Source organism: Phoenix dactylifera, chromosome 11, assembly GCF_051530095.1.
Source record: "Phoenix dactylifera cultivar Ajwa chromosome 11, Ajwa_hap1_PhDact_Kaust_v1.1, whole genome shotgun sequence".
Lineage (NCBI taxonomy): Eukaryota > Viridiplantae > Streptophyta > Magnoliopsida > Arecales > Arecaceae > Phoenix > Phoenix dactylifera.
In genome coordinates this window covers 8,031,915-8,103,470 of record NC_143200.1, presented here as the reverse complement: position 1 = coordinate 8,103,470, position 71,556 = coordinate 8,031,915, and the positions used below count along the sequence as shown (strand labels likewise).

The following is a 71,556-nucleotide window of genomic DNA, read 5'->3' as shown; positions in this document are numbered from 1 at the left end:
GAACTTGAGCCTCCAATATCAGACATGTTATGCTATTACCTGAAGTGTACCAATGGTAAATAAGCAAGATGAAAGACCAAAGAAGGTCTGCGAGACTCTACGAACAGAGAGTAGTTTTTGTATGCCACCACGATCAACAAATAATGCAGCAAATTTCCGATGAGCAGCTAGGGCACATATTAGTTTGAGAACCTCAGGCAACAACGCTAAGTGATCAGGTGCCTCTTCGACTTTAAAACTGCGTTGCAGCAAGGCAAGGCAGACATCAACACCCTTCTCATGCAGAATGGGTCCCAAAGCTTCAACATACTCTCCCAAAATTTCAAGACACTGAATGCAGTATTTTTCCCTAATCTGTGCAAGAGACTCATCATCCAAAATAATGAAGTCTTCCAGCTCTTCATCCTCTCTGGGTTCCACAGCTTTTGCATCCATCAAATCCTCATCAACCTTGCTAGAACTCCTGAGAACCACAAGATTCCAGCATTGAAATACACAAAAAAATGCATGAAACCTCAAAATGGTTGGAAGTCAAAGGATAGGAGAAGGGGAGTGGTTGTTACCGTGAGACCTCAGTTGCCTTAGCAGCATCCACAACAGTAGATGCAGCTTTACAAGCAGCTAAAACTGCAGCTTCTTCATCATCTGTACTTTTCCAAACCTATGAAAAAACAGCAGCTAGCATATCAGAATTGTTAAGGGGAAAATCAAAGTAAAACCTAAGCTTCAATAAGAGAATCTAGGGTTACCTCCAATGCAGCAGTCTTGACAAGTTCAGCTGCTGCATCACCTGCAGCTTTGATTGCCTCAGCAGGTGCATTAGCACCTCTAGCTTCGGCTTCTGCAGCACCTATTGCTTTCTTTACCATTTCCGATATATCTCTCGACCCAACACTGCAGTCTCTAAATCTGTCATCATTATCCTCTCCAACAACAAAACCATCACCATCAATCCTGCTCCAGTTCTTTTTTATGTCAACAACTTTTTTGATCTCTTCATTTTTTGGTGAACTTCTATCTCTGGAACCCCGAATCATTCCACCTAATCGCAATCCAGAACTTGGCGATGTCAAAGTCCTTTCATTTTCTAAGATTCCTTCATTAGACCTTCCTTTTCCTCTAGTCCTTGGCCACCCCCGGTTCACCCTTCGCCTCGATGAGTCATCCCTCACATTTTCATCTGCATCTTCATCTCTAGTGGATCTGCCCGCAACAAGTCTCTCACTGTACTTTGACTTCCCATCAAGTAAATTTCTGTTGTGCCATCCATCACCAGAAAGATCAGCATCTTCTTCAACCATCTCATACGTACCAACAACTTCTGATGAAGAATCAGTGAGCTCAGATTTCAACGACTCACCACCATCTGCCCAACATAATTCTCCATGTACTTGCCTGATAGCAATATTTCTATCAACATCCCTATCAGTACTTGCTTCACCCAGCAAACCTTCATCTACAATCCTTGAACCATCGAATCGAGAGGTATCCAAAACCTGTCGTGATCTGCCTCTGTTTTCATCTCTACCTCTTGTAGGATTAGCAACTGAAGCATGCTTAGCCTCTGCTGGAAAACTAGTATCTCTTTGACTAGAACTGGCCTCACCAAGGACCCTTGCACGCAAAAAACGCATAAGTTTTGCTGACAAACCTGATGTTAAGATATCTTCTACCACTTGGCCGCCCCTGAAAAAATCATCATGTAATGTATAAAATCATGCAAAAAAAAAAACAAAGGTAACAACAGCTTAGAATGCATAAAACCAAGTCACACACCCAGCCAATGACATAGCAAGAAGTCCAGTGGCATAAGCCCTCAGCATTTCAGAATCTGTAGGCTTATTACTCCCCAATTCTTTCTTCCAATTGCATTCATCACCAGAAACTACAGGGTCCTCCATCACCCATGTTTTAACATTATCCAGAACAGCATCATCAAAAACATGAGGATACTGGAGAAGGTTTACATGCAGATTATCCACAGGTAACCAAAAGTCAGCAGACCTACACAAATGTTTAAGATAAAACAATGTGGAAATTAAATTAGCAATCAGACAAAATAAGTAGCTAACCATCCAAACTAAAGAGCAGCTGAGAAGTATCCTGGCAGACGCTGCACGGACAGTAACAGAGTATCTACTTTCTGACAAAAACTTCGACGATATTGCCTCATAAAATTCGTCATTTTCCTGAGAAAAACAAGCACAAAGTTTTATAGAATAAAAGAAACAATAAGAAATAGTTCAGTAATAAGCAAATTAATGAACGATGGAATCCAAGTTATAGCATGCAAGCAAAATGCAGATAAAGATACATACCCGCACTAAGTTACACAGCCTTCCAATACTATGAGATGCCCGAGCATTGTTAAAAGATGAACTCCCAGACTCTTGCACATATCTACTTTGGAGAACATGCACAAGAAAAGGAACGAAACAATGAGCTCATGACAGAATGCAGCTCAAGATGTCCATGCAAGAACTAAAGGAATGAACTGTGATAAGCAGAAAAATTGACATGCACTAATCCATATCATTCCCTTCCAGGCAAGCTACATCAAGTTTGCCAATGATAGTCTGAGTGGGGAAGGAACTGGTATTTCCACCGGCCCTTCAACATTTATCTATGTGAAATAAAAGTATTTGACCCTCCTCATTCTGGTTAGAATCTCAGGTGGAATGACAAAACAGACAATCTGTCACAGTTTGCTGGATTTTTTAAGCCCCAGTAAAATGTAATAGTGCTTTGGTGTGATAATATGGGCTGTGTGCTGATGTTCAATCCTTTTACAATCATAAATGGGGTGCAGTCGTTCGGATTTAAGAAAGTGTGGTTGTATCAAGAAAGTCCCGAGAGATCATAAATAATAAAGGAGCGAGAATATTTGACAAGATATTTTATAACCTCCTTTAAATATAATATTAAACACAAATGAATTAGTCATTCAAGCAGCAAAAAGACGAGTCTTCATTCCATAAGGCACCAAGTCAATTAATGAAATCACAACAATTATAGAAAAAATCAACAATGTTAGTTAATACTATGTGAGGCTGATCAATCGATAGGAGGATCACAATGACCTAAGAAAAAACGATCATTAAAACAAGTTAAAGCACTAAAAAAATCCTATAGAAAGTGCAAAACCCTTAAACTGAATTCATATGAATTAAATCAAACGCAGGGCCAGAAAGATCTTAAGGTCATACACTTAGGTATATGTGTTAGGTGAGTTGAAATGCTAAATCCTTCTAACATCCAAGAAGTTATTATTAGGGAACCATACCCTAGTGCTGTAACACACTTGGGCAAAGTGCAGCTACTTAAGGCTAGACCTGAGGGTCTAAACAATACAGTCTTGGAGACAAAGTCAGATAGCAAGCTTTTGAGACAATGGAACAGAATACCCAAAAATTATTTCATGTCTATCAAAATTGCCAAGCCACCTAGGCCAAGCAATAACACCTTAACACCCAAATGGAATTCCTACAATAACATATAGTTTATATATAGACTAATGTTTAAAAGCTACATTATTCTAATATTATTTTATATTTATGAAAAGGGTATTTTGTCAGTGGTAGGTAGACATGGTTGATTCCAGTAGTAAGCAGTATCAATGGATGGTTGTGATCTCCTTAAGCAATTAAGCATCAACAATAAATTTCAAGCCTTTGGATTGGAAAAGCGTTGACCAGGAGAAGAATCAAGTCATTAGACACCCATTAGTTTTGTGAGTTTTATACTACCATCTAGATGGTAACCGTATTGAATGCAAAAAAAATCATAACAAAATCATGTGCCCCATTCTACATAAACAAGGAGGATTATTTTACAATAAAACTTAAAAACCAAAAAACTCATGTATATCTCTAGCTTAAAGGCTCAAATGCCAAAAGGTGCAGTCCACCACACTGACCACCTCACTCAAACCCAGAGGAAAGCATTGTCATTTAGAAGCAAATGCTAGTCAACATTTGAACCAATCATAAATCACCTTAACAAAAACGAAAATCCAACCCGATGGTGAAAACAATGAGAGTAACAGAGTGATGCTATGGAAGTAAAATGCTCCAATATGTGCCATTTTTTAAATTACCAGGCACGAATATTGTTCAATCAAAATTCAATTCCTCCAATTAAATACATTTTTTGAAAAGAAAAAAAAAAGACAGGTGGGCATGCAGTGCTCTGTCAAAGCTCCATGTTAGGTCATTCAAAGCAGTAATGTTTAGATTGGTTAGTTGGGTGGTTCTGGTACTCGGTCGTTCTTCCACGTACAGAAGGAGTATGTTCACCAGACGTTAAACAAAAACCACGCACATACAGTACAACTTAAGGTTGGTCTCAGCAACTACTTAAAGCGTGCATTCTTGTTTTACAAACAGAAAGTATAGGAGTGTTTAGAAAAACAAATATTTCAGTAGTTTTGCCCAGAATCAATTAAGACGGTTATCAACAAGCTGAAAAATATTTATAAAAAAAAACTAAAAATCACGTGGTCCCAATATTCCCAAAACTAACCCTCCAACTTTTCACCACCTATGGGAAAAGGTATAAATAATACCCCCCCAAACCCCCCAACCCCCCCCCCCCCCCCCCCCCCCCCCCCCCCCCCCCAAAAAAAAAAAAAAAAAAAAAACAGCATCAATCAATAATAAAACCCTAGCATTCTCACACCAAACTACCACCGAACGCCCAGACTCAGGACCTCAGGGTATACCGACCTCCATCCGAAACCCTGTTCGAACCACAAGTACTCGAATTACGCGTTCGAGAAGAAAGAAAGAGCATGCCTCAATTCTTGGGCCTCAAGCATGGTGGCGAGGGTGTGCAGGAGCCTAGGGTTAGGGTTCGCCTGGTTGGCAACAATCTTCGAGATCAGTTTCTGCGCCCTGGAGAGCAAGGCTTCGTCCTCGCTCTCTTCCCTCGGCTCCTCCAGTCCCGCCGTTGCCTCCGCCTCCGCCGCTGCCGCAGCCTCGGAACCCGCTCCTGCCTCCATCGATCGCTCCTCCTACAGTTCGATGTTTAGCTCTTCTTTCTTCCGGACAAGCGATCGAGATCGAAAGAAAACAGCGCGCGCGCGAGAGAGTGAGAGAGAGAGAGAGAGCGAGAGAGAGAGAGAGGGAGCGAGGGAAGAAGGAGAAGAAATGGACGAGGAAGAAAACCGTAAAAGGGCGACCCCCCGCTCGCTTATACCTGAGACCCCGTTATGGTAATCCGCCGGACCACGTTAAATTTCGCGTGAGCTCAGGTGTTCACTGTTCAGTAAGTCATTTGTAACCGTTGGATGGGAATCCAGGGGTGTGTTACGTTACGATTGTTTTGTTCCACGAGATACGGCAACACGGTATCGAGCACCGCTCCGGCCCAGAATCTGGAAGCGTCTTTGGGCTTCATCGTTTCTGCGGGAAATGGCTGAACCAACATCGGCTAGTCTTAAATTACGAAAGTAGCCTCAAAGCTAGGGCAAGAAAAAGGTGAGCCGGCAGGGATGGTCGGAATTCTCGGTTGGCTATCCCGTAGGAGGAATTTCCTACCGGGAGCATCATTCTTGAGGGAATTCAACTGTAGTAATCAAATAGATACAAAAAGAGGGACGGAGAGAGGCAGAACACTTGCTGCTAGGCGACATCTATTGGCCGGCGAGGAAGTGTAGTTCTTTCGAGACTATCTATATATACGAAAGGCGAACAATGCAGTTGATTAGGGCGCCTCTTTTACTGCCCAACACTTCGAAGGGTTCTTTGGATTTTTCATGAATCTGTTTCTCTACCGCTGAGCTGTCTTCTTTCTCTTGGCTCATGCGAGATTTGTACAAGCAGCCGGTATAAAAATAAATAAATAAAAGAGATAATTAGAATTCTGACACTGATTAGTTCGAAATATCCCACAAATCGTTGGATCATGGCCGAGGGAGCCGCCGAATGACCGCCGTCGACATTGTTTACTTTGGCATGGCTGAACATGGCGGCCGGTGCCCGCGTAGTATTAGTCGTCTCGTGGCTCGTTGTCCGGGTTAGATTATGCCGCTAATGAAGCTTAATTTGAAAATCTATAGCACTCCTAAAAATAAATAGCGAAGTGTTTGGTCACATCTGGCTTTAGCCAAGCCCATATAATGAACAAAAAAAACTCTTTATATAATTTTCCATAATATCTTGAATTAAACTAAATAAATACATGCTGTTGGGGGAAAAACCCCAAGTCATACCGCCACGGAGGCGCTCGGCCAAAAAGCGCCGACCGGAAAGGCGCTCGGCCGAAGAGTGCCGACCAAAGAGCACCAACCAGAGGGGTGCTCGGCTAGAGAGCGCCGATCTGAAAAGATGCTCGGCCCAAGAGTGCCGACCGGAGCGCCAAGAGGCGCTCGGACCAACCAACGAAGTAGGGATGTTCGGCTAGAAAGGGCCGACCAGAGGACGCCGACCAGAAAAGCGCTCGATTAGAAGGCGCTGACCAGAGAGGAAAGCGCGCGAAATAAAGGCGCTCGGCTAGAAAGAGCCGACCAAAGGGCGCCGACCAGGAGCATTAGAAGCAACCCCGCCACAGGGCGCCCCATTGGGCGACCAGCTCGGCTCGGCACCCCTGCCGAGCCGATTGCCTTGACCAGATGTTCAACTCCTACTTAACCCCCTAAGGGACTTGACAACTCCACTACAACCTGCCGCTATCTCCAAGCCGTCAAGGCATAAGATCTCCGCAGGTATTTGGCACGACCTGCCATTAATGCATGAGACCTCCTCAAGTCTCCGATGCGCTCAGTCATTTAATGAACACGGCTCAAGACGATCTCCGGATCACGGAACCATCAAAGCGTATGGCTCTCCCTGACCGCCAGTTCATTCGGTAATAAATGCGCTTACCATCCATGGACCCCGGGCCTACCACGGCCGGCGGTTCAACCACTCCAACAGGTCCGATCGACCGTGACAACTCCCTGGTTCTGGTCTGAGTCGGCCTTATTTTCCACTATGCCATTAATGGGCCAAATCGTGCCCAATTATTACAAAAGAGGACAAACTCCCTGTCACCTCCCGGGCAACATAAAATCCCTCTATAAAAGAGAGCCTGGGAGGAAAGAGAGGGGGGAGGGACTGAAACACAACAGCACAGACAATTAAGCACCAATATCCTCTTATTCTTCTTCACCCTCTGGCTTGCTCTCTCCACATATTTGCCCCCTCTGACTTAAGCATCGGAGGGCCGGCGCCGGGGAGCCCGGCCACCGGCTTCCTTTTTGCAGGACGGGACAGGACAGGACGCACTCTCCTCTCCGCTCTCTCACACACCCCAGGAGGGCACAGGAGGACGCAGCCGGCCGGCGCACCGCCGTCCGCCCTCCCCGCGGCGGAGCTCCTCCTTCCCTAGCTTCGCGGCGGCCCCCGGGTCCAATTTCCAGCAACAGTTGGCGCTAGAGGAAGGGACCGAGTTCGCTGCCATGAAGCTAAGAAGCAAAGGGGCTTCCAATGCCTCTCGACGTCCTCCACCCAGTCCTGAGCATTCCGTCCGGAACTCACCACCTCCGGCCGAGTCAACCCCTCAAGTTCGGCCGGAGCAGTTTGATGCCCTGGTGCAACAAGTGCAAGCCTTGGCTACCGTTGTCCAAAGCTTGCAACCCAGGGGCATCCCAACGGCACCGCCTCCTCCGGCTCCAGCTCAACCGGAGCCTCCTACAAGCGGACTTCCCCTTCGAGGTCAGGACTCCCAAGTCCAGGCCTCCCTCTGGAGAGAGCACCTAGCCAGAGGCTACGGAGGCTGGCCGCAGCCTTCAGAAGCTGAGTCGGTTCCAGGGCAACCTACGCTCGAACGAACCGCTGCAGCGATCCTCCAGAATGATGAACTCGACAAGAAGGTCGAGAAGTTGGAGCGCCAAATCCAGGCACTCCACGGGAGAAAATCAGGACGTGATAACGACTTCGAGTTCACTACGAAGTCACCCTTCTCCCCGGAGATCGAAGATGAACCGGTCCCACTACGGTTCAAGATGCCCCAGGTGGAGCCCTACAACGGCAAGACTGATCCCCTTGACCACCTGGAGAGTTACCGGGTCTTAATGGCCCTACAAGGAGCCTCGGAGGCCATGATGTGCAAAGCTTTTCCGGCGACACTCCGAGGGCCAGTCCGGCTTTGGTTCACCGGGCTGAAGCCGAGTACTGTCTCTTCCTTTGAGCAGCTCGGCAGACAATTTGTTGGCAACTTTGCCGCCAGCCAGCCCCAGCGGCGGACATCGACTCCCTCCTTGATATCAAACAAAAGGAGGGAGAATCCTTCAAGGAGTACTTGGACCGGTTCACCGCCGCAACATGGGAGGTCCGGGAGCTTGACCAATCAATCGCCATGTCGGCGTTGAAGACTGGAGCCCGGTCCTACAGATTCCTCTTCTCGATCGAGAAGAATTTTCCCACGGACCTCACCGAAATGTTCGCTCGGGCGCGGAAGTATGCCAAGGCAGAAGAAGCCATGGCGGTTAGGCGGGGCGGGACCGAGCAGAACCCCAAGAAGAGACGTCGCGAGGAGCGCGGCCAGCCCAGAAGCCCATCTCCGCGACGAGCTAAGAATCCGCCCCGCCCAAAGAGTCCACCCCGGTTGAGAGGACCGCCACAGCAGAGGTCACCACTCCGCCCGAGGTTCCCACTGTAGGCCCGTGCACCCGAAGGGAGGTATGAAAAGTATACTCCCCTCAATGCTCCTCGGGCTGAAATCCTCATGGAGATTGAGAGTCGGGATTGCATCCGGCTCCCACCTCCGAAGCCAGATACCAGAATCCGGCGTGATCTCCGGAAGTATTGCCGTTTCCACCGGGATCACGGCCATGATACCGAGGATTGTTATCAGCTCCGAAATGAGATCGAAGCACTCATCCGCCGAGGAGTGCTCGATCGGTTTGTGCAAGGCCGGCGTGAAGGGAAGAAGCCAGCCGAAGGAACAGCACAGCCTGAAGGTTCAAATGCCAACAGGCCCATCGCCGGCATCATCAACACTATCCGAGGCGGGACCTCGGCTGGGGAAGCCTTAGGGGAAGAAGCCTCCTCGAAGCGCCCGCGCACCTCTGAAGCCATCTCCTTCTCAGATGATGATCTAGAGGGAGTCGAAACTCCCCATGATGATGCCGTGGTCATCTCCATGATCATAAATAAATTTGATGTAAAACGCATCCTGATTGATAATGGAAGCTCGGCGAATGTTTTGTATTTTGGTGCTTATTGCAAAATGGGGATGACAAAAGAACAGCTACGGAGGATGAATGCTCCGCTAGTTGGATTCACTGGGGATTCAGTCCCAGTAGAGGGCGAGATCGACCTTCTGGTCACAGCCGGGCTCGCCCCTCGTGAGAGTACCGTGGGTATGAGCTTCCTTGTAATACGCCTGCCCTCGGTTTACAACGCCATCCTCGGAAGGCCAGGACTCAACGTCCTCCGAGCAGTGGTCTCAACTCACCACCTGCTGATGCGATTTCCTACCAGCCAGGGAGTCGGTGAAGTTCGAAGGGACCAAATGGTGGCAAGACGATGCTACCTAGCGACCCACGAAGCAAGACAACCAGCCGAGGTGCCTGCCCCAACGACTGACCAGCCCTCAACTGAAGTTATGGAGGCACGGGTCAACCCCCAGAAAGAGCGGGTAGAGCCTGGTGAGTTGTTAATTCAAGTTCCCTTACGAGAGAACTTTCCCGAGCTAACCGTGCAGGTCGGCTCTGGCCTTGGCGAACACGAGAGGAGTCGCCTCGTCAACTTCCTACGGAACAATATGGATGTCTTCGCATGGTCGCCTGCAGACATGCCAGGGATAGATCCGGAGGTCATGGTCCACCGGCTTCAGGTGAAGCCGACCTGCAAGCCCGTGCGACAAAAGAAGCAAGGTGCCGCCCCTGAACGACAACGAGCAGCAGCCGAGGAGGTCGGCAAGCTCCTTGAAGCCGGCTTCATCCGGGAGATATCCTACCCGAAATGGCTCGCTAATGTGGTCCTCGTCAAGAAAGCCAGCGGAAAGTGGCGTATGTGCGTGGACTACACCGACCTGAATAAAGCCTGCCCGAAGGACAGCTTTCCACTTTCCAGCATCGACCAGCTCGTGGACTCCACCTCGGGTCACGAGCTGCTGGCATTCATAAACGCCTTTTCCGGATACAACCAGATCCGCATGGCGCCAGAAGATGAGGAAAAGACAGCCTTCATCACCGACGGGGGAACCTACTGCTACAAAGTGATGCCATTCGGCTTGAAAAATGCCGGGGCAACTTATCAAAGGCTGGTCAGCCGGATCTTCAAAGACCAAATAGGCCGAAACATGGAGGTCTACGTGGATGACATGCTGATGAAAAGCAAGGTGGCGCAAGACCACATAGTCGACCTCAATGAAGCATTCTCCACACTCCGAAAGTACCAGATGAAGCTCAACCCAGCCAAATGTGCATTCGGGGTCACCTCCGGCAAATTCCTCGGCTTCATCATTACACAACGAGGAATTGAGGCCAATCCAGAGAAGATCCGAGCCCTCCAAGAGATGACGCCTCCCAGGACGGTCAAAGAGGTACAGCGGCTCACGGGCCGAGTGGCAGCCCTCGGAAGATTCATCTTCCGCTTGGCCGAGCGCTGCCTTCCATTCTTTGCAGCCCTCAAGAAGCCGAAGAACTTTTTGTGGTCGGACGAGTGCCAGCAATCTTTTGAAGAGCTCAAGCACCTACTGGCTTCCCCTCCCCTGCTCATGAAGCCTCAACAGGGTGAGCTCCTCTACTTGTATCTGGCTGTCTTCCCTGTAGCAGTAAGCTCGGTCCTGGTCCGAGAGCAGGGCAAACTCCAGAAGCCAGTATATTATACCAGTCGGGTCTTAAGGGACGCCGAGACCCGATACTCCAAGCTTGAGAAGACCGCCTATGCTTTGGTCATCTCGGCTCGGAGGCTCCGACCCTACTTCCAAGCTCATACAGTGGCTGTGCTGACTGACCAGCCGGTCAAGCAGATCCTGCAGAGATCAGATCGTGCGGGTCGGATCACTAAATGGGCCATTGAGCTCGGGGAATTCGACATCGAGTACCGGCCCAGACCGGCGATCAAAGCACAAGCACTCGCAGACTTTATAGTCGAGTGCACCATACCGGATGAGGTCGAGCCTGAACCTGAGCCACCGGTGGAGCAGACCCCGAGTTTGACATGGACTTTGCATGTTGATGGCTCTTCAAACTCGGGGGGTAGCGGAGCGGGACTTATCCTCACCAGCCCGGAGGGGGTGGTTGCCGAGCAAGCCTTGCGCCTCGAATTTCCTGCTTCAAATAACATGGCGGAGTATGAGGCACTTGTCGCCGGGCTTAAGCTAGCCAAAGAGCTAGGAGTGAAGGACTTGAAGGCCTTCAGTGATTCTCAGCTCGTCGTCAACCAAATTGTGGGCGACTTCGAAGCCAAAGACCCGACCATGCAGAAGTATCTTCAGAAGGTACGGAATCTCGTCTCGACCTTGAAATCCTTTCGTATTCAACATGTTGCCAGGTCGGAGAATCTCAGGGCCGACCAGCTATCAAAGCTGGCGTCCTCTCGCATGAGCGAGCTTCCCAAAGAGGCAGTACTGGAATATCTCTAAAAGCCCAGCACAGACAAGCCCGAGCAGACCCTCTGCACTGAGTTCGAGCCAAGCTGGATGGATGAGCTCACCAGCTACCTGCAAGACGAAGTCCTCCTCACCGATGAACGAGAGGCTCGCCAAATCAAGCGCTCCGCCACCCGATACATACTATATGAGGGAATGCTCTATCAGAGATCTTTCACGTCTCCCCTCCTCAGATGCCTCCGCCCAACGGAGGCTGATTACGCCATGCGCGAAGTCCATGAAGGAATCTGTGGAAATCATCTGGGAGGGCGAGCATTGGCCCACAAAATTCTACGCCAAGGATACTATTGGCCGACACTCCAGAAGGATGCTATGGGCTTCGTCCAAAGATGTGACCGGTGCCAAAGGAACGCCAATGTTCAGCGCCGGCCCTCGGCTCCTTTGACTTCTATCAGCTCTCCTTGGCCCTTTGCCCAGTGGGGAATTGACATTCTAGGGCCATTTCCACTGGCCACCGGGCAAAGGAAGTTCCTGGTCGTCTCCATCGACTATTTCACAAAGTGGGTGAAAGCTGAGCCCCTCGCCCGGATCACCGAGCAGAAGATGCGGGATTTCGTCTGGAAGTCTATTATCTGCAGATTCGGGCTTCCCCGCATCCTTATCTCTGACAACGGTCGCCAGTTCGACAACATTCACTTCAGAGAGTTCTGCTCCGAGCTTGGCATTGACCATCGCTTCACCTCGGTCGCGCACCTTCAGACGAACGGAGAAACCGAGGTAACTAACCGTACTATTTTGCAGGGTCTCAAAGCCAGGCTCGACAAATCCAAAGGACAATGGGTCGAAGACCTATACAATGTCCTGTGGGCTTACCGGACCACGTTCCGCGTCCCCACCGGCAAGACTCCCTTCAACCTGACATACGGGACGGAGGCTGTCATCCCACTGGAGATTGGGATTCCTTCTCCAAGAGTCGAGCATCACGACGCCAGCTCCAACTCTTTGCAGCTCAGAAGCAACCTTGACCTAGTCGAGGAAACAAGGGAGGCCGCCCGAGTTCGTATGGCGAGGTACCAGCAAAAGACAGCTCAGTACTACAACGCCAGGGTTAAAGTCAAATCTTTCAGACCAGGGGACCTTGTCCTCAGAAGAGCTGAGGCCTCCCGACCAACTGAGCAAGGGAAGCTGGCCCCAAACTGGGAAGGACCATACCGAGTCACGCGCATCCGCCGACCCGGAACTTACAAATTGGAGTCTCTAGATGGCCCCTTTGCCTTCCTAGCTTGGCTTGACTAATGGAACCCGCCGAGCTCCATGAAGGAAGTAGTTTATCTCTTTTTAGCAACGAAAGAGCTTTAGTAAGGAATTCAAGCCTCATTTATCGTTTGTAGGAAGAAAGAGCTCTTATCCTCTTGTTGAGACCACTGTGCTTTCTGAACCCTTTGCTAGTCAATGAGAGCCTATTTTTGTCTTGTTGACCCACGAAAATGGGTCTGTCCTACTTTTACCGCCGATGGGGTTACCACTATTTCTGCCCTGGCAGTAGAGCTCGCTGAATTCGAAAAAGAAAAAGGATACTTCGAACCATGTTACGAAGACAGGACGGATGTGATCTGAGTTCCTATGGCGAGAAATTTGGCCTCCTCGTGGTTAAGAAATATCAAGAATTCTTTCCTTAGTACAGTACCCAACATATGGGATCGCCTCTGTCGAGCAGATCAGACCTACAGCAGCTGAAGCCTCCTGGGATATCTGTTTCCCGTTAATAAGCCGTGGCTTTCATCATTCCCGGTGATTCGGTGCAGACGGTGTACTTAAGGCTAGAGGGTGAATCAGTGGTTACAATATCCTTTATGTAATCACTCCCTATGCATTCTTCTGCCAGATCACAGTCAGACTATCTGGTAGAGCTTAAGAGCTTTACAACGCGGGCTTGGTTTAAGATTTACCAAGTTACGAAGGCCGGATTGATTGTGGAGAAAGCTCACTGATACTGTATTGCTAGAAACTGGCACTGCAACTTCAGGGTTTGACCTTAGGATTGCAATTGGACTTGCTTCCCTTTTCACTGCAATTCGCTCAAGGGGAGATTCTATAGATAGACTAGGAGATCTTTTCTATTGTAACTATCCTCCTTTCTCAAGTTTGATAACTGGTTTTACATCGTCTTTCTTCTTACTCTTACACTGACGCTGGAAGGGAAGGCTTTTTCACTTCATTATGACTCCCATTCCGCGGAGTTGGAACTCTGAAAATCTCCGCGTGTACCACCAGTAGAACCCTAAGGGGTTCCCCATTATTCAACCATTGAATTTCATTCTATGAATTTCATTTCACAATAAACTGATGGTTTGCGTGCTTATTCCGAGCTCACCAATTCTCCCGATTATCTCATGCCATCAGGTTTATTCTTCTTCCCTAACCACGGTTGGGATGCCCCGGTGCCTCGGGATGATGGAGTACCTACGCGGGCTCCCTGAAGATGTTCGTGAGTTCGTGGCGCGCTCTCCACCAGCAACGAGCTCGGCTCGTTCTCCTACCCTGACCACGGTCAGGATGCCCCGCCACAACGAGATGCCCCGATTCGTCGGAATGGCCCGAGACGTCGGAGTGCGGTCTTAAGTGATCGGACGAGCTCGGCTCGTGCTCCACCGACTATTGAGTAGCGGTCCTCTCTGACCGGACGAGCTCGGCTCGTGCTCCATCGACTATTGAGTAGCGGTCCTCTCTGACCGGACGAGCTCGGCTCGTGCTCCATCGACTAGAGTAGCGGTCCTCTCTGATCGGACGAGCTCGGCTCGTGCTCCATCGACTATAGAGTAGCGGTCCTCTCTGACCGGACGAGCTCGGCTCGTGCTCCATCGACTATAGAGTAGCGGTCCTCTCTGACCGGACGAGCTCGGCTCGTGCTCCATCGACTAGAGTAGCGGTCCTCTCTGACCGGACGAGCTCGGCTCGTGCTCCATCGACTATTGAGTAGCGGTCCTCTCTGGCCGGACGAGCTCGGCTCGTGCTCCATCGACTATTGAGTAGCGGTCCTCTCTGGCCGGACGAGCTCGGCTCGTGCTCCATCGACTATTGAGTAGCGGTCCTCTCTGACCGGACGAGCTCGGCTCGTGCTCCATCGACTATAGAGTAGCGGTCTTCTCTGACCGGACGAGCTCGGCTCGTGCTCCATCGACTATTGAGTAGCGGTCCTCTCTGACCGGACGAGCTCGGCTCGTGCTCCATCGACTAGAGTAGCGGTCCTCTCTGACCGGACGAGCTCGGCTCGTGCTCCATCGACTAGAGTAGCGGTCCTCTCTGACCGGACGAGCTCGGCTCGTGCTCCATCGACTATTGAGTAGCGGTCCTCTCTGACCGGACGAGCTCGGCTCGTGCTCCATCGACTAGAGTAGCGGTCCTCTCTGACCGGACGAGCTCGGCTCGTGCTCCATCGACTATGAGTAGCGGTCCTCTCTGACCGGACGAGCTCGGCTCGTGCTCCATCGACTATTGAGTAGCGGTCCTCTCTGACCGGACGAGCTCGGCTCGTGCTCCATCGACTAGAGTAGCGGTTCTCTCTGACCGGACGAGCTCGGCTCGTGCTCCATCGACTATGAGTAGCGGTCCTCTCTGACCGGACGAGCTCGGCTCGTGCTCCATCGACTATTGAGTAGTGGTCCTCTCTGACCGGACGAGCTCGGCTCGTGCTCCATCGACTAGAGTAGCAGTCCTCTCTGACCGGACGAGCTCGGCTCGTGCTCCATCGACTAGAGTAGCAGTCCTCTCTGACCGGACGAGCTCGGCTCGTGCTCCATCGACTATTGAGTAGCGGTCCTCTCTGACCGGACGAGCTCGGCTCGTGCTCCATCGACTAGAGTAGCGGTCCTCTCTGACCGGACGAGCTCGGCTCGTGCTCCATCGACTATGAGTAGCGGTCCTCTCTGACCGGACGAGCTCGGCTCGTGCTCCATCGACTATTGAGTAGCGGTCCTCTCTGACCGGACGAGCTCGGCTCGTGCTCCATCGACTAGAGTAGCGGTCCTCTCTGACCGGACGAGCTCGGCTCGTGCTCCATCGACTATTGAGTAGCGGTCCTCTCTGACCGGACGAGCTCGGCTCGTGCTCCATCGACTAGAGTAGCGGTCCTCTCTGACCGGACGAGCTCGGCTCGTGCTCCATCGACTATGAGTAGCGGTCCTCTCTGACCGGACGAGCTCGGCTCGTGCTCCATCGACTATTGAGTAGCGGTCCTCTCTGACCGGACGAGCTCGGCTCGTGCTCCATCGACTAGAGTAGCGGTCCTCTCTGACCGGACGAGCTCGGCTCGTGCTCCATCGACTATGAGTAGCGGTCCTCTCTGACCGGACGAGCTCGGCTCGTGCTCCATCGACTATTGAGTAGCGGTCCTCTCTGACCGGACGAGCTCGGCTCGTGCTCCATCGACTAGAGTAGCGGTCCTCTCTGACCGGACGAGCTCGGCTCGTGCTCCATCGACTATGAGTAGCGGTCCTCTCTGACCGGACGAGCTCGGCTCGTGCTCCATCGACTATTGAGTAGCGGTCCTCTCTGACCGGACGAGCTCGGCTCGTGCTCCATCGACTATTAAGTAGCGGTCCTCTCTGACCGGACGAGCTCGGCTCGTGCTCCATCCACTATGAGTAGCGGTCCTCTCTGACCGGACGAGCTCGGCTCGTGCTCCATCGACTAGAGTAGCAGTCCTCTCTGACCGGACGAGCTCGGCTCGTGCTCCATCGACTATTGAGTAGCGGTCCTCTCTGACCGGACGAGCTCGGCTCGTGCTCCATCGACTAGAGTAGCGGTCCTCTCTGACCGGACGAGCTCGGCTCGTGCTCCATCGACTATGAGTAGCGGTCCTCTCTGACCGGACGAGCTCGGCTCGTGCTCCATCGACTATTGAGTAGCGGTCCTCTCTGACCGGACGAGCTCGGCTCGTGCTCCATCGACTAGAGTAGCGGTCCTCTCTGACCGGACGAGCTCGGCTCGTGCTCCATCGACTATGAGTAGCGGTCCTCTCTGACCGGACGAGCTCGGCTCGTGCTCCATCGACTATTGAGTAGCGGTCCTCTCTGACCGGACGAGCTCGGCTCGTGCTCCATCGACTATTAAGTAGCGGTCCTCTCTGACCGGACGAGCTCGGCTCGTGCTCCATCCACTATGAGTAGCGGTCCTCTCTGACCGGACGAGCTCGGCTCGTGCTCCATCGACTATGAGTAGCGGTCCTCTCTGACCGGACGAGCTCGGCTCGTGCTCCATCGACTATTGAGTAGCGGTCCTCTCTGACCGGACGAGCTCGGCTCGTGCTCCATCGACTATTGAGTAGCGGTCTCGTGCTCCATCGACTATTGAGTAGCGGTCCTCGGACCGGACGAGCTTGGCTCGTGCTCCATCGACTATTGAGTAGCGGTCCTCTCTGACCGGACGAGCTCGGCTCGTGCTCCATCGACTATAGAGTAGCGGTCCTCTCTGACCGGACGAGCTCGGCTCGTGCTCCATCGACTATTGAGTAGCGGTCCTCTCTGGCCGGACGAGCTCGGCTCGTGCTCCATCGACTATTGGGTAGCGGTCCTCTCTGACCGGACGAGCTCGTCTCGTGCTCCTACCCCGACCTCGACCGGGATGCCTCGAGACGTCGAGATGCCCCGGTTTATCGGGATGCCCCGATGCGTTGGGATGCGGTCTTCATTGACCAAGACGAGCTCGGCTCGCTGTCCGCCGGCTTCAGCCGACGAGCTCGGCTCGTTCTCCATCGCTGGATTTCTCTGCCGACGTCCCCAAAGAATGGAGTCCGAGCAGAGAAGCGTCTCCAGTCGCCTCGGCGCAAGGACGCACACGGTACAAGGTACCCATTTATTTAATGTTTTTACGTTATCTATTCTGCTTTTGGATTTCTCTCTGCCGACGTCTTCAAAGAACGGACACCGAGCAGAGGAGCATTTTCAATCGCCTCGGCGTGAAACACTCACGATACCAACAAACTTGGTATAAACAGTGTTGAATCCCCGTCACGAGCTGACGAGCATTCGACCCATTCGCTGGAAAAGAATCCGACCTGCCCCGGCAATGTGGGGCTCGGACCCAAAGTTTACTAACTTTGCTAAAAAGTTGTCCCAGTGACTGCTTTAGGGCTTGGTCGAAATCTGGGCTAGGCTCGGAAAGACTCTCCGAGCCCAAATCCCTTAAGCACAAGCATTGCTATACCACTGGTCGAAGGGCCGAGCAATGGAGCTCGGCTAGCCAAACCTAAAACCAAACCCTGTGGCGGGTAAAGCTGAGGCCCTAGGGCCCATGTCCTCGGAACCTAAAATGGATCCGAGCAGAGAAACTTGGACTACAACAGACGAGTTTCCAAAAAAGTATATTCATTTCAAAAAGCCCGTAGGCTGAGTACAAAAATTCGGGTTCGGCCCTTACAAGTATGGGGGACCATCCCGACTTTACAAAAATGACAAAATTACACTCTAAGGTTCGAGCTCGACCACTTCGGCTTCGGCAGTGTCGGGGGCGGCGGGCTCAACAGCCGGGACCTCCTCGGCCTCGACAGCGATAGGAATAGCCTCGGAGGCGACCTCGGCAACTTCGGGGACGGCTCCGGCCGCCTCGGCCAGACCTCCCTGATCGGCCCCCGGAGTTTCTGCCTCCGCCTCCGCCTCCGGCCTTTCGACTCCTGCTCCCGTTCGGAGCAGGTTTACATCAAAATTCGGGAGGAGCCGCCGCAGCTGGTTGCGGAAGTCCCGGAAGCCCTGGATTAGCCCATTCACGCCTTCTTCTGCTAAGAGGTCGCGGAACTCCTCCGACTCGCGAAAGAGCGCCACCGCGCTCTGGGCTTGCTCCCGAGCCTCGAGCTCCCGAGCCTCATGATAGGTGGCCTTCCGCTCGAGGTCCCTTAGCTCCCGCTCGAGCTCTAAGTGGCGAACGCGGGCATTCCCCACCTCCTGCTCACGGGAGGCCAGCGCTTCCTCGGTTTTGGCCAACCGAGCCTCTGCGGCGCGCAGCTCGGACCTCGCCAGTGCATGCGCGCCCTTCTCCTCATCGAGCTCTGCGGTAAGAGCTCGAACCCTCTCCTCGGATGCTCCAACTTTTTCCTGGAGCACCTGACGTTCGGCCTCGGCGGCTTGGTACTTCGCCTCGGCGGCTAGGTACCTCGCCTGGGCCTCGTCATAACCGCGCTGGCACCTCCGGGCTTTCTCCCGGTATTCTTGGACTAGGTGCATCAGCATCTCCGTCTCGTGCAAATGCTGTAAAAGAGACGAAAAGAAAAACATAAGGCGCCACTAGTAGAAAACCTATACAGATTACACAGGTGGAAAATTTTACTTACCCGGACGGCGTTACAGCGGGTCATGTCCATGAAAGCATTGTAGCTCATGGACTGCATCGCGGCCCGGTCGGCTGGGAGCAGCGCGACCCGGAATATCTCACGCGCTACTCGAGGATTTTCGAGGGCTAAATCACCCTCGAATACCGACCAGGTGAGTGCGAGGGGCACCCGTTCTTCCAAGCCCGATAGGCCCGGAAGGCCAGCATCGGCTGGCCTAGGCGGAGCCGACCCCAAGGCTCCCTGATTGCTCCCCAGCTCGGAGCTAGGGGGTTGGGGTCGAACGAGCGGCTGATTTGACCGCCGCACAACTATAGCGGGGCGTGCAAGCACGGGACCCGCGGAACTCCTCCCCTGGTCGGCAACTGAAGCGTCCTGCCGACCAGGAATCTGCGCTAAAGGCGCTGGGCATGGGGGCGCCACCGAGGCTTCTCTGGAGCCCGAGCCCCCGGAATCCGCGCCCTCTCTCCGACCAGCTTCGGGGCGCACGGGCTGAGAAGGGCCCGCCTCGGAGTGAGCGGGGCGAGAAGGACCCGTCTCGGCCACCGCTGCCGCCGGGGGCGCCGGGGGCGCTGGGGTCGCCGAGACCTTCTGGTTCTTCCTCGGCTCGGTGGGCTCGCCCGAGAGCTCGGCTGCCCTCTTCTGGAAGCGGGCGTAGAGGACTTCGCTTTTCGTCACCATCTTTGCGATATCTGCAAAGGCAAAAAGGATTAGAACATTAGAACAGTAAGGAAATAAAAAGACATCTTGTAACTACTTACCGTGGGGACGCGCCGAGCTCAAGCCCACGTTCACCAAAGCGTCCTCACATATGAGGCCGTTCAGTAAGATGCCGTCCCCGAGACTGCGGATGGCGTCGAGGATCCCCTGCTCACGCGGAGAAAGCTGGGGGGCCTGTTGATAGACTTAAGCTGGGCCGGCCCCCACCTGGGGTCAAACCCCCAGGACCGTTCAGAGCCAAGGAAGAAGAATTTCTCCTTCCAGCCATGAATGGACGAGGGGGCACCATGAAAGAGTGGCCGACCCGCCCGAAGGGCGATGTAAAGCCACTCCCCGTCTCCTGGATTCGACTTAAAGATAAAAAGTCGCCGGAAAACGTTGACAGAGGTCGGAATCCCCTGCAGTAAACACAGTGACAGGAAGCCCATCACTGTCCTCCAGGCATTCGGAGTGAGTTGCGCCGGAACCAACTGGCATACCGTCAGCAACTCATTCACGAAGCCGTGAAGAGAAAATCGGAGACCGGCCCAGAGTGATTCCAGGTGCCCTCCAATCCGGCCTATCGGAGGATCGGTTATCCGATCCCTTCGCCTGGCGGGCTCCAAACGGAACCCCTGAAGAGGAAAAAACCACTCTTCGGTCATTTCGACCTCCAGGACGCTCATGGTAGATGCAACCTCACTGGGAAGAGAACCCATTGAGAAAGAGAGATTAAAAAGAAAAAGGGGGACCGGGGGAAGACGCCGGAGAAAAGAACTTCGGACTGTGAAAAGCTGGGAGAAGAAAAGCTAGAAGCAGAAGGCAATAGGAAGGGGACGGAGGGCCAGGGGGGAGTTTATATAAACCTCCCCAACGGCCCCGATCGGCAAAAGAAAAGCCGCACCCCGTTGAGATGACCACACGTGTCGGTCCAAAAGACAGAACGACACATTTAATTAGGGCTAACGCTTCGAACGCCGAAGCGCCCCATCGGATCGTGTGGCCCCATCATGAGCCCACGGCGCGAGGACGCCTCGCAAAAGGTGTCCCAATAATGAGAATTTTCGGGAAAGAAGAGACACCGCCTATTAAAGGCATTTCGAAGCGTCCGATAATTCAAAATGCGCAATAAATTAAAATTTTCGGAATTCGTAACGGCCCAACTAAAGCTACTTCCCGCGTTCCAGCTGGTAGCCAACTGGAACTCGGAAGTCGGGGGGTAGTGTTGGGGGAAAAACCCCAAGTCATACCGCCACGGAGGCGCTCGGCCAAAAAGCGCCGACCGGAAAGGCGCTCGGCCGAAGAGTGCCGACCAAAGAGCACCAACCAGAGGGGTGCTCGGCTAGAGAGCGCCGATCTGAAAAGATGCTCGGCCCAAGAGTGCCGACCGGAGCGCCAAGAGGCGCTCGGACCAACCAACGAAGTAGGGATGTTCGGCTAGAAAGGGCCGACCAGAGGACGCCGACCAGAAAAGCGCTCGATTAGAAGGCGCTGACCAGAGAGGAAAGCGTGCGAAATAAAGGCGCTCGGCTAGAAAGAGCCGACCAAAGGGCGCCGACCAGGAGCATTAGAAGCAACCCCGCCACAGGGCGCCCCATTGGGCGACCAGCTCGGCTCGGCACCCCTGCCGAGCCGATTGCCTTGACCAGATGTTCAACTCCTACTTAACCCCCTGAGGGACTTGACAACTCCACTACAACTTGCCGCTATCTCCAAGCCGTCAAGGCATAAGATCTCCGCAGGTATTTGGCACGACCTGCCATTAATGCATGAGACCTCCTCAAGTCTCCGATGCGCTCAGTCATTTAATGAACACGGCTCAAGACGATCTCCGGATCACGGAACCATCAAAGCGTATGGCTCTCCCTGACCGCCGGTTCATTCGGTAATAAATGCGCTTACCATCCATGGACCCCGGGCCTACCACGGCCGGCGGTTCAACCACTCCAATAGGTCCGATCGACCGTGACAACTCCCTGGTTCCGGTCTGAGTCGGCCTTATTTTCCACTATACCATTAATGGGCCAAATCGTGCCCAATTATTACAAAAGAGGACAAACTCCCTGTCACCTCCCGGGCAACATAAAATCCCTCTATAAAAGGGAGCCTGGGAGGAAAGAGAGGGGGGAGGGACTGAAACACAACAGCACAGACAATTAAGCACCAATATCCTCTTATTCTTCTTCACCCTCTGGCTTGCTCTCTCCACATATTTGCCCCCTCTGACTTAAGCATCGGAGGGCCGGCGCCGGGAAGCCCGGCCACCGGCTTCCTTTTTGCAGGACGGGACAGGACAGGACGCACTCTCCTCTCCGCTCTCTCACACACCCCAGGAGGGCACAGGAGGACGCAGCCGGCCGGCGCACCGCCGTCCGCCCTCCCCGCGGCGGAGCTCCTCCTTTCCCAGCTTCGCGGCGGCCCCCGGGTCCAATTTCCAGCAACACATGCCAATGAATTTCTCTCTTGATGCCCGATTTTGTCGCTTCCATTTCCAACTCATAAAATCCAATATACTTACAGGGATCTCGTTCCTAAAATATAAAATCCAATATGCAACTCCTAAATTATGAGGATATACAGATAAACTCTTAGGCTCGCTCATTCTCCTCATCTCATGCTCTATCCATTCTTCTACGTTCGCTTTGTGTCCCTCTCCCCATCACACCCTCTTGCCTCGTCACTACTCTCTCGTCCCCCTTTTCATGGTCATTCCCAAGTTTGTGACCTAGAAGGAAAGGTGATTGCCGTAGATACTGTGGACGACCAAGCTGTGGGGGGTAGTGTGCACTGTAGCTGGGGGAGAAGGGAACATTTCCCTTTGGTAATATATTTTCTTATTTGAAAGATTGCTTATTTTGAATATTGACTCATTAACAATCTCACATTGACTAAAGTTTGGATTAATTTCTGTATATAACTAATCTCTAAAATTTCAAGGCAATAATTTCCTTACTTGAGGAATTTGACTAGGGGTGGGATATTTTCAAGTAATTTCAAATTTTATTTGTTGAGAAATTTTAAGCAAAAAATGGTGTTATTTTGATTTTATCCCAAACTACGAGAACAAAAATTATATTCCTAAGACGGATCAGTATTATAAGACGGATTGTGCCTAGTTACAATTGTGCTAGCACAATTAGGTCGATGATTGAGTTTACAAGATAGGTCCAAGAAAATATTTGAGTTTAGCATTAAATAAAAAAATGTGCATTGGTATTTTTCCTAATATCTTTGTTTGCATATCTTTGGAAATTTTCAAATAACCAATAATTGGTAGTGTATTTCCTTACTTGAAAAAACTCTTATTATCAATATCCACTTATCAATAATTTCACATTTTGGCTGCAATTTGGATTAATTTGTATATATAACATCTTTAGAATTTTACCCCAATAATTTCTTTCTTGATGTATTTATTTGTGGTGGGGTATTTCAAATAATTCTAAATTTTATTTTTAGAATTTTTGCAAAAATATTATTATTTATTTGAAATTATTTATTCCAAAAAATACTTACCAAAAGAAGCAATTGTGTATTCTAAACATTAAATGTATATAATGAGATAATCTTTTCACATCAAAAATCATTTCCGTATCTCTTATGTTGAAGGTACCATTAATACGGGAGGAAAATAAAAATAGAAAATTGAAACTAATTACAATCTGATTAGAGGTCTTGACTTTTGATAATCTTTCAATACCAAAAATCACTCACATGATTACTATATTAGAGACACCATTAATAAGAGGGGGAAAATAAAATTATAAAAAAATGGGATTAATTGTGATTAGATGTCTTGACTCTTGATTCTAGCCATTTTCTTGATTACCAGAAGACTAAAGAAAAATTATTACCCATATTAACTCCATGTTCATTAATAAAAAAATAAAAGAAAAAGAAAAAGAAAACTCTTGAATCTAGCCACCAATGTTTTCTTCTCAAATTCATGGTGACTATTGCCTTTCTCTCATCTCTTCTCCATCCCATGAAATCCTAATCCATTATCCAACTCCTAATCCACATTATCACTCTCTTGCTGTGCTCCTCCCTCCTTTTTCACCATAATAGACCTAGCACCCCTTTTTACCAACCTTGGTGGTTGGCCATTGAAATCAAGTTGAGCTTCCAGAAGATATCGCCTTTTTATATCAAGAATTCCATCGTAGTCCCATAGGATCTTCCCTAGAGTGAAGTATAACCTGTGAACTCTCCTAAGAGTTGTTGATATGAAAGTCTAGAAGATTGGATTTGGATTGGATTAATCTTCCTACCCAACACCAAAGCAGCCATAAGTTGTCTCAACTTATAGAGTTCGGGAAAAGGGACAGCAACATTGGGGAGTTGTCTCTTAAAGCCATAGCATCCATATGTGCAGGATTTGAGGATTTAAAAAGTGAAAAAAAAAGAAGGATGCTTTGTTGCATTTCCAATCTTTCCAAAGTTCCTCATAAAGGGTTGCTCCTCTTTCTTTCGCATTTTTATTTCATGGGAACTCTTTTTTTTTTTCTTTTTTTTGGATTTTGCAAGCCATGTTGGTGGACCACCTGCACTTTAGGAGGAGTAAGTGGAAATCAAACAGGGCCAAAGATGAATGTCATGGCTTTAGCTAAGGAGTGAGAGCAGGCTTGTGATCAGGGTCTTCGTAGAAATTGGATGCTAGTGGTTGCAAAAGGTAAAATCCTTATTCCTTTTTCATGTTCCCTCTATTAAAATTATGAGGATCTTATTAAGATTGCTGTGAAGTGGAGTGTGGTGCGTGATTTGGATAATGCCCAGATCTTTAGAGAGAAGATGAGTGGAGGAATTTGGGGAAGAGATGAGAGAAGAGAACCGTAAGGTTGTTGAGCCCTCTCTTATATAGCTTTTTTGATTCCTTTAAAGATGCAGATTTTTCTTTTTGTGGTTGTATTATCATATTTGCTTTTAGACCAAAAAAATACTATGCAAAGAAAAATGTTTTATCTGTAGTTTTAGTGAATTGAATTATTTCTTCATTCAATCATGAATTGTAAATTATCTTTAATTACATATATAAAATTATAGCATTTATTTAGCTATATGTTTATCGGTGACATATGATTGATAATATTATATAATATAAAGCACCGATGTGCATAGCACATCCACATTATTATTAATAGAAGGTGGAGTAGATATACAAGAGCTACTAAGCTTCTATTATGAACAGTATGAGTAGTTTTCTTGCCACGTGGCGTAAGGGAATCAGTACAACTTGTGGAATTTATTGTTATACATACGCATATGAAGTAGAACTGCACTTTCAAGTATTTAAATTAAAATAAAAAACATAAAAATATTTATTGAAAGTGTATAGGCTATGGATTGTTATAGAAGGAGGTAGGGTTAGAATCGGGTTAGGTCAGGTTCCAAACAATTTGAGTCTAGCCCGATTTTTTTTGGAATTTAGGCCGGACGAGATCCAAATTTTTTTAAGCTCTAATTTGAGTCCGAGCCGACTCCCGACTCAAAATCCCAGTTCGGCCTTCCCAAATTGTGGTCTGGTGCAAAACAAGAGAGTAAGAGAGAGGGGAGGGTGGGGAAGAAGAGAAAGATCAATAGAGAGAAGAGAGAAGAGAGTTCAAGAAGGAAAGAGAGGTCGGATGTTGGAGAGGGAGGACATTAGGAGAGAAAGTAGCCAGAGAGAAGGGGGAAGAGAATTGGGAGTAAGAGACAGAAGATAGAGAGATCAGGAGGGAGAGAGAGAAGATAGAGAGGGATTGGGTAGGAGAGAGATAGGGAAGAGATTGAGAGGAGATTGGGAGAAATGGGATACTGGGGAGGGTGAATGGAGAGGGGAGAAAGAGGAGAGATAGTAGAGAGAGAAGGGGGTACTAGGGGGAGGGAGAGAGAGAAGGGGCACTAGAAGAGAGAGCAGAGAGGAAAGAGAGAAAAAGAGGAGAAAAGGGTTAGGCGGGCTTGGTTTTAGGCTTGAGCTGGGCCTTATGTTGGGTTAGCCTTTGGGCTGAGCCTGGATGAAGCCAAGGCAAGACTCAAACTTTAAGCCTCATCCCTACCTGTCTTTTTTAGTGCCAATCCTAAAGCCTAACCTAAACCATCTAATGATGATGGGCCTCGAACTAACCCGAGCCCATTTCCAATCTTAGAAGGGTCATTTGTGGAAAGCCTGTGCATAATTCATGTTGACATCGATTTTGCATAAACTCTTCTTTTGGTTTTATTCTATCTTTGGGAAAGAGGTAAATAGCAACTAAAAGTGAAAACATATTTTATTTTTATATAAATAATCAAAAAATATGTTAGTCAAACAAAATATTATAGCCATCTGTTCTTCCTTCGATCTATGTCTCCAAAATTGTCATATATTTTTTTTGGTGAGAGAGAATATGAAAACAAAATTTGCTCCACTCAATTTTTGCCCACTAGTCCTCCACGTCATAAGATTGGCCATTGGTTCCACAAGATCCCAATCTTGATATAGACTTGCACTTATAATTTTCAAAGTAAACAAAAAAAATTTTTTGTACTACACCCTTAAAAATTACTTTGAATCCCTATACAAGTCCTCTCCCTTTCTCTAGTCCCCCGCATCCTACACATATATACATATATATGCACTCAGTCCCCCCCTTTAGTCTACGCACTTCACTCTACTTCTGACATCCTTATATTTCTTCTTTGTCATGCTTTTCTGGAAAGTCAAATTTTTTTTGTAAAAATTTGTTGCATCCATATTTGTCCTTCATTGGTCCACATTACCCTTCTCATAACTCACAATATCTTCGCCAATATGGTGCCCAAACCACATAGGGTGCCTAAAATGCATATGGTGTCCATGATCATGGTTAGCTCGATGCAATGTGGGAGGCTATTAAGGCAAGGAGAGGCATCATCATGTCAGTGTAAGGCTCAAAGACAAGTGCTAGATGGTAGTAAAAAAGAGGGAGGTGGTGTTGAAGCCAAGGAATGGGATACTAAGGTAGTAGTCATGATTAGTGGTGATGCAAGTAAGGAGCCATATAGGAATTTCCAGCCCATACAATATCTAAGTAGTAAGATTTAGAAGTAAAATTATAAGTAGAAACAAGAAAAATAAGCTAAAAGAAGATTAACCAGAAGATAGAACTAGAAGAATAAGCTAAACTAAAGCAAAGGGATAACTAGATCGCCTCTCACATTTCCTTTCTATTGGATCTTTAGTCTTGCATATTTGATCTTCAAAGGAAAGTGGCAAAAGAATCCCTATCTTGCACTTATCTCCTCCCAGGCTATGATCTCGCACCATGAGCTGTAGAGTGGACTCTCACAACACGAAAAATCGAGAAGAATCTCAAAGAAGAGTGTCACTAATTTTTGTGTTGGGAAAAGGTACATGGAAGGGGCATTTGTAGGTTCCAGGGCCCTTATTTTGAAGGAAACTCTTGGTCCTTGAAATTCGACAAAGAGAAGGACAAATTTGAAGATGATGTGACCTAAAAGTTTTGTTAAAACAACTTCTAGAAACAAAGTTTTCTATTGACAATGAGAAGGCCACAGTCAGCTCCTACGGATGCTAGTTACCACGCTATCGATTTTGTTTGTTCCATAATTTGGTTTGACTTCAATGGTATTGACAGTGACTTGGCATCCTTCTGAGGCTATGAAAGCACACTAACTATTCAACTACTTTAGTTGATATGACCATCTCTTAGAGCTCTATTAGATTATGAATCTCTAAAGACAAAAAATAGGTCAACTCAGGTTCCCGCTAGAGCCATTCCTAGGATAGGTTAACTCATGTCCCAGATCACTAAAAACTTGCCCCTTCAGGTCTACCTTAGTCACACATTAATAATATGGTCCGGCAAGGAGATATGGAGTCTATAATGCATTACTAAACCTCTTAGTCTTTAGGATGAAACTAATTGATCTTCCTGTTCCTATATAAGCTACATCCTTACAATTCGGTCCCCATTAATCCAGTATCCATGTACGAACATTGAGTCTAATGCTATCAGACCCTTAGTCATATAATAACATGGCCCATTGGAACTCGGATGACGTTAGACATCATTCTATGAAAACTGTTTGCACAAAACTCTTTTATTAAAATAACTAATTATTAATCACAATAATTTTTTAACATAATCATTTCTAAAAACCTTTTATGTTACTGTCTGAGCTCCATTCTTATTTGTCTGATCATGTCTCTATTCTAATATAGATACTAACTATTATCATGTTCTCCATGCTTGGTCGCCTGACCCTCACTTGCATCTGGACTTAATAAACCACTCTACTCTCTATTAAGGATATAGTCTAGAATATCATTGTTGATACATGAATCCGAATGTACATTTATTAACCTCTAGAATATAGCAGGATGTCTTGTCTTTTGAGTCAAGGGACCGCTTGCAAGCTCCTATATTTGCTTTACATCTTTAGTGCTTCAAGAGGTTGATTGCTATTCATTTACTATGATGACAAACTTGGGTGTGTGTCCAGGATCTCACCTCGGTGAAAGAGAAATATGAAGTTATTGTCCACCTCAGTAGCTTTATAGGTACGACGCCCAGTCTCATCAATAGCTTTGAACAAATTTCAAGTACTAAGGTATATTAGATCCTCCTTATGAAAAATACTCTATCCAATTGGATAAACCCCCAGCATACTCATGGTCCTTTTTCTAGCTCTAAAACCTTATGTTTGATATATACCTTCTATAAGCATAGAAATGGAAAAATCCATGGATTAATTCAATAATGTCTATAATTACATGCACATGATTTTTAGGGCATGCACAACTCTATCAATCTCCCACTTGCACTTGAAGCTATTTGGGAGTATATTTCAAACCCATTCCATCTATATGGGTTATAAAGGCCATCTCTATAAAGGATTTAGCCAATAGACTTACCATATTCCTAGCTGAAGCAATAGGTAAAACTTGCACCTCTTTCCTCTTTCATATGTCTATATATATGTGGTACTATTCATTCTATATACTTTCTTATGATGAGACCTCAGCTCTATAGTTTAAGCTTCGACCCCACTGTTATTACAATACAAGGGATAGGCTGCTGAATGGAAGGACTGACTTGTGGCTTAAGTATGATCTTCTTTAGCCATATGTTTGAAGTGACAACATATTCTGCCCTAATTATAGAGTTTGCAATGCACTTCTGCTTTATGCTACACTAGCATGTAGCTATATTATTAAAGATAAATATGACTCATAGAAATGCAAACATGATTATCATGGTTTGATTTGAAATTGACATCCATGTGTCTCATTATTTCCAAGTCCCCAACACAATACAAAGTACATAATATTTACCCTTAAGATACTTTAAAATGTGCTCGACTGCTTTTGAATTTTTCTTCATTGTGGATTGCTCTTGTATTTGAACATCAGTCCAATGGAATAGTAAATATCTAGTCTTCTACACAACATGCGATACATTAGACTTCCTATAGGCGAAGCATAGGGAGTTTAACCTATTAGCTTGATCTCTTCTTTAGTTTTGGGCTTCATATCATATGAAAGATGAATGTCATTTTTGAAGGATAACATCATAGGCTTAGATGTGTATTCTAATCTGACTCTTATCTATGTAAAAGGCTAGCTAAGCCCAATTTTGTCTATTTTATATCAACTTAATACCCAAAATGTAGGTTGCCTCTCCAAGATCTTTTATGAAGAACTAATGAGACAATCGCATCTTGACTACAAACACCATGGACATACTATTCCCCATAAGGAGAATATCATCTACATATAGCGCAACCTTCTTGTACACGTAGGATTTCTCTAATTTGTGTTCAAACCCATATCCCTTGATCGATTGATTAAAGATTTTGTTCCAACTTTTGGATGCTTGCTTTAGACCATAAATCGGTCCAATTAGTTTACATACCATGTGCTATTGCTTTAAGGAGATAATTCCCTTTAGCTAAACCATGCATACATCCTTTTGTAAATTCTCATTACGGAAAATAGTCTTGACTCCATCTGCTATATCATGAATCATCTTAAGTTGCTATGACAAATAGAATCTTGATAGGCTTCATCATAGCTATGGGCAAAATATTTCTTTTATAATCCACTGCTTGTACCTGAGTATAACCTTTCATAAGTAGTTTAGCCTTTAAGGTTTGAACATTTCCATCCATGCCTCTTTTTTTCTTAATGTAATGGTTGGCTTTATGTTATCATGGGTTATACCCCTTGGTAGCATGGCCGTGTTACGTCTCAGATTGGGGGCGTGACAAACTTCACCTCTTGAGTTCTTTATGGGAACTTTCATTTGATATTGGTTTTAGTTGCCATGTAAGTGGTGGTAAAATCTTGGTCCACAAGTCCAAACTAAACAGATAAGAGTCATATCTTATGTTGTTTGCCTTTCATTATCATGTAATATCCACCATTAGAGCAGCAATACGTTAAATAATTATCATTTTGACTTAACATCTTTGAGGAGAACGACTTCATGGTCCAATGCTCGTATTAACCAACAATGATGATTACTTGGATAATAGCAATTCCAAACTCTCGACTCACAGATAATGAGCTTAATTCCCTTACCACCCTCCGGCCATCTTTGAGCTTGCCATTGTAGTTGGTGGACTGTGACACCCTAATCAAGCTCCATGGAGGTAAATTACAGTAGCTGTTTCGGCTGGTCATCATCAAAGTACCTCTTGATCATGACCGGCCCATTGCATCAGAGTCAATTCGTTCGACAAGAACCTTAAGCTTGTTATGATTATGAAGTCTAACTGACAACTTAAAGTAAAAACACTTCATTGGTTGATTGGTAAGTCATCGGTGCAATGACAGTGAAGGAAATCACTCCCCAAGTAGCCAACCTAGCTCCTTCGATTTAACACTAGTAGGGTCACTCACCTCCCTCGGATCGCCTCGGATCACTGCCCTCTGCTACTCTCTACCTCATCGAGTCCCACCCACCATAGCCCCTTCCGCTTTGAGAAGGTTTGGCTGTCGTACCCCCAGTCTTGGGACATTGTCCGCGACGCGTGGCGGATCCCGGTACACGGGGATGCCATGCAGCGGGTCTCGCGCAAACTTGAGTTGACCAAGAGGCGCTTGCGCCGTTGGAACCGTGAGGTTGTGGGTAATATTTTCCGGCGCTTGGAGGTGATAGAGACCTCGATCGCTGAGCTACAAAGGAAGGAAGACCTAGGGGGCGTGCTTCCGGAGGACGATATGGTTGACCTTCGGGGCCTACTTGCGACTCATCATTCGCTGCTACGGCAACATGAGGTCTTCTGGAGACAGAAATCTCGTGTGCAGTGGGTAAGCGAGGGTGACCGTAATACTAGCTTCTTTCATCGGACGACAGTCATCCGGCGACGACGGAGTATGATCCATTCCCTGCGCGACAGGTCCGGCCATCGGGTGGAGGGTGAGCCTGCCATTCGACAGGTCTTGCTTGATTTTTTCCGCGCTAGATGGACAGAGGATGAGGGGGCCTATGATGGTCACTACCCTCTCAGGGTGGACGGGGGTATTGGAGAGGTCGAGTGCGCATCCTTGATCCGACCGGTGATGGCACAGGAGGTGCATGAGGCGGTCTGGGCCTTGGCAGCAGACAAGGCCCCGGGACCCGATGGTTTCCCCCCTTTCTTTTTCCGGCGATATTGGGGTATTATCCGACCAGCAGTGGTGGAGGCCATTCAGTGCTTCTTCACCCAGGCTGCGATGCCTGAGGATTGGAAGGCCACCTTCATCACGCTTATGCCTAAGCGTCAGGATGCGGATGAGCCTTGTCATTTTAGGCCCATTAGCCTGTGTACAACCTTATACAAGGTTGTGGCAAGAATTTTGGTGGGCAGGATGAAGCCCCTTTTACCTGGCATTATTAGTCAGGAACAGGGGGCTTTTGTAGCTGGTAGAAATATTTCTCACAATGTTATGTTAGCCCAGAAAATGATGTGGGATCTGCGGCGGGCATCGAAGCGGCACAGCTTGATGGCAGTCAAGCTGGACATGGAGCGGGCTTACGACAGGATCAGGTGGAGTTTCCTTCAGCGGGTACTGGAGGAGCACGGCTTCCCCAGGCAGTGGATTGGATGGATTATGGGGTGTGTCCGGGGGCCAAAGTTTTCTATCTTGGTCAACGGCACTCCATCGATTTTCTTCGAGTCCACAATGGGATTACGACAGGGATGTCCCTTATCCCCTTATTTGTTTATCACCTGTGCTGATATTTTATCCCGTGCTTTGCAGGGAGCGTGTGCCAGCCAGGAGCTGGAGGCCTATGTGCCAGCACCGGGGGCCCACCCTATCTCCCATTTACTCTTTGCTGATGACTGTCTTCTCTTGGCTAGGGCACGGACTCCAGAGGCACGGGTCCTACGCAGGGTGGTGGCAGACTATTGCGTGGCATCAGGTCAAAGAGTAAACTTCCTCAAGTCTGCTATCTTCTTCAGCCCCAGCACAGAAAGCGGAGTCAAACAGGAGATCAGAGGGATACTGCAGGTACCAGAGCAGGAGGGGACGCTGACCAACCTTGGCGTCCCTATCACGGGTCGGAGGCTACGGGTGGCCGAGTGCTTGGGCTTGGTGCAGCGGGTCCAGAGCAGGCTGGAGGGATGGAGGGCATCCTCCCTATCCATGATGGGGAGAGTGACATTGGTCAGAGCAGTGCTGGGATCTATTCCGGTGTACCTTATGGCCAACACAGTAGTTCCGAAGACGATTCTGTTGAGGATCGAACGCCTTCTTCGGAGCTTTCTGTGGGGGTCATATAGTGGAGGCCATGGAGTGCATTTGGTAGCTTGGGAGCAGGTTTGCCTTCCTACTAGCGAGGGTGGTCTAGGGGTGCAGTCCCTCGTTCAGAGGCGTGAGGCACTCATTGCCCGGCACGCGGCCCAGTTTATGTTAGCGCCACACAGCTTCTGGAGTCAGGTGATGGCAGCTAGATATGGTCGGGGGGCTTCATCAGCAGCACGGACCGGTCGACGAGTCTCCTTCATGTGGCGCGAGATCGGGAGGTATTTGCCATCAGTTGCAGCACACACCAGGTGGTTGATCGGCGATGGCCGGAGTATTGATATGACCAGTGACTCGTGGGTGGACACCCTTCCCCTGAGTCGCTGGCCGACCATGGTAGATGCAGAGGCAGTGGAGGGGCTACGGGTGTGCGATCTCCTAGCACCAGGAGGGGCAGAGTGGGATGAGGCCAGGTTACGGCTGTTCTTCGGGGTACACCTGGCTGTGAGGATTCGGTCCCTCCCGCTTCCAGGTTGTGGGGGGCCGGATGTCAGAGTATGGGGCACTTCGAGCCGGGCCGGTGTTAGACTGGGAGACCTATCCCGTGCCATTCAGCCAGAGCACGAGCCGGGGTCAGATTGCGCTTGGATCTGGAGGTCCGGCCTCCACCCGAGGGCAGCTCTCTTTTTGTGGAAGGTGTTCTGGGACCGCCTTCCGACGAGAGCAGTGTTGAGCAGGCGTGGCTGGGGGATCCCTGCGGAGTGCGGGACGTGCGGAGCTGAGGAGACAGTGGACCATGTGCTCTTTCAGTGTACTTGGGCGATGTCGACATGGCAGTGGACAGGGATCCCGCAGGGGGCTCGATGTGCGCGGATACAGTTCCTTAGTATGACGCGGCAGTGGCTAGCTAGTCCGCAGACTCATGAGGAGGGCATCAGAGCGACTTGCACGGCCCTTCAGATCTGGCTGGCAAGAAATGCTCGTACTCTCGGCCAGCGCAGGGTGTCATCGAGGTTTGCAGCAGAGTTTGCTCGAGCACAGGCCACGGAGATCAGCCATATCCCTTCCTCTGTTAGACCTTTGACAGTTCGGGACACCTGGGGTTCCCCCCTTGCTCCGGCAGCTCCTCAGATGGTGTTTTACACCTGGGAGCCCCCACCCCCGAGCTTCCTCAAGGTCAACTTTGATGGGTCTGTGTTGGATGGCGGCTCGCGTGGTGGTGCAGGTTTTGTCATACGGGACCCGCAGTCTAGGGTTGTGGCCGCAGGCGGCTGCCACTTGTTCGCTACATCAGTCCCAGGAGCAGAGCTGCGCGCTGCCTGGGCGGGGCTTCGACATGCACAGGCGATGATGCGGACCAGCTCGATTATTCTGGAGGGCGACTCAGCTACCGTTATTGGATGGATTCAGAAGGGGTTGAGGGGTGAGAGCTCAGACCACCCCTTGATCCGCGACATAGTCAGGATGATGAGAGATGGGGGGGCCATCCAGGCCAAGCATGTATTTCGGGAGGCCAATGGGGCGGCTGATTGGGTGGCCGCCTATGCGGCCCACCATTCGGGTTACGCCTTTTGGTCAGGGGAGGGGGAGCTGCCATTGGCACTCCGTGAGATATTGTATTTTGATCTTATTGGGTGTATTCACACACGGTCTGTATGAAGCACCCGTTTTAGCAAAAAAAAAAAAAAAAAAAGTAGCCAACCTAGCTAGCTTATCCTGTCATTACCAAGATCTTTGGATCAGAATGTCAACATGACTTCTTCCATTATTTAACATGTGCTATTAACATTTTGAAAAAGAGAACAACAAATGACCCAGGCACAATGGTGAATAGTATCAAATAATGCAACCTACTTGCGAATGGGTAGACCACTCAAGTGGGTGTCCAAAGCTTTACTCCAATAACACAATTCTATCATAAGGAATTATCTTTATTTTATGAGTATGGTATGCAAGGCTACCATCATTACCTACTTTGCATTCCCACGTCGCTTGCCCACCAATCAATAGGTTGTTGATTACTTGAACCAACAAACTAAATTAGAAAATAGAACTGACAAGCAAGATCCATAGATCAACTAGGTTACTACAATGTAGTGTTAAACATTACACTTTACCCTTGCAATCAAGAAGATAACGGACATAATCGTTTCACTGTTATTGCTATATAAATGAAAATCTCATGCAATCTCATATGCAGGACTTCGTTTTTAGGAGGATAGTTGAAGTCTTGATTGAAATTACTGAAGCAAGATAGATGAAATATAAATATTTTTGAAGATTTTGTATATATATTTATTAACTTCTTTTATAAGACAACGGTAATCTAATTGTGGTTTATGAGTCAAGATATCATACAAAAAGGAGGCAAAAAAAGCATAAAACCAATGGAGATGCAATGGAGAAAGTGTAATGAGCTGTATTATAGGGGAAAAAACTGAGGACTCTTATCGGAATACTTGTCTGATGAAACTGAGAAGTAATCAAGGGGGTTCAAATAACTGATTGGAATAGAAATTTGAGAGAAGAGAAAAACCAAAGAAAACATTATCTATGCAAAAGAAGGAATATTATTGCTTGTATGGGTGAGGATTTTGACCTTGACGTGGGAAATTTTTTTTTTCTTAGAATCTATAATTTTTGAACAGAGATGGAATAAACGGTAGCTAATTTTGCTCGTGCTTTCAAGACGGCTCTTGACAACCTCAAGACGTTTGACAATTCAGTAAGGTGGTATTATGTGATTCCTTGTATTCAGATTGCAGCAGTAGCACGTAGGGGTCATATACCAAAAATGAGAGGATTTCAACATTTTTGAAGAATCTTTTAGCTTATAGCGAAACTAAAAACTGTAAAGGCATTTTTGCATGCCTCGCAACTCGTATTATATAACTATCATAAATTCGCCCACCCACATACACACGCACACACACACACACACACACACACACACACACACACACAGAGAGAGAGAGAGAGAGAGAGAGGTAATCAACACATTTTCAGATTTTTTTTTTACAGATAACAGTACTACTTATTTGCTAAAGAACGACTCACAATAGCGCACAACAAATTCAACCTACGAAGGCTTCAGACAACATGAAATGAGTTCTTCTCTACTCAGTACCTGAAATGCAATAGTAGCTACAAATCAAGTAGCTCTTGACCTTTGCACCTTATAGTATTAGCAGCATAACCATTGAAACAAGAGAGTCGCCACTACGATCTATCAAACAATGCAAGAAAATGATCTCCCTGGCTTTGAGCACCTGCATCATAATTCACTGGAACAATTGAAGAAGCTGATTCATTTAACTGCGATGAGAGCAACTTGTCCAACACCTTCCAATCGATTAGTTGCTCCTCACAGTCACTTCTGGTGGCAGCATGCTCTTCGTCACTCGGAACACTCCGAACATTAGGTTCAAAGCATTCCTTAGCAGACAAACTTGTCGATAACCTTGGACTCTCTAGTTGTGGAAGCACAAGAACATGGCTGAGGAGTGTGTTCTTTGACTCAAGATCTCCCCCACACCCAGTAGGTTGCTCTTGGAGGTTGCCTCCTGGATAGGATTCCATGAAACGGTTTGGACTAGTAATGTTTACAAGCGATCCTAGTCCACGTTGGGCATCATTGTTGTTGTAGCAAGTAGGATTATAGTTGTTGAAGCATTGCCTTTGATTGGGACTGGGTTTTCTAAATGCTCGGCATACAACCCATCCTTCTTCCTGCAATTCGTGTTTTTAAATTTAGGAGATCCGAGAACATAAGATCTTATTTTTCGCAGATGATGATGCCATATTTCTTAGAGGAATATAGAGAAGATCCAAAGAGAAAAATTGAACAGTTCCTGGGCCAGCAACTTGAAGAAGTTAAATTGTGTTTAACTTGTCTGTGTTTAGTATTTAGGCATTATTGAATATTAATTCACTCAGACACATCCCAGCGTACATGTTACTTAAAATTTACATTTTTCAGAAGTCAATTCACAACAATAGACTGATATGGATTTGAAACACATTTCAATAATGATGATGGTTATATTTCCATAATATATACGAGAAAAAAAAAGGTCACTTGCCTGAATCAGTCCATATTCCTTTGATTGAAGACGATACTCATGAATGATCCAATCAGTTTTCCTCCCATTTGGAGCACGTCCTTTATAGAACACAAGGGTCTTCCTCATCCCTATAACTCTAGAATTTGAAAGTACTGGCTTGTCTCGGCCGGTTGCCTTCCAAAATCCAGCTGCGGTGGCTCTATTGGTGCGTGTTCCACTTGGGTACTTTCTATCTTTGTAGCTGAAGAAGTACCATTCAGCTTGTTCTTCATTACCATACTTGCACCTATCTATTAGAAACACACACAAAAACACACACACAGAGAAGAATAGCAATCATGAATGAGTATTATGAGAATCATGCTATATGTTTAAATGAGTATTATGAGAATCATGCGATACTTTTCCTCCAAGAATACCACCAACCTTGGAGATCCCATGGCTCTATTCGGTATAGATCGACATCTTGAATAACCTCTATGTCGATCTTCTGTGAAGCAACCTTCCTTGCTAGGTAATACCCCACAAGTTCTTCCTCTGTGGGATGGAATCTGAAGCCGGGTGGGACACAAGATTCCAACTCCATTGCTAGTTCACCTGAAGAAATCCTGACATCCGCAAGTTAGATAGGGGGAGAAAGGTCGTAAAGTTGGCCCTACAAGACTTTAGAACCACAACAGAAGATCTTAGAAATCTCTAAAGCATTAAGAAGCACTCATGAGAAAAAGACCCAATTGCACGATGTCTTCAAGTTTCCTTTGGCAAGCCCATATCAAGATAGCTGATGATATGTTATCCTAACAATTATATAATTTTTTCTCTCTTATTATAAGTTTCTACTTCTCTTGTCATCTTCGATAGTATCTCTCTAAATCCTTTAGGACAACATATAAAATACTTTGATAGAAAGTAGACAGAAAAATTGACTCTTAAGGCTGAAGCATGTCAATGTTTCTTTGAGTGCACTCCATGGTCTGTGGGGCTTTCACATCCACCACCCCCTACACACCTAAATGCTAAGGGGAATAAGCAATGGTGGATATATACAAAGTCGATATGCCGCATGCACTAGCCTAAAACTGATTTTAGTTCCAAAAAAGATTTCTCATAATCAGTGAAGAAAGAAGAAATTAAGAAGAAACATAATATTTACCCTAGCCTATATTTGGAACGTAAGAAACATCAGCCGGCATACTAGGATTTGTCTGCATAGAGGAGAACGAAGGCAGCATATCCTGGTGCACCTTAGCAAGGTTTGGTTCATCTTTTAACATGAAGAAGAAAGAAAAGCCTTTGCAAATAGATCATCAAACTTAAGTCCCATAACAAACATATGCACACTAAACAGCACTGAAAACTACTACAGTCTGCATTCCTGGTGCGGTAGTTATAACTTATAAGGCAATGGACTATTCAACACAAGTACTTAGCATCACATCGCAGGTTGGGGATTATACTCACCAGAAAAAGTAAAGGGGGAGAGAGAGAGGAATAAGATGAGATTGTTGGATGTGGGACTTGTCTAGTACTTGGAGAGGATATTAGAATATGTGGTAGGGGAGAGAAGCTTATACATATATAGACAAATGTAAATTAAGGAGATGAAGGGAGAGACAAATAAGTTGATGGGGTTGGAAGGGGGGGTGGGGGAGGGGGGATTGTGTATCGAAAGGGAGAGGGGATTAGTAGCCATCAAGTGCGCGTGGGGTGGCCGGGGAATCCTCAAGCCACCACCTCCCTCATTCCTTTAACGCCGTTATATTATTTTGCAAGACTTTCCTACTTAGAATGGACGTTTGATCTTGGGAGGAGCCCGCCATTGGACCACAAAATGCCACTTGTTGCCTTCTACCTACTACCACGTGCAGGATCGAGGACTCCCTTTCCTTTTATTTATTTATTTTAAATTAGATAAATTAAACCAAACGAGTATAAGTACATCCGTGGAAATCAGCAAATAAAATATGTAACAATATGGAATAAGAAAATGCGACTCTCCTCCCCTTTGGTATTTTGTATCGTACAAGTAATCATTTTTGCACTAGCATTTGTTAGTTAAGCTGAGCTATATAAATTATGAATCATGACGCATCATGCACAGTCAAATATGCTAACTTGTTTGGTTGGCAAGGTTAGTGGATATTGATATTATCGATCTGGGTTAGAGTCTCATTGTTCTAATTAACTTGATTTCATGCAAGCATTCCTAATAACAAATCTCAAGAAACAATGGAAGTAATCATTACAAATATTTGGCTTAACATCCTTCTAAATTTGGTTAATTGATGTATAAATTTATGACTTAACACAATCAATTTACCTTCAGAAAACTATATATATTTCAATCCAGGTTGGCCTCAGGAGAGAAGTTGGACGATGCAACTTAACATTTCATGTTGCATATACATGTATATGATAGATATCTGTCTTATTTTGAATTTACGCAAACCTGATGGCTAACAGAAAATTTGCCTAAGTTGATGATCCAAAGTCTTCAACCTCATATTACCAACCCCCAATTGGAGAGGGCTCTGATACGTTGCCTGCTTATATTGACAAGTACTCTAGTTTGGAAGGAAAATTGGTTGATGAATTAGAAGACATTTTTAATATATATATATATACATATATATATATATATATATATATATATATATATATATATATATATATATATATATTAGAAAAAGATTTTTTTGTATACATACCCTCCTAAATATTAGATTTTACGAATACCCTTTTAAAATTGATATTTACATGTATATCTTCATCAAGCACTTATTTTGCATATATACTTTTTTTTTTTTTGCATATCTACCTATGCCATCTATCTCCGTTAAAAAGTTAGCGGTTTAAAATTAAAATGACAAAAATGTCCTTAGGGGTATATATAAAAAAATAGTTATAAGGGTATATATGCAAATAGAAATTTTGAAGAGTATTCATGCAATTTCATATATTTAGAAGGGTATACACGCAAAAAAATTTCTTGGATTCTTGCATAGATATCCTTCTAAATATTAGAATTTGCATGAATGCCCTCCAAATTGATATTTACGTGTATGCCCTCACAAAATACTATTTTTGTATAAATACCGTTGACATAGCGATTCAGCTAACGTGATTAGCCAAAATTATATTTATTTAAATTAAAAATTAATTAAAATTATGAAAGTATCTTTTTATTTTTAAAGCGGATAATAGATTAACAAGTCTCGCTAGAAACTAATATTTCTACATTTTTTGAGAAATTTTTCGATCTCTCTCGACCCTCTCTTTCACTTCTCCATTCAGAATCAAAACTATTCTCTTGACTCCCTTCTCCACCGTAGACAACCATGTATTATATCCTTTTTTACATGAAATGATTAGGTCCTGCTTTTAGCTTTATAAATTTTTTAAAGAAAAGTATTATGAGAGATTTACAATATTTATCTTTTAGTGTATGAGATTTGCAATGTTTATCTTTTAGAATTGAAAAATTTCTTATGTGTGGGCTGATGGCTGATTTAAAATTACCGTGATAAGATGGGCCCCATACACGAAATCTTTTCTTCTTCTAGAAAATTGAAGCTCCAAAAAAAAGTGGCTTAAGGGACATAACTAAGGCGTGGCTTTCTACCACGACTGCGGAGGTTATTAATAAGTTTGAAGGATTTGAAATTCTTCAATAATTTTGCTTGAGGATGATTGATGTTGTTCTTCCACCCATGAGCATAGTAGTAGCAAGAAGCTTGATCGTTGCTATCTATTGTATGTCTTTAAGAGATTCTAATCATTTTCTATATTCTAATTTATATTTTATACCCTCATATATGTATCTATAACAATAAATATTATAAGTTATGTTTCGATAAAATAAGATATAGTAGTTGTTATAAATAAAAAAGAATAAAGTAGAATAATTTCATGATTAGTGAAAGAACTTTTATAGCTTTTTTTATTATCTAATTGTCAAATCAATCTTTTCTTAAACAATATTTTTATGGAAAACATTGAGGAGCAGGCACTAGACAAATCCAAGTGTTAAAATAAGTTGAAATAAAAAAATAAAAAAAGAATTTTTTGTATGTAAACCCTCCTAAATATATAAAATTGCATGATTACCCTCGCAAAGTATTATTTGCATATATACCTTTATAAATATTTCTTTTTGCATATCTACCCATTAAGAATATTTCAATTATTTTTAATTTAAAACCGTTAATTTCTTATCAGCGTTAGATGATGTGGGCACATATGCAAGAAAAAAGAAAAATAAAGATTATACACGCAAAACAAGTATTTTATAAGAATATATATGCCAATATCAATTTTATGAGGGTATTCATGTAAATTTCAATATTTAGAAGGATATGTATAAAAGAAACTCTATAGAAAAAGACAATGTCTCCCTCCCTTCATATTTCCCTCTAAGCTTAGTAGAATATACATGTTGATAGTTCTTTGTTGCCCTTAGATTCTGTTTTTGGCATATAAATTCCTACCAAAAATTGAATCCATGCAAAGAGTCCCTGTCTTTTTGATATCTATGTACATTTAATATCTATGTACATTAGTGGTATGTACATTAATGGTTTCTACATAAAAAACTGTTCAAGAATTGGTTAGCTCCCCAAAATAAGTCGACAAATTTGAAAGGGCTTTTGATCACCCAAATTATTCGGTCAGTTAATGGCTTATATCTAAATAACCTAAAAAATGAGAGATAGAGAGCAAGTCATATATACTCTTTCTGCAGTGAATCAGTCTTCTGGTTGAACAAAATAACATGAATGCTTCTCAAAGTAAATCCTGTATTCTTTTTTAGCTTTGGCAAAAGGAAACAAAGACATGCACCATGATTTGTACACAAGGGAAAAACAGAAGCTCACCATCTTTTCACATAATGGAAGGTTCTTTGAGCAAATCTTTTTAAGGAAAGTTAGTTCCCCTAGAAAGCAGCTTATCATAAACTTACTAAAACATACGGTTTAGGTAGCAAAAAATGTACTGAATAATGACCTAATATGGCCCATTAGCGAAACTAAAAGTAACATAAACAAATAATTTATTATTGAGATTAAATATAAAAATTATTTTTAAATTAATAATATTTTACAATAATATTTTTTGATAGTACAATAATATAATATAGTATAGTATAGTATAGTATAATATAATATGGTACAATATAATATAATATAATATAGTAATATTATTGTATGATTATTATATTTTATAATCATATTATAATACTCTTGAATATTATAAAATATTATTTTATTTTCATAAAATTATTACTTATCGAATATAAAGTAAATAATTTATAATTTAAAATATTTTTTATAATAATAATTTTTATAGCACAAAGAGTTAGACAATTAAAACCCCTATTATTATTTTCTAATATTAAAAGCACTTTCTTAGTTTAATTATCAAACATATGTTAAAGTTCTATAATAGTTTAAAATGTAGTTATCAAACAGAAAACAATTTAACCACCGAGGTGGTAGCACGGTGGGAACGGAGCTTTGATTTTACCGGAATGGCCTAGGTTCGAAATGCATAGATGTCAATTAAATGTGAGGACCGGATGCCCCCTACATGGTTTGCCTGGTGAAGTCGCTATCTGATCTGTCGTTACTTAAGTGGTGCTAGTGTGACGTACTCACACGGAGATAGGACTACCACGCTGGTGGGGCTCTGCTAAGGGTGGGGAGGGTATGAGTAAAAAATGTTCCACCTGCATCGAACACTCTCCAGCAGAGAGAGGGCCCAGTGGGGGTTGCTACGCGGGTGAGGTTCTTCTCACCCCCCTCTTCCCTTTTTCAAAGCAAAAAAAAAAAAAAAATAGCAAACAATTTTTGAAAGCCCTACTTTCCAAAAGTCTATACTCCTCTTCTTGGTTTATATCAAAGTAATCAATTCCTTAGCCGCCAATCTAACTTTGAACTTACTATCAGTTCCATATCCACTTTCATTCTCTTCTTGAAAATCCATGTACAAGCCTTTGGTTTGGAACCTAGTGAGAGGTATACTAATTTCCATATATTATTCCTATAACAGAGTCCATTTCGTCATTAATAGCTTTTTTCCAAAAAAACAGTACCTTGAGATTTTATTGTCTCTCCATAAGTTGTAGGGATTGTTTTTGTGTTAAAACAATATGGTATAAGCTTATCAATAAATTCTCTAATGCCTTCTACTAGGAACATAAAGAAATCTGGTCCGAAGATTCTATAAACAACATTTTGTGAACTATTTCATAGTTCATGAGGTAGTTTTTTCAGATGCATTAAATAATTTAAGAAATAATTCATAAGCATAGCAAAATAATTTTTGAAATATTCGATTTCCACTAAAACCTGATCAGGTCCATGACCATTTCTTGAATATTGGGTATAAATTCAGAGTTTTGATTGGCTTTAGATTTGGATTTTAAGTCTGATGAATATATTTTAGTTTGGTTATGAATTAGCTAATTCGGCTAAAACTCGACATCTCTAGTCCCACTCAGCATCTAGATTTGGTAACCACCAAAGCTTCAAAGATCAATGCAGCTATGATCTCTATCTATGTAGCATCCACTAAACCACAAATTAAAATAAGTAACTATCTTTAAACAAAAAGACTCTCATGCCATCACCAAGGCCCCAAAGGAAGAGAAAAAAAAATAACCGGCGAACAACCATTATACAATGATGCCCCTCTACTTCCTTTTCATGGTCTCATACATGAATCTCCTCAAATATTAGAAACAGAATTTGTAAAAAAATAAAAAAAGAGAGAACAAAGAAAAATCTAGAGAACTATGCGTTATCAAATTTAACACGCGCACACACACATAAACAAAAAAAAAAAGTAACTGCTCAATTCGTCTCATCTTTTTTTCTTTTCATTTAATATATTTGTTTCAGGCTATGACCATATTCCTCTCGGCCACACTTCCGAATCCATTTGGATGAAGTCAACCTCCATTTAAAAAAGATTAGTGATAAATTAATATACACTCGTCACTTCTAGTCCGTTAACTCAACACCAAAGTAAAATCTAGGATCCGATATATTGTAACAATACTACTACCGATCAGCCATCAGATAACTGCTTAGTTACCAAGTTAATTTGGCAGCTAGGGATTTGTGCGATATATGATAGGATTGGTGGTATCAGTAGGGTTCTACCTAGAACTCTACTGCTCAGCTAATTACTAGTTTCTACATCGGACCAGTGACTTGAATAGAGATCTAACTATTCAGTAGGATATCAATGGGATTCACCCGGATGAAGGTGGCGATTGACGCCACCACGCCCCTCCTTCCCAGAGTTCGTTTCTAGGGGAAGACTAGGGCAATGGGGCAGGCATTCGTATACGAGACAGTGCCGGACCTCTGCTCCTGGTGCGCGAGGATCGGCCACTTGGGCGAGGTGTGTAGGTTTCCAGAGCCGGAGCAGGAAGCGGTGCAGGGCAGCCCAGGCCTAGGGACTGGTGGCTTAGGCTCCGAGTTGTGCCCTGGGGGGGTAGTCTGGGGGCCGACCGAAGCTGAGGAAGAACAACCCATTGCGCCTGTGAATAATGAGTGGTTCAACCTGCTCACTCAACAAGTGTGGCACTAACCGCATCAGTCTAGGGCTTGCAGCAGATAATGACATGATCGAAACCGGTCCGACCGAAATCCGGCCAGCGTTTGGTCAGCCATCACTCTCAATTGCCAATGCACGGCATGCGTTTGGTCAGCCGCCACTCCTGAGGCCGAGACTTGTAGCGGTCCCCCCATAGTCGGTGCACCCAGTGGAGCAGTCTTGGTCGGGATGGAAAACGGCGTGCTCCAAGCCCCCATTCTGGAAAAAACTCTGTTCTGACCCTATCTCCTCCTCACCAAGTGGATCCCCCATCCCAGCAGGATGTCGACCTCAATTGCAGAATCGAGGCAATGAGCCAACAGTTTCAAGTCCTCCAAGGACAGGCTTTGAGGGTGAACAACAACCTCAACTTTTTTTTGGAGCCCCCTTCACCAAGCAGATCATGAAAGAACCGATTACACTTCGGTTCAAGATCCCTCAAGTAGAACCGTACGACAATACCTCAGATCCTCTGGACCATCTCGGGAGCTTCAAGGCTCTCGTGATGCTGCATGGAGCTACTGATGTTGTGCTTTGTAAGCCGTTCTCTGTGACCCTTCGCAAGATAGCTAGGTTTTGGTTCTTAGGCTTCGACCCAATTCCTTCCACTTTGAGTAGCTTGCATGCCTCTTCGTGACATATTTATCTTTAGCCGAAGATGACATTGCAGCTTGGATGCACTGCCCGACATCAAATAGAAGGAGAAAGAGCCCCCCACAAAATACATCAGTCACTTCAATACAGCAACTCTAGAAGTCTGCAACCTAGACCAGGAGGTCGCGGTATCGGCGATGAAGAGTGGCCTGTAGCCATGGAGCTTTCTCTTCTCACTAGAAAAGTGCTTTCCCGTCGACTTCGTCGAAATGCTTGCATGGGCCGATAGGTATGCTAATGCGGAGGAAGCCATAGCCTCCCGTCGTGAGTCTACCGATGGAAGACCCCCCCTCCCCCCGGAGGAGGTAAGAGATGTGAGGAGCGAAGAGAGCTGAGGCGTGTCTCGCCTCAATGCGAGAATGACTGGCAGCAGCCCAAGAGCCCACCTTGAAAGTTTGATAGGTACATCCCCCTCGCTATTCCAACGATCTAAATCCTCATGGAGATCGAAGGCCGAGGCATCGTCAACACCATCGCTGGCAGACCTGCCGAGGCCCCAAGTGCGTCAGGTGGCCGAGCTCCTCAAAAAGAAGACCACGCATGAATGGGTCATTGGGCCGTGGGGCAGCAGGACCGGTCCCATACTCACCGACCTTGATAGGGTAGTCACAGACTACGCTCTCATGTTCGAATTCTCTGCATCAAATAACAAAACTAGGTATGAGGCGCTCACCACCGGACTCGAGCCTTCAAAGGAGCTCAAAACCCAACAACTAAAGGTCTTTGGCATATGGGGTGGGGCACCTCGACGGCACCCTAACCCCACGAGCTTGAGACTCCAATAACTTTCGCGCCTATTATCAGTAAGGCTCATTGTATTCCGAGCTTATCTCTAATAAAATATCTTCTTGTTATGTTTCTGTTCTTAGATCGGACAATTATGACAAGCGTACTCTACTTGGAACACCTTAGGGACTCTTAGGCTCCAACAAAGGAGACACCCCGAGGATGCCTTGTGTCTCCTGAAGATCGAGCCTACTCAGATTTTCTTCGGGAGCCAACTCCAGAGATGCCTTTGGGAGCATACTTCAGAGATGAGAAGGTCGGCCCCTGCGCTAACGGCTTAGCATGCCACTCGACCTCTTCAGGTCGAAAATAGCCCAAGTAGAAGGCTAACCCCCGCACCAAAGGCTTGGCATGCCACTCGAACTCCTCAAGTTGAAAATGGCCCAAGTAGGAGATTGCCCCTCATGCCAAAGGCTTGGCATTCCACTTGATCTCTTAAATCGAAAATGGCCTAAGTAAAAAGCTAGCCCCTATGCCGAAGGCTTGCATGCTAGTCGACCTCTTCAAGTCGAAAATGGCCCAAGTAAAAAATCGGCCTCTGCGTTGAAAGCTTGGTATGCCATTCGACCTATTTAAGTCGAAAATGGCCCAAGCAGGAGACCGGACCCTGCACCAAAGATTTGGCATGCCATTTGACCTCTTTAGGTCGAATAGAAGGCCAACCCCTATGCCAAAAGCTTTGCATGCCGCTCGACCTCTTCATGTCAATGGCCCTAGCAGAAGGCCGGCCCCCATGCTAAAGACTTGGTGTGCCACTCAACCTCTTAAGTCGAAAATGGCTCAAGTAGAAGATGTCGAAGGCTTAGCATGCCATCCAACCTCTTCAGGTCGAAAATGGCCCAAGCAGAAGGTCGGCCCCCACACCAAAGGCATGGTGTGCCAACCGACCTCCCTCGGTCAGAGACGGCCCGAGTAGAAGATGGAGCCTGCTCAGAATTCCTCTGTGACCTTAGTTCAGAGATGCCTCGAGAACTATAGTCTGGAGATGAACAAGACCGAGCTCACTCGGAATTTCTTAAGAGCCAAACTCCGAAAAGATTAACCAAGGAGCCAGACTCCACTATGACGACCTAAACTCAAACAAAAAAAATAAAACAATAACAAGTAAAGGCCAAAATTAGGTACTTTTAAAAATCTTTACTTTCATTATCTTTTAGTACAAATATTGACCTCAGTAGAAGCCGAGCAAAAAGATCTACAAGAAAAGGTCGAAGCTTGGGGTGATGACCTGAACTTAGACAAAAGGCAAATGAGGATGACAAAAAATAAAGCCAGATACTTTGAAAATTCTTCTTTTTATTAAAGTTGTTAATCTTTACACCGACCTCAGTAGAGGCCAAACAAAAATAAAATACATCAAGCTCGGCTTACTCAATCAAAAAGAAAAAGCAAGCAAAAAATGAGCGAAGCGAAAGACTTCATCCTTCGCCCTCGCCCTCATCAGCGCCTTCACCACGGCCAACGTCGCCACCTTTGCCGTCTACAAGGTCGCTACCCACGCCGCCCTGCCTTCACTGTTGTCTTCATTGTCATCGTCATCATCAAGGCCAGAGAAGTCCATCCCTAGAAATAGCCTTTGAGCTTGAGTTTGGCATGCCTCAAAGCCCTTCCCGAAGGTGCCTGTTGCATTCTCCAAGGCCTCCTCTCAAAACTCCTTCGAAGCACGGTACTCCTCGTCCACCTCTGTGACCATCGCCTCGGCATGAAGGACCTACTTCCTGGCCTCGACAACCCGCTGATCGGCCTTATTGGCTCGTTGCTCGGCCTCGCTGGCCCACCGCTCGGCCTCGTTGGCCCTCTATTAAGACTGGGCTAGCCTCACAGAAAGCTCCGCTGCCCTCTGATCGGCAGTCTAGGGCCTCCCTGGCCGCGGACAAGTAGGCCTCCTTCATTTTTGCCTGGGCCTACACATCTGTGGTCTTCTGCCAACCTGATCTCATCCTCAACAGACTTGGCCCTCACCTTAGCCACCTCAGCCTGCACTTCGGCAGCTGTCCATTGTCCCTCGAGCGCCGAGCATTGCCTCATGAGCCTCGTGGCCATTCGTTGCGTCTCACTGATCACATAGACATACTGAAAGGAGAACAAGAGTTAGTGACCGAAGTAAAAGACTTCATAAAAATTTGCAAGTTAGAGACCTACCCAGATAACCATGGTGAAAGCCTCATAAAAGAACTCGATGCTGTCACTGGAGCGTACAATCTCTATGTCAGTTGGGAGCCACATAGCCTTGACCAACTCCATGGCCACCACAGGGAGAGTCGAGTTCGACTCTCAGACAAACCAGCTCAGAGAGTAAACCCTGGGGATGCGGCCCAGGGTTGAAAGGCACTCCTTGTAGATGGATGAACTCGAGCCGAACAGAGCTAAGCCATGGACCTTAGGGGTCCGAGCCTCGGTGGAAACCATGATGACAGCCTCGGAGGCAGCGACCGAAGAGGGTTCCCCTTAGGCCTTATCTTTTGGGGGACCCCGACCTCGGCGACAGTGGCCAAAGAGGATTCCTCCCTCAGCCTTTTCTTCTGGTGGACCCTGAACTTGGCGACAACCTCAGCGACAACGACTGGAGGACCCTGACCTCAGGAACATCCTCGGTGGCAGCGGCCGAAGAGGATTCTTTACTCGGCCGTTCCTTCTAGGGAACCTTGACCTCGGGAACAACGGCTGACCTCTTCTTCATTTTTCTCCTCTGATGAATCAACATGAGGTCGGTCTTCATAGCCACGAGAACTGCAAAACTAGGGACGAGGTCAAAAATAAATGCAACAAGGTGGGAAGATAGAGGAAGAGTTAGGATGAGCTTACCTAGGGGATCGGCTGGGCTCAAACCGACGTTAATCAGTCTCCTCGGACAACAGCTCCTATAGGGCGAAAATCTTAGGTTGAGATTCCAGAAGCCTATCCAAGGCCCTTTGATCGTCACAGACAACCTCAGGGGCTGACTCGGGTCGGTCCAAGGCACCCTCTACACGGTCTTAAACACCCATGGCTACTCGGAGGGAACAAAACAAATCTTCCTTTCCATCCGTGGATAAAAGAGAGAGTATCTTGGATCAGCTGGCAATCTTTTTGAAGAAAAAAGTACCGCCACCTGCTGTCTTGAGGATGCTTATTTAGAGTGAAGCACACTCAGAAGAGAAAAATTGAGGCATGGATGCCCCAAAAAAATCAAAGAGAGAGGAAGCCGATAAGGACCCGCAAGGAATTCAGAACCAATTTGGTCGGGATGAGGCTATAGGCCCTCATCAACTTAACAAAAAAGGGTGGAGAGGTAGCCTCAGCCCAGCCCGAAGAATCTCCTCAGATTGGCCGATCCGAGAAGGAGGAGGTCGGGTAACCTGGTCTCCTCTTGTGTGAGGACGGACACCTTACAATCTAGGCTCGATTGGACCTTGGACTCAACCGAAGGTGACGGCTGTCGAGCCTGAGAAGAGTGGTCCGACGACTGACTTCCCTTTGAGGCGTTAACCTCACCATCGCTCATGGTGGTAGAAATAAAGAAGAGGATAAAGAAAAGATGAAGAAGAAGGCAAGGCAGCAAGGGAGAAGACAAGGAGAAGGGTTAAGCAGCCAAGGAGCAGAAACTCATCAAAAAATGGAGGTGCACAGAGGATGCTGGTGCTGGACAAATAGAGATTCGCTTGGGCACCAACTGGAGGCCTGGACGATCGTGCACGTGGGCGAAACAGCGAATGAAGTAAGAAGTATAAACTAAAGGGCAGAACCACCATTATATAGAGGGGCAAATGTGATGTGGAACGATTATGCACTGAAGCCTAAGCTAATGCGGGGTGATCATGCAATTTGATTAAGATCAGCAATCAGATTTTTAAAACTAGCAGTCACAACATAAAAGGTTTAGCGAGGCGATTAGATTATAATCGGAAGACTAACGTTCATGCAGTTAATCGTTCCTTTTAAAACGATAAAGAAGTGCAGGATCGACGTTGGTTAAGAAACCAATGCTGTTAGGGCACCCCAATTCTGTTTAATTTCTACTGAATGATTAAGCATAAGAAGACAGGGTATCTTGCATGAATCAATAACGATCTAATCATTAAATTTGTGGAAAGGTCTCACCAACATGTCACACAGGACTTCTGGAAGAGGGAGGAAAGTTCCAGCGGTCTGGAATGTCGTCAGGTCGCCCTTCGTCCACGCACTAGATGACCCGATCAGATCTGAAACATGACCTTCCAAAGATTAGTTCTAGTAGATAGAAACCAGGAAAAGGATAAAATTCCGGAAGAACTAAGGAGCCGGATTGGAAGGAGGAAACCGGGAGAAGAAAGGGGCCGGTAGATGCGCCGTCTGCGCAGAAGAATGTGCGGAAGAACAGGGAAGCCGCTGCTCATAGAGAAGAGGAATTCAGGGGGAAAGGGGGAAAGAGAAGAGTGAACTTGCCCAAAGCCAAGTTTCAATTTCTTTTCTATTATCAAATATTTTTTCCAGTTTCCTTTACATGTAGTACAAGGCCTCTTTAAATAGGCTTTTACATAGCAATTTTGTAATTTCAAAACAAAGGGGGGAAGAACTTGATTTGCAGGAAGACTTAAGAGTGTTGGAACTTGCAATGGAAAAAGGAGGGAGTGACGTTTAGCAAAATCAGTGGGGCGTTGCTGCATTGTGGGAAATGTTTGTGGTGTCTTGGGAGCCGGTCCTTTTGAGAATACTTGGGAAGAAGTGTCACTAAATGTTCTGATGTGATGATACTTGGGAACAACAAGATGCGTCTCTCTGGCATACGAAATTGGAAAGGTCAAGGACGACTAAGCTTCCACTCTGCTTTCTGTTTATTGCTTTAAGCTGACCACGGATATTGTTATACTCTGCTGCCTGAACCTTCATGTTATCTTCAATTTTTGCTTCTTGGACATGAATGCAGCCAACAATCCCCTTCCCTGAAGTGGAACCAAAGTAGGGACGATGAACAGGAGCCTCTCTTTTCTTTTTCTTTTTTTTTTTTGCAGGAGCAACTTACATAGGACTCAAAATTCCAAATACAAGGACTTGACTGTCTTGACCAAATAGGACTCAAAATAGACTTAACTGGAATAAAATAAGTAGACTAGTAAAAGTAACTGGACTCAAAATGAAGTACGACTCGGACTCGACTCTAACAATCGAGCCAAAGGGATACTGACTGACTGGTGTCCGCACCAATTCTCCCAGGCTGAGGAGAATTCGACTCCATTGAATGAAAATTACTCCGGCTCTGGTACTGCTCGAGGATGTCAGGATCAATCTGTTGCAGCTCTTCTCGAGTTATCCATGTGTCATCAGATTCCGGCCGACCTTGCCAACGGACCAAGTACCTTTGGTATCCTTTCCTCCTGGTAGAAATAATTTGCTCGTCCAGAATTCTCTCAATGCGATCGTGTTTCTTTGTAAATTCTGGCTGTGGACACTCAGGTGGAGGTTCGCTCTCAAAGAATGGATCAGGCTCAAATGGCTCACTAGGTATCGTTATTGGTTTCTTGACTGTCTTGACCAAATAGGACTCAAAATAGAATTAATTGGAATAAAATAAGTAGACTAGTAAAAGTAACTGGACTCAAAATGAAGTACGACTCGGACTCGGCTCTAACAATTGAACCAAAGGGATACTGACTGACTGGTGTCCGCACCAAAATGTCTCTGATCAAAATGCTGATTCGGCTACTCGAGCATACCAAGCAACATGTTAGCTCGCACACGGCACAATGATTCAACAGGGTCGTTGCAGTAATGACTGCTCAATGAAAATCCTGCAATGATGACGCCTTCGGACAACCCTAATACGGTAACGCTTCGAGAGGACAGATCAACGCATTCATTGCCCATAATAAAAGTCTTGCCCTCAATCGAAGTGATGACTTGACATCTGTCATCCGAACCAGAAAATAGTTTGCCCTCGAAAGTGGGGGGCAACTGATGGGAAAAATATTAGACACCTCAACCTCAGGCCAAACCTACAGCATTGACCTCGGACATGAACCAAAGAGAACAACTTTGGCCCCAGCCGAATAGCCAACCAACCAAGGTGATTGACTTCGGTCCCGACCGAGGAAGAGCCATCAGCCAAGGAGAACAATCAATACGTGTCGATAAGAACTGACAGTCCTAATAACCTACGACTCTGGTAGCCCACTGTTGGTCAGCACTATGGGTTGTGCCCAACCAGTACTGCCCATCGCCTACAAGGACAGGCACCTACGTTGCAGCCGTACTACTAGCCTTACCTAGCCATCATTACATGTCACGTCAGGTCAGATAACGACCAAGTGAACTCCCCTATATAAAGGGGCAGTCTTGGAGACCTCAAGTATGCGATATACATGACATTCTTCAACTATTCATAGGGGCTATATCTTGCTGAAATCTCTTTCTTCTACACTATTGCCATTTTATTCTACTTAGGCATCGGAAGGTTTTCCACTGGAAACTCTCCGGTCTTTCTTGCAGGCCACCTCTGGAGGAACCTAACATCCGACATATTAACCAGCCTACCCAGCTCACCTCCAGCCGACCTCAAGGTCAATTGAGCTGCTCTCCAACCTCGGTTCGAATACAACAACAACAGTAACAATTAGACCAATAGAGGCATGATATATTTTTCCTTGTAAAACTATCCATTTTAACCAAGGCAGTCAACTCTAAGCCACAATCTAAATTAGCACCTTGTCTCTTCTTTTGAGGGGGCAAAAAGAAAAAAAATATAGATGCCCCCAACATCTACCAAGTTGATTGGTCTTTTCATTAATTAGGATACATTTTATTCTCATAGGTATTTTAACTAGATCCAAGCATACAATTACATTTATCAAATAATTTTTGGATTATCTTTAATTCTACATTGGCTATATACTACGTAGATCTTGGATGATGTACAACACCAAGAAACTGAAATAACATTTTGCGGTAATTTTTTTTAGATGAAGTCCTAGGTTGTGATAACTACTTAATCGAAAATAAGGAATAGAAGACTGAAAGATTGTTTGTTAGCTGTGGCTTCTCCTGAATTCTTTCATCTAATCTCCAGCATCTTCTGAAATAAATTAAACTCCACTTTAGCTAATAATGGAATTTTATACCTTAATTTTTTAACACTATACTGACCAAATTAAAGCCAGAATATAAAAGTCTAGGAGTTCAATTGATCTAGGTGGTCGCCAGACCTCTTGTCGACCAATTTGGCTACTTCAGTTGGTTTGAATGAGGTTTGAGATTAGGCTGCGCCACACCGAAGACATGATGGCAAAACATAATTTTTGGTCATAATTTTCTTATTCGATATTTGTTTTTAGCGTTCTAGGCACCAAAATGAAGTTCTCGCCAAGTACTGTGAGGTTGCGATAGTTTTCATTGCTCGCATCCTCCTGATTCAAGGGTTCAACGACACTTAGCATTCGAGCCATTGCGAACTCGAAGGCATGGGTTAATTTTTAACTAAATTAGGTGCTGGTACATGTTAGCTTATTAGCTTCTTAGGATCAAGGGAACAAGACTTTGTGGTTGGTTTTGGAGCCGCAGCCGTTAGGCGCCACATAGTCAAAGAAGAGAGGTCTTATTATTTTATTTTGGTTGTCGGCATCTTCAAAAGACGTGAGGTCTTTTGGTGGTAACTTTAAAGGAGCGAGAAAAAGTTGGGACGGAGGCCTAGGTGTGAGCACGAGTCATTGATGCGTGGCAGCGTGAGGAAGAGACGCCACTTTGAGGGAGAGAGATTTTTATTTTATTTATTTATTTATCTTGAGACCAAATATTTAGATATAGCAATTTATGATTTGATCCGCTAACTTGATTCACAAATAATTTAATTTAAATAAATTTAAATTTAATATAAATAGATATAGGTTCTAAATGGTAAACCTATCAATACCTATTTATTAAATAAATTGAGTCTAGTTTTAGGCTTTTTATCTATTTAACCTATTTAGATTCATTTAATAGTTAAGTTGAATCATAATCCTATTCATTTAATCTATTTAAAATATGCTTAATCTATTTCAGTTCGGTTCAACCCAAGTCGTTTAGCATGTTTAATCTATTTAAATCTATTTAATCGATTAAAAATCTACTTAACCTATTAAACAAATGAGATAGGTGGATTAGGTCGAGTTATCTATTTAACAAACAAGTTGGCTTGAACTTTTGATCTATTTAATAAATAGGTTGAAATCGAGTTGACAAATTTTTTGATTTGACCTATATCCGATCCGACCTGCTTGCCATTCTTAGCAAGAGCTAAGTATGACTGTTGACTTATAATATTTTTTTAAATAAATTTATTTCACTCTATTCTAAATTTTTTTTCAGCACCGCTTTCTTGTTATTATTTTTGGTATTTGTTCAAGATCCTGGACCAATATATATAATCTGCGTTGGATAGCACACCATTCCGCCCAAAATGGAACACTCAAAGTTAAACTTTATTTTTTAAGTAATCTTTAAGCTAGGCATATCTTCCGATGCGTATCTTCCAATCCAGAGAATTGGAGTACCATGATAAAAAAACAAAGTTGATGTAAAAGTTGATACATTATTCCTACAAAAGTTTCATTTTAATATAATTTTATATAATTTTATAGATTTTTTTTTTGGGTGACCGGAAGAGAAATCCGGCCTGCACTTAGGAAACCGAACTTCACCAGTATAAAAACAGATTTTGTACATCGATTTATCATCAATTAATGAAAGTAAAAATGCTTGAAATTCTACGTATCAAATTCTGTTATATTCTTGTTATTTTCTGTGAAATGTCCAAGCAAATCAAAGAAATTGATTCTTTCTCTCTTCTCTTCGGTCAAAACACAAATTAATATCTCAGCTTCTAAATAAATACTCCTTGATATAACAAGTATATCAATCTCAAGTTTACATAGCCCATCTCTGGAAAGATAGCTACCTTGTTTGACCCAAAATATGACGTATTCTTTGTCATTTTCTAAGTCTGGTAGGATTCCTTCATTCCATCAGCTCATCTAGAGATAAGTAATGCCCACATGTATTTCATGGGCTGCATCTCTCTTGAGTTGGCCGAATCATCCTTTCTTTTGAAGGACCGCGGTTCCGTTCAAGGGTGCCATGGACCATCCATGCGTTGGGTGTAACTTAAAACTATTAAGATGAAAGCAAAAGAATTAAATGGCATTTCTTTCATGTGAGAGATCAAACAAAACTAAGATGCAAGTAATAAAACAAATTCGGTATAATTGTATATCAATTTTCTTTAAAATCTGGTAGAATCCATTGGCAAATAACTTGAAGAAGGATTCCAAAGGGAAAGTGGAGGAGAGCATATTTACAACCTCAAACGATATATCTTAATAGCAATATGTCTAAGTATGCATATTCAGTATATTCCAAATTCAAAATCTCAGTTACCTTTTTAAGCTAGCTCTCGTATAGAATGAAGATATAAAATTTTCTACATCAGTTCTCTCAGTCAAGAGATAGATAGCTATCAAACAAAATAGCTTTACATGTCATACATGATGCGTTACAGTTGATAGCCATCTATCTTCTGAAGATGGATATCGAATATTGTATATTGTCGTAGATTTCTTACCTTTAAAAAGTGTCAGAATTGAGGCAGATTTATCATGATTTACCTTGGAAGTGACGTTAGACATGAGCTAAGATTATTGTCCAGCAAGAAACTTGCAAGATAGAACTAGGCTAAGTTATAGGTGCGGACGAATTGATATTTATTTTATTGGCTTCATCGCCAGCAGGAGTACCTAAAGTTGGAGAGAGGTTGGCTTCCTATATTTGATGCGGCGTGTCAATGAGATAGACCTGAGAACAATTGGGTGTTATATGAGGGAGGCTTTAACACTTTATTCATGCAATTCTAATCATAAGCCTCCTAATTCTAAATTTACTCTCACCTTTTAAGGATTTTTTTTTGTCTTTTTTTTGCATTGGGGGGGGGGGGGGGGGTGGGGGGGGTTGGGGATAGGTGGGCGACGGTGAGCTGACCTCATGGGCCTAGATTCGTCCGAATCCGCGGAGCTCCACGTAGCGGACGCCTCCCAGCTCCAGATTCCACGCGCTTTCCTTCTCCTTTTACGAGGCTAATAATAGTGTAACGCATCCTTTGCCCATTCTTCTATTGCTCCACTTGAACGTTCATCTTAACTGGTTTCCCTGCCAAGAAGGCATTTTCCGTTTTATTCAAGAATAGAAGGGACAAAACCCTCACTGATTTCATCAAGCTGGAACTATCGCTGATCATGAGCGGGCCTCGGTTTTAAACTCTATTTATTTTTTATTAACCTTCGAACTGGGCTTATTTAAAATTTAATATTTTTTTTATGTCTAAGTTCGATCTATGACCAACTCTAGATGAAACATAAAAAAAATAATAAAAAAATAAAATAAGCCCAATTTATGTCGTGTGATTTGATTTGAATAACTAGTGCATTATTTGAAGATAAGGTCATTTCTCTCTTTCAGATTTGGTCATATAATAATGATGGCTAATAAAATCTAATCAAAAATGCATTTTTTGGGAGAGATAAGAAAAAAAAAGTCTACATTAAAAAAAATATATTGACATCTTAGTTTGATATCTTCGAGGTTCCATCATCCAAAATAACATTTATTATAATAATTTTAAGGCTCTAATTGAATCTAGGAGCATGTGAATTAATTTGTCAAAGCAACCACCATATGTAGTATAATGATCACCACTTAATTTTTTATGCTTGCACAATAAAATATTATTGTATAACATGTGTATAAATGTTAAAAAATAAAAGAGATTTTTGCAGAAAAAGTCGAACAATTTTTTCTTTTACAAATAAGGATTGAAATTTTTTGTTTCAACTAAATTTATCTATTTGTGCAAATAAAGATTTTATTAAATATATTATAGCTTTGCTACAAAGATCATCTCTCTAGTCACTACTTACATCATTGGTTCTACATGGTTTACTCGATGACCGGTAGAATGATGTCTGGACTTTATCGATCATGACATATGCTTCTATACCAAACCTAGCTGTCGTATAGGCTAGTGACCTAAGTGTTGCGCAAGCCACCAAGGTGGTAGCCTGGTGGGTACTGGGCGGAATTTCTATCCTCATGGCCCAAGTTCGAGTCGCTGCGGCGTTGATTAAAACCTCCCCCCTTCCCCTATTTCATTAGCCGGAAAAAAAAAAGTTACCCAAAGAATAATAGTACTCTTTTATTAATATATCAATTATCTTATTGAGAATGATTAATAGTTACTTATACAAAATAAATTAATATCTCAACTATCATAAGTAAATTCTTTCAAATCAATAGTGTTTATCTCCATCCATCTCATGCTTTTTTTAGTATCAAATAAATGAGCGAACAAATAAGTAAATGCATATAAAGATGCAGGGTTTTGAAAAGTAAACAAAAAATCCTTGCAGAAACCATTTCTTCCAGAAACTCAGAGAATATCCTTACAATATACTTATTTTCGAAGTAACAGAGGAATAAAAAAAAGGTTGACAAACTTAAATAGAAAAAATTATACATGCACATCGCATCTACGCCAAGGAATTCTTATCTGAGCTACAAACCACGGGCAGGCTGCTGTTCATACTAGGTTTCTTTATTCAATTATTGGAAGACGAGGTTATATCAGAGAGTTCCTGAGGAGTACTCTATCACTTCTTCTTGAACGCGGTGAACAAAACAAACGAGAGGTCAGACAGAGAGAGATAGAGGGGAGACTCTGGAATTTGGACATGGATACGTTAAATAGCTTAGTTTAGATCGGGGACGGATCGGAGCTCATGAAGGCATCGACCGGAGTAGGTTTGTCGATGCCTAATTGCTTCTCAAATTACGTTGAATCTCTCTGTAAGTCCTATTTTTCTTGCGCTACTCTTCTTTTCTAAAGCATTTTGGTTATTGAAATGGGAGCAAATGAGATTTTGATGGTGTTTTATGTGCAAAGATTTGAGCTTTTGGATGCATAGTTTGTGGGTACTATGAAATTTTGGGATTTGGATTTGGCTCTTTCTTTTCATATACTAAAGGAATGATTTTTGAATCGTTTGGATCTGAAAAGTGGGTTTCTTTTGCGTTATCATCGAATTTTCTGCTTGATGGATTGAAGATTTAGTTGTTTATTGGAATCTGTCAAACTTCTCTTCTAAAACTACTCTCCTTTTTTTTACTGCTTCCCCCTTTTTCTTGAGGCTTTTGGCGACGGAAAAATTCTTTTGGAATACAATTCTAGTAGGAAAGCTGGAGTTTTGGGTTTTCTTTTGATGCTACCTGGAGAGATTGAATTATTAGGTTTTGGAGGGCCTTTTGAAGGATGATTTTTAAAATCTTTCTGGTTATCACTCAATTTTGGTTTAAAAAACTTTAGTTTTAACACCTTTCTGGACTCTTTGTTAGAGATGTGGGGTTTAAGTTGGCCTTTGAAGTTTACATCAAAAAAAAGTTGGCCTTTGAAGTGAGCAGTACGAAACTTCTCAAGGAAACACTTGGATTAAGGGTTGAATTTGATGTCTTTTTGGCAGAGAAAATGGATCCCAAGCGGAGAAGAATTTTAGAATCGACAACGAAATCTTGCGCCCAAATGGTGGGAGACCGATCAAGAAATTTCAATCCAGGCCAGCCATTCATCCAATGCAACACCACCAATCTATGCTATGGTGGTAAACCTGAGCAAACCTTCCCAGAATTTCCCCTAGACACCGAAAACCAGAGCTTATATCAACCAGAGCATGAGGTAAAGGGCGCAAATCAATTCAAACCAATTCCAAATGTCAATAATGCAATTTTAGATTGGGACCCAAGATTGGTGCTAAGCAACCTCTCCTTCCTTGAGCAAAAGATCCACCAAGTTCAAGATATAGTCCGGTCTATCAGTAACCAGGAAGGTCAGTTCTCCAACCGAGCTAATGCAATGGTGGCTCAGCAGCAACTTGTGACAGCAGATCTGACTAGCATCATAATTCAGTTGATCTCAATGGCAGGTTCTCTTCTTCCTTCTGTCAAGAATACACTTGTCTCAACTAATCCATCAGTTGGGCACTTGGGCAGCATCGTAGGTGCTCAAACTAGCTCCGGCATAAATGGCGGTCAGCAGCAGAACGAGGTCATGCGTATGGAGGTACCCAAGGCTTCAGCATATGATGATCTGATCGAAGGTTTTAACGGTGATGGGAATGAAGGCAGTGAGCTGATCAATGGTTTGAAGAGTCATGGGAATGAAGGTGATGAGCTGATCAAATGTCTTAAAAGTTCTGAGGGTGAGGGGACTGAATCCGTTCCTGTTGAAGACCATGATGTGAAGGACTGTGATGATGGTGTTGATGGAGAAAACCTTCCCCCTGGCTCCTATGAAGTCTTGCAGTTGGAAAAAGAGGAGATTTTAGCACCACATACACACTTCTGTACAATATGTGGGAAAGGATTCAAGAGAGATGCTAACCTAAGGATGCACATGAGAGGCCATGGAGATGAGTACAAGACCCCTGCTGCCCTTGCCAAACCTAACAAGGAAGCAAGCTCAGAACCAGCACTTATAAAAAGGTACTCATGCCCCTTTGTAGGGTGTAAGAGGAACAAGGAGCACAAGAAGTTCCAACCTCTCAAGACGATTCTCTGTGTGAAAAATCATTACAAGAGAAGCCACTGTGACAAGAGCTTTATCTGCAGTAGATGCAATACCAAGAAGTTTTCAGTTATTGCAGATCTGAAAACTCATGAGAAGCATTGTGGTCGTGACAAATGGCTATGTTCCTGTGGGACAACATTCTCAAGGAAGGATAAGTTGTTCGGGCACGTTGCTCTATTCCAGGGCCATACACCCATTCTTGCAGTGGATGAAACCAAGGTTTCGGGAATATCAGATCAAGTACGGGGCAATGAAGTGATGAATGGTATTGTGGGAAGTATGGATTATAACTTTGCTGGCAGCACCTTGGATGATGTTCAGATTCTCAATGATAGAGGTGTTGATGATGGACGAGGATGTTTCTCTCCTATGAACTTTGATGCTTGTAACTTTGGGGGACTTGATGAGTTCCCTCGTTCTGCATTTGAGGTTTCTGAAAGTTCATTCTCCTTTCTTCCTTCTGGGTCAAGTGGTTTCATTCAAAGAAGTGGAGAAAACTGACTCCCATCCTCCCATTATGGCGGCAATGGCTGAGAAGCATCATCGATCTGCAAGATATATTGAGTTTCCTGCATGATTTCACTAATTTCCCCATTGCTTTCAATGCGTGGGTGGAACCAGCATCACTCAACTTTCTCATGTTTGGCATATGCCTCTTTCGCATATATCCTGTGATGTTAATTAATGATAGTTTTACTCATCAGTTACCATAATATTTGATTGTGTTTTTTCCCTTGGCAATCTATGAATATTTATTTTATTGTCCACAATTCATTGTGGATCAAATTGAGCATGGAGTCAGACTCTCATGCCTGGCAGTTTCAATTCTAATCATTCTTAAGTACATATAGGGATAAAGGAACAGATTTATATTCGAATTCAACCATGAGCATAATGAAGTTGCTTGCTCATGTTTCTCTTCTCTAATTAACAAAAAAATTGCAGCAACTTAGTTGATCGCAGAAAGACAGCAGGCGATAAGACCTAGAGATGTTCATGAGATTAGCATGTCAAAACTTGGCAACAAATGGCAACAGAGTTGGAGTTGGCTAGCAGAACGAGCATTATGAATGCTTGCTTGAAGATAAAAAATTTAGGAGACAAGGCCTCTTGGAATAAGACATGCAGTTGACATACGGGAATAATTAATAGGGATTATGAGCCACGACAACTGATATTTAACATACAACTCATGCAGGAACAACAGTCTAGTTTGAATCATTCATTTATCTAGGAGATTGAGATGTAACCAAGTTTTTGGATCCTATCCTGTTCATTTCAGCATTAAGCTTTGCATGGTAGAAGTGACTTTTTGCACAGACCAAATAAACAGATTGACTAAGGATCTAGTTAGAACCACATCTTGATTAAAAAAAATGATTAGAGAATCATTAGATGAACCCACTTGGACTTTGATTGCCTGTGTTGGAGCCAACTTCTTTTTTAAAGTAGATGAAGTTTGTCTGTAACATAAAATGCAGAGGGAATCTAAATCCATGAACATTAGAAGTTTGTTCTGAAATGTGCTCATTAAATTAACTTTGCCACCTCCCAATGGATAGAGATCACACAACATAGCTGCATGCGAACAAATTAATGGAAGGAGACTCAACAGATGCATTAATCTTGTGAAATAGGACCGAGCTTGACTCGATAACACTTCTCCATAAGTTCAGATTTCAGTTGGGATTTTGATGGTAGTCGCAAAACAGGGGATTTTTAAAACAGAAAAATAGTGTAATCAGGATATCTTGCAATTTAAAAAACTCGTCAGACAAAGGAGGTTTAGAAGAGAAAAGCTTGTACCAGGATAACTTGCAGTTTGAACTCATTGGTGAAAAGATTCCCCAAAAAAACAAAAAAATGGTTTCAGGCTGGATCTAAACAGAATTATGGGACAGAAGTATTAATCTTGTGAGATAGGTTTCAGCTTGATGCAATACACTATACCGTGAGTTCAGACTTCAGTTGGAATACTGACAGTGGCATGAAACAAAGGAGATTTGAAACAGAAAATTCTGTAATCAGGATATCTAACAATTTTAAACATTTATCAGACAAAGGAGGTTTAGAAGAGAAGCTTGTGCCAGGAGAACTTGCACTTTGAACGCATCAGCATGAAGATACCAAAAATCTAGCTTTGAGCTGGATCTAAACTGAATTACCATACAAAAGTACAGTGGGACAGTTATCAGTGTTGAAGTCCTTTAACTTCAGCAGCATCACTGCATCCAAACATCTACAGGGGAAAGCAACAAAATAAAAAAGGCATGGAATCTGTCTGTCCTATACCTTGAGCTAAATAAGTTGTTCAGCTTACTATCAAGCAAGTTCGACCCACAGCATTTGGAAACTCTATGCCTTACCATGAATAAATCAAAGCCTATAGTTTTCCTTCTTTAAGATCTCCTTTGTATTTTTCCTTTCTCATGATACAGGGAATGTGGTTCTAAGCCTCAAAATCTCCACAATAAGAGAAGTATAATTTTGGTGTTTCCACCGTGCCAAAAATCCTTGTTCTGACACCTAGCTATTTCCGGCCTAGCTTGCTCACTTCTAGATCCACTACAGAAAGATAGATTCAGGAAAATGAAGTTTGTAGGACTTTCAAAGACACAACTGCAGAAATTGGGTGATATCTCATCATGGACCCTGATAATCAAGGAAAAATGGGCATAAGTTGTTTTCACATTTTCTCTTCAATAAGATGAGGAAACCACAGCAATGGGTCTAATCTGAAATATCTTTATCATCACAGATCATGCTCATTGATGACATATCCAGGTCAATATACAATGCTAGAGATTAAAGAGTAGCGATATGAACACATTTCTGCACAAAAATGATATAAACTTATCTAAAAAGTTGGATGCTCGATGCAATCGCAACAGTCAATTGATAGATATGGTGCATCGAATGTGGGTTCATGAGAGCCGGATTATATTGCTTTCCCTATTTTAACTTTTGAGATTTGAAAAGATACTGCTTTGCATGTTGAGCAAAAGAAGAAAATCGCAATGTGTAGAGTCGCGTGAGTGTCTCAAAAATTGCAGCAATGTGTGTTTTATAACTGTTTTGTTTTTTTGGTAGAAAAGTTTACAGAAAATGTAATAGGGGTTACAACAATTTTACGATGCAAGATTTATTCTGGTAGTCCAGCACTAGATAAAAATTTGAAAGGGATCATACTTCAGATGTCATGACCCTGGCAACTGGTTTTACAGACGGAGAAAGCAGTTGGGGATGCATGTCATGGTTTCTGTCATGTAAATAATATTATTCTCCCAAGTGCTTGCATAAAGATTTTTATAAATGTTCTCACCGTACATCTGTATGTGAGAAGATAACTTGTTCACTGTGAATCAGTATTGCACCTTAATAAGTTCGCTATACTATTTTCCCTGACTGTTTCTACATTACTGCATATTTAGCTGACAATATAGATGGCAGCCTCTTCATGGTTGTTAATGTGAATTTGCTCTTATGAGTCATCAAGGGTCTAACTGCGCTCACTGATTCATCCAATTTGAATCTCCCTGGAGGTGCCCTAGGGATATATAACAGGCAATTCAGCATGTTTTAGCAATGCATCAGTAAAGTTTTTGGCACAGCTTAGCACAGTTTAGCCGAGTGTAGTTAGTTGGCCAGCCAGAGGCTTGGTACATGAATAAGGATTGGAAAGCTAAAGAACAAAGCAATGGAACTTGAGCAACAAAGAAAACATCTCCAAACTACCAGGGTGACAACAGAAACTACCTGTCAAAAGGCTGCAAACCCAAAGAAGCCAGATTTTGAGAACAGCACACCAAAAAAAGGAGCATCAATTAAGATCTGGAAGAGGATGCTTGGCCTTTAACTTGTTATGCTCATGAGTTTCAGCTCTTTGGTTCTCAGTTTTCAGCAAGCCAAGAAAACCTGATCCCAATCTCAGTTGCCTCTGCTGTTAATCAGTCTTCAGATAGATGCTTTTGCAGTAAAGGTGATATGATTCCAGCATTGACCTTTTCATGGGTATCTATTTCAGGACTATAGGAAGATCAACCTCAAGAAGTCAGTACACAACGTCCAAGCCACAATTCGCAAATATGACTACCCGAATGAAAAAAAAAAAAAACAAGACACAGCAAGAACTAGTCAAAGTTCCCTGATCATTCAAAAAATATATATATTTTGTGAGGTTACAGTTCGAAATTTTCACTCTAAGCATATCAAACATATAGTTTTACAATTGAATAAGACAGATCATACAAGATTTTTTAGTCCCAACATATCGGACAAAATTGTTCTTTTTGTTTCTGTCGAAAACCCGTTCATAGATTCCTGAAACACCCACCTGGCTCAAGTAGATTTCAGCTGTGTCCTCCCTAAAACACCTAATTGGATGACAACAAATGATTCAAAAGATCGAAAATACTGAGCACCGAATCCGAATAAAATCAGGTGTGAAATGATGTAAGTGCTCCTATCATCCCCTAAAAACAAAAACATGACCACAGTAAAAAAGCAGAGGGACTGATTATTCCTGCTTGTCACGAGCAAGCCTAGCCCGATGTCTGAGTTCTGCTTTTTTCCATCTTATAATAAGGTGGCACAATGTGAAGAGAGTATTCACCTGAAAAACAGGAGAAATTTTGAATTGAAGAATAAGCAGCATAATTAAGTATAGATAGAGCAAGGGGAATGGGTACCAACCACAATTATGATGGTTACAAAAAGAAGTGGACCTGACCAGAGGACTGAAATAAAAAGTCCATGAGGATCAAAGTAATTCTGGCTCGCAAAGTTCTTCCAGTGTTTTCCCAGAAAACTGTTTAACCTCTCAGCAAGATATACACCAGTCACTGCAGTATAAGTCAATTAGAAACTTCAGCATTAACATAAGCAAAAGGTAATATTTTAGTTTACTTTTAAAGTGAACTAGTAATAAAAGTTACTATCCTATAATAAACCAATAAGCTCTACAATCAACTTTCGAGAAAATGTGCAACTGGGGATAATGTATTGAAGACACAACCTTCTGGATGATATTGAATTCCATCTTCTGTTTTATCACAAGGAAGAGTTAGGTAATTCAGAAAATATTAGTGGACATGGAAAAGTTTTATTGCATCTGAGATGTGACAAGCTTAGAACAAATCGGCATGGTCTGAGCATGAATTGGCATCCAGTTAACAGCCAAAGCTTTTTACATTACCATGCATTAAAATAACCTCTAAACATAGAGACATCCACAAATCTAAATAGCCACTAATCATAGGCAGCAGATTATCTGCACAAAGATGGCAATTAGGTTTCACTTTGTTAAAGGAAGATTTTTCTTGATCGATGTGGTCTGTAATATTTGATCCCAAACACTCCAATAAACCAAATACGCTTGCAAATGCATATAGGCAGATGTTAATCATGCCAGTCGCATACTTTTGTTGCTTTGGCAAAATAAAGCTCATGAGTATAGCAACCTAACATAATAAACAGTCAAGTAATCAAACTCCAAGAACCTTGTTGTATGTTATGTGCTAGCAATCAAGCAAGTTGTGATTCATGATAATACATGAGTTAGCTTACTCATAGAAAATTAAACTACTATTCGAGGAAAGAACTCACATGCTAGCATGGACAGGCTGTTGGAAGTTGACATTTTTCCTCGAGATGATAGTTATCAGCAGCACAGAAATGTGGAACAGTAGTACGCATATCAACCAAGGTTCCTACAGATGCATCAAACTATAAGGCTCAATGGCCATAAATAATTTAATAAGATCATATTGGATATTTGATCAGTGATAAAACATTTTCATAAGCAGAAAAAAGATGGAATGACATTTTGAACATAAGATATGCACATCATTCAGAGGAACATCGGGAAATATGGAGATGAATTTTTCACTGATGACAGTATTGGAACAGGTCCCGCATTATTATACTAGGAGTTGGGATTGGGCAGTGAAAAGATCATTTCCCCCTCCTACCGTATTTCGGCATGCATCTATGCATAACATTACAAGTGATGCAGTATTTTCAGTAACACAATTTTAAATATAACGAACACAATTCAATTGATTTTTTTTTTAAAAAAAGAATTGCTACATCATGTTAAATAGCATATTAGGTAATGTCTTTAAGCATTAGATTATATTGCAAACAATTAACCTGTCAAACATTCATTTTAGTGTGAAGCGAATCTGTTTAAGCATTTCAATGTTTAAATGGTATAAAAATACCACTTAACACTTCAGAGCCTTTTAAATGGCAGCTTTAAGCCACCATATTTGATGATAGTACTTCAAAGAGGGTAAGATGCACCTCCAAGCAACAATCCTCAATTGAGAGCATAAGAAGAGACGTACTTACTAAGAATAAAAACAATGTGATTAATTCCTCTTATCTTCTCTTCCTTTTAATTAAACTGGGGCAAACTAATAAATTTATTCCAACATAAGCAATTCTGTTTTCTTATTTTTCTTATGTAATACGACACATATCACCTCAATATGTTGGAAATCAATGTGTTTGAAGAATAGACAGAGGTCCTACTCCTAGTTGGAACATTGAAAAAAGAAGAAGAAGAGCTGGCTCTCAAGCACACAAAGACAGGACATGTTCTAGTGTAACTTTAAGGGTTGATGAAACACCAAAAAACAACAAATATTTTTTATCTTCTTCTTCAGAGAGGAAAGAGAGGAACCATTGACAGTATGCCAACTTGTCATTGCTTTGCCCCAAGAGCATGCATCCAAAAAAGTTCACAACTAAAATTTACTTCAGATCTAAGCTTCAACCAATGGCCCAATTTGAACCTTCCAGTACCACAAAACCCTAAACCAACATTCCCTTCCATCTAAACCATTTTAACTTGATCCTATCACCCTAAACCTTCAGCAAGCAACAAAACCCTTCAATATGTTTGTACTCTCATAAAATTCACAAATTGATACAAACATATTTAATCTAGAACTCAGGAACCAAATACTACCCTTCAGATCATATAAACTGTTTTCCATAAAAGGATAGCTATAATATTTTTGAATAACCATACCAACTTCTAAAATAAGAAGAAAGGTTAGTTGGGATCACCTTATGTAATATATATCAGCAACTAGAAACCAAGCCAAATAGACCAAGACTATATTCAGATAACAGTCTATCCACCATACATTAAGCTTTTTCCATCCACTTTGCATATGTTCCACCAATTTATCTTGCATAGCGGCAGCAACGCAATCATGAACAATAAGAACCCTGTCCAAGATAACTTTGCACTGACTACAATCTTTTTACAACAATAAGGTGAGGCCATCGTGCAACTTAATAGTTAATTGTAAGACCCATGGATAAATTAGGCTCATAAGTCCAAATCCTCAATATCAATCCCTCTTTCTTTCCTTTGGATAAAGATTAAGGAAGTAGAAATTAGGTATTCAATGGTAGATACTTTTTATGAAAAAATCTTAAAATACAACAGCAAGTTCATCAATTTATTTGAAAATAATAAACCAAACCCATTTGTGCCCAAAGCTTTGTATCCACCGGTTCTAAACAATGTATTGTTACTCTTCTCCATTTTGAATTTCTTTTCAATCTATCTTACTTGGAGGCTTGGACTTCAAAGAATGAAAGGAGATCCAAGATTAGTAGATATATTTGAGAAGGTAGGCATGCTTCTTATAGTATGGCATAATGTATCTTTTGACAACCCAAGCTTCATCCTTATATCAACCACCCCCAACAATTCAACTTACCTACAAGTAGATGACATTCAACAACCAGCCATCAAAAAATTGTATTCCTGCCGCCCTCCTTTTACGTAATCATTGATTCTAATGCCAATAAATTTGTTTGCACCATACCTGTAGTTTCAATGCCTCTCTTGATATTATCCTCCTACAAACCATTCACAGCAATTACACAAACAAGTATACTTGTACCTGACAATCTAATGAAATTCTTCCTCCTTTTCTAAATTCAAAAGTTCATCTCTTTAACTTAATTATGAAACTGCTATTGCCATCATTAATACTCGTCCCTGCCATCACCCCTTCTTTCTTGATGCCATAAATGTGGGATTTGAAAATATATCACTAAAGTTGAAAGGCAACTTACCTATATCATACTTCACGCCATCCTATGAATTAAAGAATGATCACCTTGACTTCAACAAGCAATCAGAAACAATCAGCCAACATCCACGAGAAAATTGATGATTTAAGTGTTAGACAATCTTAGAATCTTGATCCAGTGACAATCCCAGCCTAGAAACGTAATTAATAAGTTCACATTTCTTGAAGAATAGGAAACTGGTGACTTTAAAAAGTCTTAGATGGTCTCAGAATCTTGATCTAGGACAATCTCAGTCTAGAAATGTAACCAGTAAGTTCATATTTCTCCAAGAATACTTAGCATTCAGCCATTGTGTACATAAATTAGATGTTTCAGCAATGCAGATAGGATAAGAGAGATGGTGCTATTATCCTGCTGTACGTTTTGGGATGACATTGTATTTTGGGCAGGACTGTGTATGTGTATTTGTGTCAAGCTTAGACATAACAGCAGCTGTGCAACTCCTTGCTTCTGGTTCAAAGAACTCCAGCTTGCAGAAGTGGAAGATGTCAGATGCTATATTTCATTGCATTCATGGTAATATTTGCAGACCCTTTTTCTTTTGAAAGAAGTACAATGATTGACATAGGCACCTCCATCCCATGATAATTTCAACTATTTCTCAAATATGAAAGAAATCTAACTGAAACTTATCTACTTGTCCAGGACACATGGTCAGGGTGTCAGATGATTTCAGCCCATCCTAGATTTCTCCATGAGACAACCATCATGAGCGTGCACTGGCCTGCCTGAACATTTTTCTTCTCCTGCTTTGCTACATTCCAAGCAATAATCAAGCAATCCTTTATTTTCTCTGAATGACATTGTTTTCCAGGATATAACCACTATTTTTGATATAATCTACTCTATTTGTACTTCTCTCTATTTGTATTTCTGAAAATTTTCTTTTGCTCATTTAATTCAGCAACCTGACATGGTGCCCCAAAAGGCTTTGAAGTGCTCTAAAAGAACAATCATGGTCAGCCATACCATCAAGTATGGGGCATACCGTACCAGGAGGAAATTAGTACGAAACTTAATTTTAAGTTGGTACAAGTCCTGCAGTGCTCTATATCGAGGCATACCGAGATAAAAATTGAGAAAATGGTTAGAAAGCTATTTTGGTACAAGGCCATACCGTACGGTACCATACCGTATCAATAAGATATCAATACGATATCCGGTACCGAGATTGCAGACCTTGGGAAAGATATTATGCTTAAACCAAGAAATAACCATAGGAGAGCATATCTTCATATGCATGAGATTTTCTGGTCTAATAGTTCCTAGTTTTTTTGCTTTCAAAAAGATTATAGTGAAAAGGTTGGCGATATCATTAGGTGTCCCTTAAAGATCATTACAAGGTCCTGGAACGAGATGGAAAGGGGCTGGAAACCTTGTCCCGATACATAAAGCAAAGAAGCCATTTGAATAACAAAAATACAAAAACATGCATTCTTACAATAGATACAACATGATCTAGCTACAATGTAGAAATGGACCTGCCAATCTTGGATGAAGGAGAGAGGACTGCAATATATGCACATATACATGACAACATATAATGCTACATGTATCACACAAAATTCCTTCATTGTGCAGTCCCTCTAGCACTTAATGTGAGACAATGTAAACAGGTGTTGTGTTGGCAGAAACCATGTGTAAGTAGTGTGTGTGTGTATATATCAACACAAACACATCAGATGGAAATTAGATTTAGGGGGAAACTCTTGTTGGAGAAGATCCACAAAATAGGCCAACCAAAACCAACTTTCTAGTTGGTTGTACTCTTTTAGCTCCACTAAGTGGCACATTTATTACTTTGCAAATATCTTCAAAAAGTTTCTAAGGTTATCCTCGACTATGAAGATACTCACAGTCCATGCACTCTAAAGGCGTCTATTGAAATATGGGAAGCAATAGGCTATTTTCACCTTCAACCTGTAGTCTTTTTAAACTTCAAAAAATTATAGAAAAAAGAATTAGAGAATACACCAAAATGGAGGCAGTTGAAATTTAAAGAAGAGATGCTGTCCCACAGAAAGAGAAAATCAAAGTTCCTTTCTTATTCCTTTCATATCCTTCATCATATCAATCACTTAACTTTCCCAACTATCCTCATTGCTGGAAATCATGTTTGTATAATCACAAAAATAATGCATTAAATACAATAACTCCTTTAAAATATCTAAACAAAAAAAAAAGAAAAAAAAATGTTATAGGTTACCCATTTCAGAGCTTATTATGAAATGATGAGCACTCCTATCCATAGTGGAGTTTTCACTCTACCCTAGTTCAAAAGTTTCACAGCCATTAACTTCCAAGATACAACAAAACAACATCATGGTTGATTACATATAAACTCTGATGAGCCAACTCAAAAGTGGTTCGAACAAGCCTTAGCCAAATCCGAAAAAGAATTCTATCAATTGTGGATGAAAGCAAGAGAAATTAAAAGAAATATATCTTCTTTCAGTAAACAAAATTACCCAAGTTAGCTTTCTCCATGATCCACGGAAAATTGCTAAGACCAATAGAGGGGGAGCACCAGAAAGATGGACAAGTCTGTTATAGCTTTTCAACAAATCCGTAAATTTTAATCACTAAAAGATATTAAGGAAAAAGCATGTGAATTCCAACAATCCCTCACATGATTCAATATTTAAAATCAAATAAAAAGTTGGAAAATAATATTTGAGCCGCAAATCAAAACAAGAAAAAACAGAATATAGCACATGAATTCCAACCCTCACATTCAAAACTGCAGTGAATTAATATCCTCACCAAAATGCCACAGCGTTCTACTATAAAAACCATATAATTATTTTCTTTCCTAACAGAAAAAAAAACAATGAAAAAGAAAGATCTCTGGCTGAAGACAACACATTTACAATGAAAAATGCATATCTGATACAGTCCATAATTGTAATCTCTTATTTGTTCGAATCAACTTAAGCTTCATTAGTTGACCAATTCAATTCATCCAGAGCTCTATCTCCAATCTAACACCAATAAACTGAATTTAGCTCATATATCCAACAAAATTTTACCAGTATTTCTACCATTCTGACCACAAGCTGCAAAACTTAGTGCTAGACACAGCACACGATTTTGAGACTAGTTTCCGAAGCACGCGATCATAAAAGACAACTAAAGACATTTATTTTACGAAAAGAATAAGAAAAAGCAAATATAAACCAAGGTTTCTGATTAATGGGATGGATACCTTCCAATCGATGGCGTGGAAGAAGCCGACGAAGTTGTCGACGGCGGGGCCGAATCCAGAGCGTAGTTCGGCGGAGAGCTTCTCGAAGAGCTCGGAGACGAGATCCACGTGATCGTTTAAGGCCGCCTTCAGATCTTCCATTGCAACCGATCTAAAGTCTAAATTGCGGGTGGAGAGAGCAAAGGCCAAGGAAGGAGACGAGAGAGCGTCGGAAAGGAAGCGTGTGAAATTTTCTCTCACGGATCGCGTGGGGTTTCAGGCGGGCGCCAATACATCGAGGACTCGTGGCATATCGGATTATAACGGCCGAGACAATAAAGACCGGCACATTATTTATCTGGTATTTGTGAGTGCCCGATACCGATACAGAAGTTAAAATAATTCAGTGAGAGCTTCCACATCTTTATAATACTGGAACGGCAGAATTCATAAGAAATTCACATAATATTATAGATGCTGACCTTGGTCTTTACTATGGTTTGCCTTTCAAGTGTTATCTAACGAGATATATGAACATAAAAAACAAGCTTTGCTTCATTGCCTAGAACGTGGGAAAGAACTTTGACTGTGAATGGATTTTCTAAGGTAATCAATGATTGATATGAACTTTTTCAATCAATATAGCAATAGAAAGACTATTTAGTCAAACATATGAAGCACCAAACCAAGGGTTAATCACTTCAAGCTCGAGGCTGCAACATTTTAATAAAATCATATTTTCATACACCTTGTGGTCCCTGGGGAATTTTAACACCTCTTTCATTCTTAAAATGTTATCATCTTAATTTCTAACTAGCAAATCACCGAATCCAATCAAACACAACGTTCGCTATAGTTCAAACATGTGCTTCTAAAGGCTTGGAAGTCTATAAAATCTGTATAAGCGACGCACTTATGGTTTGACAGCCTTAGAGGCGGAGCTTAGAGCAGCATAAAAGGGCATATCCTATGCTAAGAGGAGATTGGGGACGGAGCGCATCATCCTCGATAAAATGTTCTCTTTGGTTATATATTCTAATAGTTTCTCAGCTATATAAAATCTTATTAAGTAATACATTTGCATAAATATCATCATTTGTTTCTGCAACCCTGCAACGCTTTCAATGACCATGCTATATGTGAGACCCGATACCTAGCCCGGGCCACTTGACCAGCCCAGTCTTTTGGCCCAATGAAAAAATTTGGGGCTCGTGGGCCGGCCCAGAGTGGCCAGGCCCGGCTCGATCCCTTATAGCCTAGCTTGTGGGCCTGCCCGAAGAGGGCCACGCCCAATTA

The 71,556-nt window shown here is 43.5% G+C and overlaps 3 protein-coding genes and 1 pseudogene across 10 annotated transcripts in view; 1 reads left to right on the top strand and 3 right to left on the bottom strand.

Moving 5' to 3' along the window:
• The window catches only part of LOC103711292 (DDB1- and CUL4-associated factor homolog 1-like), a 16,192-nt gene extending 11,026 nt beyond the window's left edge, over positions 1–5,166 (bottom strand). Inside the window, exons 1-7 of one of the 2 annotated variants that reach the window (XM_039117063.3) lie at positions 4,794–5,166; positions 2,319–2,400; positions 2,073–2,189; positions 1,777–1,952; positions 750–1,686; positions 564–661; positions 40–463 (exon numbers count right to left, since the gene is read on the bottom strand). In XM_039117063.3, coding sequence (XP_038972991.3) covers positions 40–463; positions 564–661; positions 750–1,686; positions 1,777–1,952; positions 2,073–2,189; positions 2,319–2,400; positions 4,794–4,999 — 2,040 coding nt within the window. In that variant the 5' untranslated portion in view covers positions 5,000–5,166. Of the gene's footprint in view, positions 1–39; positions 464–563; positions 662–749; positions 1,687–1,776; positions 1,953–2,072; positions 2,190–2,318; positions 2,401–4,724 lie in introns of both variants that reach the window. The other variant, XM_088706742.2, reaches the window with a different exon arrangement.
• Positions 5,167–34,865: 29,699 nt separating this feature from the next.
• LOC103711293 (NAC domain-containing protein 30-like) lies at positions 34,866–49,915 on the bottom strand. Of its 5 annotated transcripts, XM_088706738.2 has the most exons (5): positions 49,641–49,915; positions 49,442–49,542; positions 36,746–36,927; positions 36,334–36,609; positions 34,868–35,980 (listed from the first exon to the last, which is right to left on the bottom strand). In XM_088706738.2, exons 3-5 carry the CDS (start codon positions 36,903–36,905, stop codon positions 35,475–35,477), a joined length of 942 nt encoding a protein of 313 aa, XP_088562864.1. In that variant the 5' UTR covers positions 36,906–36,927; positions 49,442–49,542; positions 49,641–49,915; the 3' UTR covers positions 34,868–35,474. The 5 variants fall into 5 exon arrangements, with proteins under 5 accessions (XP_088562866.1, XP_088562864.1, XP_088562862.1 ...); XM_088706736.2 differs by having other exon boundaries at positions 49,442–49,915; XM_088706737.2 differs by having other exon boundaries at positions 36,746–36,916; positions 49,442–49,915.
• Positions 49,916–56,869: 6,954 nt separating this feature from the next.
• Positions 56,870–59,699, top strand: LOC103711270 (zinc finger protein STOP1 homolog). 2 transcript variants are annotated; one of them, XM_008797354.6, is made up of 3 exons: positions 56,911–57,184; positions 57,856–58,218; positions 58,315–59,699. In XM_008797354.6, the coding sequence occupies exons 2-3, from the start codon at positions 57,861–57,863 to the stop codon at positions 59,457–59,459; spliced, it is 1,503 nt and encodes a 500-aa protein (XP_008795576.4). In that variant the 5' UTR covers positions 56,911–57,184; positions 57,856–57,860; the 3' UTR covers positions 59,460–59,699. The 2 variants fall into 2 exon arrangements, with proteins under 2 accessions (XP_008795575.4, XP_008795576.4); XM_008797353.6 differs by having other exon boundaries at positions 56,870–57,184; positions 57,856–59,699.
• A 3,390-nt stretch (positions 59,700–63,089) lies between these two features.
• On the bottom strand, positions 63,090–70,594 carry LOC103711294 (uncharacterized; annotated as a pseudogene). The gene is made up of 4 exons (XR_016397800.1): positions 70,282–70,594; positions 64,540–64,666; positions 63,651–63,799; positions 63,090–63,570 (listed from the first exon to the last, which is right to left on the bottom strand). The product of XR_016397800.1 is annotated as an uncharacterized LOC103711294 (transcript).
• Between the last annotated feature and the right edge of the window lie 962 nt (positions 70,595–71,556).

What these genes read in the sequence shown, in the direction of transcription:
- LOC103711270 (XM_008797353.6), top strand. Translation starts at nt 57,861, where the DNA reads ATGGATCCCAAGCGGAGAAGAATTTTAGAATCGACAACGAAATCTTGC.
- LOC103711293 (XM_088706736.2), bottom strand. Translation starts at nt 36,905, where the DNA reads ATGGAGTTGGAATCTTGTGTCCCACCCGGCTTCAGATTCCATCCCACA. An exon ending in AGAGCCATGGGATCTCCAAG is followed by an intron (nt 36,610 to 36,745) that starts GTTGGTGGTATT and finishes TGTTTCTAATAG; the next exon opens with ATAGGTGCAAGTATGGTAAT. An exon ending in ATATGGACTGATTCAGGCAA is followed by an intron (nt 35,981 to 36,333) that starts GTGACCTTTTTT and finishes AATTGCAGGAAG; the next exon opens with AAGGATGGGTTGTATGCCGA.